The 71,424-nt window shown below is 49.0% G+C and overlaps 1 protein-coding gene and 1 pseudogene across 1 annotated transcript; both read left to right on the top strand.

Annotated features, from left to right (window-relative positions):
- The first annotated feature begins 13,202 nt into the window (after positions 1-13,202).
- Positions 13,203-13,748, top strand: LOC107533670 (ferritin heavy chain pseudogene; annotated as a pseudogene).
- A 32,014-nt stretch (positions 13,749-45,762) lies between these two features.
- On the top strand, positions 45,763-47,232 carry P2RY2 (purinergic receptor P2Y2). Its single transcript, XM_087822218.1, has one exon. It carries the CDS (start codon positions 45,763-45,765, stop codon positions 46,891-46,893), a length of 1,131 nt encoding a protein of 376 aa, XP_087678344.1. The 3' UTR covers positions 46,894-47,232.
- Positions 47,233-71,424: the final 24,192 nt, after the last annotated feature.

Raw genomic sequence — 71,424 nt, 5'->3', positions numbered from 1 at the left:
TGAACTCTGGTCTCAGGTTCCTCAATTATAAAATGGGAATAATAATAGCACCTACCTCATGGGATGTGGTGAGGCTTAAATGAGAAAATGCACACCAAGCCGCATATTAGCGCCTTGCTGGCACGGGTTGATGCCAGTTAAGGCGGCTTCTCCCCATTGCCCATGCCCCTGAGCACAGCCCTTCCAGAGGGGAAGCGTGTATCAGTTCTTCGTTTCTTTTTAGATACACCACATTTTGTTTATCCATTCATCAGTTGATGGACACTTGGGTTGCTTCTACCTGTTGGCTTTTATGAATAATGCTGCTATAAACATTTGTGTTCAAGTTTTTTGTGGACATACAACTTAATTTCTCCTGGGTGGATATCCAAGAATGGTGAGTCACGGTAACTCTGCATTTAACTGTCTGAGAAACTGCTGTGTTTACAGAGTAATCGCACCATTTCACATTCCAGCCAGCCATCTATGAGGACTGATTTCTACACATCTTTGCAGCCAATTATCTGACTTTTTATTACGGCCATTCTTGAGGGAAGGATGTGATGCCTCACGTGGTTTTCATTTGGGTTTCCTCGATGACTATGATGTCAAGGATATCTTCTTGTATTTGTTGTTCATTTTTTGTCTGTTTATTTTCCATTTTCTTTAGAATAATGTCTAGTTAGATCTCTTGCCCCCTTTTTTTTTTTAATCCTCAGCTGAGGACATATTTAGAGAAAGGAAGAGAGAGAGAGAGAGAGAGAATCAATTTGTTGTTCTACCCATTTATGCATCATTGGTTGATTCTTGTATATGCCCTGACCAGGGACCCAACCCACAACTGAGCTACTAGGCCAGGGCTATATATTTTTTCTTTTGTTGACTAAGCTTTTGGTGATGGAAATTTGGGTTATTTCCAGTTTAGGGTTACTGCAAATGAAGTTGCTTTGAATATTTGAGCTTAAGTCTTTGTTTGGACATATGCTTTTATTTATTTCTCTTTAGTAAATACCAAGAAGTGGAACAGCTGGGTTATTGGTAGGTTTTTGTTTGACTTTTCAAAAAATTGCTAAGCTGTTTCCCAAAGTGGTTGTACCATATTACATTCCTACCAACGGTGTGAGAGCCCTAATGCTCCCTGTCCTCACTGGGGCGCGACATGGTCAGTCCTTTCCGTTTCAGCCGTTCTCACGGGTGTGTAGCGGCAGCTCATTGTGGGGTTTTTGTTTTGTTTTTGTTTGTTTGTTTGTTTTAATCTTCACTAGGAGATATGTTTAGAGAGCTGAAGGGAGAAACAGAGAGAGAGAGAGAGAAATACCATGTGAGAGAGAAACAGCGATTGGTTGCCTCCTGTCTGAACCCTGACCAGGGACCAAACCTGAAACCTTTTGGTGTCAGGGGTGGCGCTACAACCAACTGGACCATCCGGCCAGGGCAGAGTTCTTTATATTTATATGTACATATATGTATGTATATATATATATTTATTTTATTTTATATTTTATTTTATATTTTATTTTATATTTTATTTTATTTTATTTTGCAGTTGTTCTGAATACAATTTCTTTCTTGGCTGTGTAATTTGCAATAGTTTCTCCCATTTGAGGTTTGTGTTTGCATTCTCCTAACAGTATCTTCCAAAGAGCAGAAGTTCTTAATTTTGATGAAATCCTATTTGTCAGTATTTTTCACTTATAGATCACGCTTCTGTTATTGTAGCTATAAAGTCTTTGTTTAACTCAAGGTCACAAAGATTTTCTTTCTTTGTGCTTTGTTCCTTCCTTCTAATTTTGGGTTCACATTGTGCATAGGATTTTCTGTCTTGCCTTCCCTCCCAAGCACTTTTCGAGTTTACAGGAAAGTTGAAAGAGTAGTGCCGTGAACGCCCACATACACATATCCTTCTCCTGGAGTGCCACAATTGTTAACTTTTTGCCATATTTGCTTTATCTCCCTGGATAGGTTTCCCCCCAGGAACATTTGGCACTAAGTTGCAAAATTTTGTAACACCGACTTTTTGTAAAGTCTAAGTAAGCTGTTCTGGAAATGTTCTTTAAAAAGCAGCAACGGTAGCATGTGACATTTACTATGGTGACAAAGGCAACACTTGCCCAGTGTGGAGAGCTTGGAAAAAACAGAGCAGTAAAGAAGAAAATAAAACTGCCTCCTCCCTTTATTCTAACTCCAGGGTCCCTTGGGGAGGCCACATGTAGGAGAGGTGGGAGGGGAAGACCCACAGGGCTCAGATGCAAACCCCTGATTCCCACTGCAGCCCCCACCCCCACCCCAATACTGGGACAACTTTCTGCAGAAGAGCCCTCCACTGGGAGGCCTGGATCTCCCTATGTGACCTTGAGCCAGTTCTGGCTTCTCTGGGCTTAGCTGGTAAAAGTAGATAACATGTGGTAAACTGTATTGTGAAAGGACTTGGCATCCCTCCCTCCAACACCCTCACCCCCAGTCCTGCCTCTTCTTTAACCCTTTGCCTCCTGCTGGGAACTCAGGATTCCAGTTGCTTTTGCCTGGAATGTCAGCCAACCCACCTTCCCTCCTTCAAGGCCCAGCTAGAGGTCCCTCCCCTCAAACCTCCACCCACATCATCCCGTCCATAATCCATAGAGTCACCTTTGCCTCTCCCTCTTTTCTTGCAGCAAATCACTCACCTGTTGTGGGCCTAGCCAGTGCTGGAGGCTACTTCACGCTCCTATTTCAGTTAATGCTCATGACACAGTGCTCAAGGGAGGTTATCCTGGCCATTTTACAGATTAGGAAGCTCATCTTCAGCACACTGGGCAAGGTCAGTTACCCAAATTAGGGCAGAGCAAGGCCTGCTCAGGCCACTGTCTCTGCCTATAGAGACACTGGAGGCCTCGTCTGCGACCCCAGTGGGCGGTGCGCACAGAGATCCGGCCTGTGTCTGATGTACCTGGAACCTGCAACCTACCCCCCATCTCCATGAGTCTAAATCTGCCTCTTGCTTCAGAGTCTAGCCAGCAAGGTTGTCTGATTGAACCTTCCCTGATTCCCAGTGAGGATGAGGTTCTTCATCTGGACACCCCGTATCCTGGAATCAGTGGCCTGATTCTTTTACCTCTCCCATCCCCACTCAGACCCCCCACTCCAAGGTCCTGCACCCTGGTGCTTAATCACTTCATTCAATACATTTTAATGTTTTAATTTATTTGCATTCTCTCTCTTTCTAACATTTATTGATTTTCTCTTACCTTCTTTCACAATACTGTGGGTTTTTTCTTTTCAATATATGTTCACTTTGTCAAAAATTTAGGAAAGAATAAAAATCACCCCAAATTGTCCACAGATAACTATATTAACACTTTAATAGATTATTTTAGCATAATTTTTGTAGATATATTTTATACTGTTGAGATCACACTGTATAAACATTTCTAAAGCCTGTTTGTTTTTTAAACAATCTAACATTATACCAGGGACATTTTCTATGTCATTAGAGATTACATGGGCCACACCCACTAGGATGGCAAGATGGATCATAATAAATGTGGCCAAGATGTGGAGAAACTTGAACCCTGTACACTGCTGGTGGGAATGCAAAGTAGTGCAGTCCCTTTGGAAAACAGTCTGGCAGTTCCTCAAATAGTTAAGCATAGGGTTACATGGTCTAGCAATTTTATTCTTAGGCATATATTTAAGAGAAATGAAAACATATCTACACAAAAACTTGTACATGAATTTTATTATCAATATTATTCATAATAGCCTTCAAATTAAAACAACCTGAATGTCCATCAACTAATATATGGTTAAACAAATGTGGTATATCTATACAATGGAATATTACTCAGCCATAAAAAGGAATGCAGTACTGATACACGTTACAACATGAATAAACCTGGAAAATGTTATGCTAAGTGATAAAAGTCAGACACAAAAGACCACATATTATATGATTTCATTTTTATTAAATATCCAGAATAAACAAATCTATTAGAGATAGAAAGTAGATTTGTGGACTGGGTTGTGGGGAGGGTGAGGTTTGGGAACAAATGAGGAGTGACTGGTAGTGGTTTTCATTGTGGTGAAGAAACTTTTAAAATTGATTATGGTGATAATTACAAAACTTTGTGAATATACTAAAAATCATTGGATTGTACACTTTAAGTGGGTAAATTATATGTTATGTGATTTATGTGTCAATAAAACTGTTATGATTAAACATAAAAGCACTCCATGAGAGCATTTTGAATGTCTCTAGATATTATTCCTTTGCACAGCTGCATCATAATTTATTTAGATTTCTATTGTTGGACCTTTATGTTTTCTATTAACTCCTTTGTTTCAAAACATTTCAAACACACTAAAAAATGAATTGAATAATATAACAAACCCTTGTAGCCTTCACCCTCTTCAATAATTATCAGCATAATTTTTGCCTTTACAGACATGAATTTGATGAACATTCTTGTGCATAAATCTCTGTCTACATTCCATGCTGTTTCCTTCCATTTATACTAAAGTAAACTCAATTCAAACCACTTCCTCAAACCCTCACAATGCGTTCCTGGCACACCCGAGGGATGAGATGGAACAGGCCCCATCCTGCTGTGCGGAGGCTCCCAGCCTGGTGGGGAGGCATATACTGGATTGTGATCAGCAGGGGCAGGGACTGTGTCCCTGGCGAGGGCCCTCCTCCTATCGCCCAGGAGGGATGCCTCCGCGCACTGGAATCACTCCACCCAAGGAACCGGTTTTCCAAACCGCCACACACCCCTGTCTTTCTTCCTTAGTGCCACACGAGGGCGCCAGAACCTGAGTCATTCACAGCTTCCTGGGGAAGCTCTACCACCGGCAACCTGGGTGAGTGGCTGGGGTGGGTTGTGCACCTTCTCTGGGTGCCCTTGGCCTGGTGATGGCCCTCGCTTGGCCTTAGGAGCCTCGCGTGGAAATGAAGGAGGTGAATGCAGTGAGCTATCTGGACTTACCAGTGCTGTAATCTGTTCTCCCACCTTTAGCTTGCTCTCATCCGCAGTGTGTCTTGGGCTCCGCTCTGCAGCGCCTGCTTCTGAGTATCCCAGGGGTTCCATCTAAGTGTCCCTTCACTCTGGGTCCCAGAAGAGATGAATGCCCATTAAGGCAACTTTCCACATTTTACAGAGACCTACAGGAGGCAGCTCATTACCGTGGGAGGGACTCAGGCAGCACACCTGCTTGGTAGGTAAGGGGTCTGCCTACTGATGCCTCACAGCTGCCCACGCTGGGAGCCACCCAGGTGTGGGCAGTGTCAGGGACATCCCAGCTCCAGCAGCAAGGTTAGGGTCATGGGTCAAGGAAGAGAAAATTAGTCACCAGGAACTTCCAAAGACCCAGCCTAACTGACGTCCAGCCCAGCCCAGAGGAGATTTGGTCCCCAGTGGGCACAGTCTGCAGAGAACCATGAGGGCTGATGTGTCTGGCATAGCTGAAGGCTGAGTCAAGGGACAGAGGGCCTCTCCTGAATTGGGGGCATCTCTAGTCTTGCAGCCTCTCCTGTCTGGGCCAAACCAAAGGGGCAGTGGGCCGGGCTCTGAGCCTGGATGCCTGTCTCTCCCTGGATTACCCTTTCCTCTGTGACTCTAACACCACCCTACTGGCCTTGCCCCTGCTTGTCCCTGGCCCTCCCCAGATGCCTCCTCTTAACCAGTGAACTGGCTGCAACCAACCAGGCCAAAAGCCACTCCCAGATGGCCAAGCAGTTCAGGCAAGAGGGGAGGAAAGGACAAGCTCATGCCCTGAACATCTACTTTATGTCAGGCTGGCCATGGGCAAGCCACTTTGTATGCACTATCACATTTCTTTCTCACAGCAACAGCCCCTGTGAAGCAACAATTTTACACTCATTTCACAGAGAAGGAAGTCAGAGCTCAGCCCTGCAGTGTGAGGATTCAAGCCCAGGCTGGTCTGACGCATGCCTTTGTCTCGGGCCTTCTCCCCACCTGCTTCCTGCACACCCTCTGAGTCCTTGTGCACAGCTCCTCCCTCACATACTCATCCTTGCTGCTGCTTTTCACTCACCCATACCCACTCAGTTGCACACGTGCCCCCAAGCTCACATGCACCAAGATGGGTGCACGTGTCGCCCAGCCCTGACCGGCAGCTCTGATGGCCACTTATCAGGCATGTGATCTTGAGCAAGTCACTTAACTTCCGTGAGTTTCAATTTTCTCACCTCATTAGAGTTGTTATGGGAATTAAATTAGATATTATACGTAACATTGTTAGTACTTTGCCTGGCCAGGGTGTTCAATAAAGTTTCGCTATTTTTAAAAATGTAGCTACTTTCATTACTATTGTACATGTGCATCTTTGTACATTTCCTATACATGTAACAAACCACATGCAATATACACAGGGCCACAAGGATTGCCATGGACACCTATGTGCCCATGCTCTATAATGTGCCAAGGCGCCTGTGCCAACTCTCCTGGTGGGGTTGGGGAATACCTGTGGGACAGAAGATAGGGAGCCTTGTTGGGGGGTCCACCCAGGCTGGCTGGGAAGGAAGATTCATGATCAACATGTGGTCTGCACACCAATCTAGGACCTTGTTAGAACCGTGAAGAATCTCTCCCACATCCTACCTTAGACCTTCTGAATCAGAATCTGCATTTAGGAAGATCCTCAGAGCTCTAAGGCAGATAGGAGGGGGAGGGAAGTGGGCAGAGCTGCTTTCCCTGAGTGGGAGGGCGCTGGCCCTGGGTCTGTCCCCATATCTCCAACCTACTCTCATAAGAGGCTGCTATACCTCCTGTCTCCTCCTCTGTGCTTGGGAGTGGGGCCAAGGTGTAAGGTTATCCAACTCAGCTTTGGAAGGACAGGCTGGCCCCCTCGACCCTGTTCTAGAAGAATATAAATAGCAAAGTCCTCCCTGGTCCTTCCCAGGCCTCTGACCAGCTGGGGGCTGGGAGCCACTTCAGAGCTGAACCAACTGGCAGGTGGCGCCTTCCTTCAATCCCCCTACTGAAATGTGTTCATACCCACTTGTGATTCTCCTACTCAGCACCATGGCAGGCTCACTGGCAGAATTCGGGCTGACCTTTCCTGCCTTGGGTGAGGTGTGGGCTCAGTCCCTCAATGCTGTGGGAGCCTCAAGCCAGGGCCAGTGTCCCCTCCCTACTCCTGTTGAGGCTAATTTTAGGGCTGTGTTGACAGCTGCTTCAGCTCAATCTGGGTCAGTTCCCAGCCACTCAGTGTTGCGATCAGTTGGAGTCAGTTGGAGAGTGGACCGGGCCAGCCTCAATTCTGGCTGCAACAGATAAAACTAGAATCCTTAACCCCTGGCCACCATCTCCACTGCTTAGAGAGCACCCCCTAGTGGTGACCAGCAGGATGGAATGAGAACTGGTCCTGCTTTCAGCCTTTGCAGACAAACAAACCAAATCCCATGGAAACCCAGAAGTCACAGAGATCAGGAAGCTCAGGAACTTAAAATGCTCTAGCTCAGCACCTTGGAAAAAGGCAGAGGGGCCAAGGTCTTGGCCAGAGTCACCAGCTAGTGATGGAGCCCTGGTCTCCTGGTGTCCCCTGGGTTCCAGGGCTGGGTAGAAACGCAGAGAAGTCTGTGGAGGTCAAGCAGGGGCATCAGTGCCTTTCTGCTTCCATCCCCACCCTGTCCCCCAGGGAACAGGTCTTAAAGCTGACCTGGCAAGAGGAAAGGAAAATGCAAGCAGGGGTCACAGAGGGAAGTTGTGGTCCCCCCCTCCCCCCCCCCCCCCCCCCCCCCCCGGCCTTTGCTCCCTCGGTTGCCTCTGTTCCTGTCTTTTGTCATGCCCTTCTCACCGCTGTACCCCACTCCCCGAGCTTCCCATCCCTTCCTACAGCTCCTCTGAATTCCCTGACCCTGGAGCCCTGTGCCCTGACCCTTCTGATTCCCTGGGCTTGCGTCTGCAAGTGGGAGTGTGGGTGAGCACAGCACATGCTCACACTGGGCTTTGCAGCATATGGCTGGCACTCAATAAATATTTAACAGCCCACTTCAAATCCTTTCTGAAACAAGGATATGTGTTTGTGAATAAATAGATAAATATTGACTGGCTCTCAAAGCACACACATGCACCCTGAGAAACGCCTTGTTTATCCATTCCCCCTGCTTAACGAGTTGATCCCTACCATGGACTCTCCAGGTGATTCCAGGTGGAGACTCTAAGGATTAGGAAGGAAGGAGGCATTCCACGTGGAGGGAATGCTTTGGGCCAAGGCTGGGAGCCGGAGAAGGCTCAGCAGTCAGTGGAACAGTATTGTGAGGTGAGCTGGTGAGGCTAGCAGGGTTCGGATCAAGAAGCACCTTGAATGCCAGGCCAAGGAGCTGACTTTATCCTGATGGCAATGGGGAGCCATGGATGAGGTTTGAGCAGGAAAGTGATGAGGCTGGATTTGCTGCCAGTAGGATCCCTCTCTGGCTGCTGCATGGAGCATGGACTGAAGGCAGAGAGAGCAGTGTCAAGGAGCCCTCTGCTTTCGAGGTTTAGGGGAGAGAAGATGAAGTATGAGACTGCTGAAGGTGGGACGTGTACAATTCCCAGGATGTCACACAGGGATCACAAGGACTGGATGAGAGCAGGGAGGGACTGAGAGGGGGCTCTGTGATCTCGGGTTCCTGGCCCAGGTGACCAGCTGGCTGGAGGTGCCTTTGCTGAGACTGAGAGGAGCAGGTGGGGGGAAGATGCAGGGTTCAGCTTTGGACATAGCAGGGGGAATATGACTAGGATGGAGACAGGTCAGAGGGCTGGGGCCAGGCAAATCTGGACACATCCTCTCTGAGTAACATTCTCTGGATGGCTTTGAAGTATCCCAGGCACCCCCAGAACAGTCCCCTGGCCCCAACCACTAGTGGTCTCCAAGACAGTACCTGGACTTGGGCCCCAGAGAAGGACAGAGGACAGGGACAGCAAAGGGTCTGACCAGGATGAAGGGGAGGGTCTGGGGCCTAAGGATAAGCAGTAGCTCCGGGGCAGGGCAGGAGTGGCTGGCACAGAGATCTGGGGTGGAGAAGGAACAAGCCAAAGGCGGGCTGGGCTGGTAGACCTTAGAGATCAGCCAGCCCAAGGCCGTCTTTGTACAGACAGGCAGAAGGAGGCTTAGCAAGGGGTGGGACAGGCCAGGTGACATGACGAGGCAGATAGGCCATCAGCTCCTGGCTTAGGGCTGACCCCTGGGCCACACTGCCTGGAAGTGGTCAGTCTGGTGTCACTGAGACTGAGCTCCCTGGCCATGCCTAGGTGCTGTGGGCTTGTCTGGTCCAAAGGGGTGCTCTGGGGCAGACAGGTGAGAGCCCAACCTCTCACCAAGCAGCACCCTTAAACCCACTGTCACTCCATCTCAGCCCTTGCTATTATGGTCTCAGTCCCAGGACTCAGCTGGGCTGCGATTGGAGGAGGAAGCCGTGGACCCTGACCTCGGGAGCTCACAGCCCAGCACAGAGCTGTGCTCCTGCAGAAGCTGCAATGCATGGCCCAGGGCAGGATGGGTGGGGTGGGGATTGCTAGTGTGGGTGGGGGACTGTGGCATCATGTAATGTGTTCCACACAAAGTGAAATGTAATAGGGGCAATTTCCTTCAACAAATGCTTACTCAGCACCTACTCAGTGCCAGGCTCTGTTCTAGGATCTTGAGACAGTGAACAGGATTTCTGTTTTAACTAGAGACTGACAATAAACAAACTAATACATAATACAATGTCAAGGAGGGAAATGTGAGATGAAGAAATGCAGAACAGGGTAGGGGTGGGAGTGTCAACAGGGAGCATGGAACGGTTATTTGATAGAAAAAACCCTGATTGTGGGCCTGATGGTCTGGGTGATTTTGGTCAAGTCCCTGTCCCAATTCCCTGCCTCAGCTGAGTCATCTCTGAGGGTCCCACCTGGCCTGGCTATTAGAAGGGCCTGAGGGAATGGCCAGGCAATGAGCCACCTGGAAGGCCAGCCTCTCCCTTGAGGTCCAGCCCCACCCACCCACTCCTGCTCATGAAAGCCCCTCCACCCAGGACAACTCAGCTCCTCTTGGCACGGAGCCTAGCAGGAGCTGCAGAGCCTGGGTCTGGGCATTGCCCTAGATCTAGCCTGGCACGTAAAGATGATTCATCTCGGGGGGGGGGTCAGGATCCAGGAAAATGCTCGTGGTTGGGGGGGGCGTGTCAGAGCAGAAACGTGGAGACCCTCTGCCTTGCCTCGCCTGGGAGGGCCCTGGCCTTTCCTAAGGATCCTTCTGCTCTCTAGGAGGCCCAAGTTGCAGCCAGGGAGTTACAGGGGGCCCAAGAGCTTGCCAGTGCCTGTCCCCTCTGGGCCTCAGTCTCCTAGTCCACATATGGGGGAACGATGGGGCTGAAAAATCTTTAATGTTTTTTTCAGTTCTGAATTCCTATTCTGTTAAGTATGTTGCAGGAGGTCCAGGACCTCCCAATAAGGCAGGCAGGCCTCCCCACACCTCCTGCACAGCCCAGACTCGTCCTTCCTCCACACCCTTCCTCTGTTCCTTCCCCCTTCCCCCCTATACAAACTCTACCCACTGCAGGAACCCTCTCTTGGCTGTTCTTTAGCATCAGGACTGCCTCTTCTGAGTTCCCAGACTGCTGTCAGGTTCTTCGTCTGACATTGACACCGAGCCATTCAATCAACGGAGCATCCTCTCTGTAGCCGGCGCTGGACACACGACAGTGATTGGTACAGACACAGCCCCCACCTCCACGGAGCTCACAGGCTAGTGGGCAGATGGATATACAAACAATCACAAAATGGGGAGATAATTGCCCTTTGCAAGGACTGAGAAGTCCATGACTGGAGGCATCATACAGGTGGGGCCTGTTTTATTCAGGTCCTACCCCAGGGCAGACTTCAATTAATATCAGTGGAAGAAATGAAAGTGCAGAGAGACAACAGACGAGGGAGGGCCTCCCAGGAGACCTTCTCCATCATAGTTGGAAGAAAGACCTTCCAGATGGAGGGAAGAGCACACAGGAAGGCCTGGCATGTGCGGGGAACAACCGGGAGAGGGGCGTGATTGGCATGAGGATCAGTGCGGCCCAGGCTGAGAGGTCGTCATGCAAAGAGCCAGAACTGGGCAGGTCTGTCAGGTGCTGTGGACCATGACCGGGGGAGGCGTCCTGTCACGGTGTGCTACTACTCAGGGGGTGGCCTGTCCTGTGAGATTCCACACTTCCGGAGGGCAGGGGCTGGGCCTCCCTCATCTCTCATGTTCTCTAGGACTAGGCTGAGAACCCAGCGCCGCGGGATGGGTGGGCTCCCTGAGGCCGGCTGAGAGGACCAGTTACTCCACACTTTTTTCTCCTCTTGGCCATCGGATATTGCTCAGGCAATTTTAGTAGATGATCATAGTCACTCAGCAATATTAGGAAAGGTGAGTGACTTTCTGTCCTACGTGGAGGCCCCTGTGGCATTTAGCGTGTTTGCCCAGACCCCTTCACAGCCGTGGTCTGGGATGGTGCAATGACAGTGACAGTGACAGGCGATGTTTACCTACCCTCACTGAACCCCTACTGAATGAGTCAGGCCCCCTACAGACATAATCTCTAGTGCCAGATTTAGAAAGAGGAGACCAAGGCTTAGGGAGTTTGGGTGATTTGCCCGGCGAGTTTAGGTACTAGATGCTTAACTTAAGCTAAGCCAGGATTTTAACCCAGCTTTGTCCAATGCTGAGGCTCCAGCTCAGTTACACTTAGCTGCCCTTATTTTTTAAAGTAATCTTTGAGCCCTGGCAGGTTTGGCTTAGTGGTTAGAGCGTCAGCTGGTGGACTGAGGGTCCTGGGTTCAATTCTGGCCAAGGGAATGTACCTCTCGGTTGCAAGCTTCATCCCTGGCCCCAGCTGGGATGTGTGCGGGAAGCACTCGATCTATCTGTCTCTTACATTGATGTTTCTCTCTCTTTCTCCTTTCTACTTTCTCTGAAAAGCAATGGAAAAAATATTCTTAAGTGAGGATAATAAATAAATTAATTAAATAAATAAATAAATAAAATAATCTTTGAGATGTTGCTTATTTTGGCACTGTGAAAGTTCCAGTTTTATGCCATTTTGATCTTTGCTCCTTACGTTGCAGATGCCGTCAAAGCTGTTGCTTCTCCGTGAACCTCTGCAGTGGCCTTTGCCCAGAAGGAGTACACCAAGGAAGGAAGGAAGCAGGAAGGCAGGGACGAGGCTGGCTCCTCCTGGGTTTCACTGGCACTTTCTCTGGGTGCCCCACCCTTCCTCCAGCCCACAGACCTGCCCTGCCCTGCCCTGAGTCATGCAGCAACCCCAGCACTCCTGGGACAGCTAGGCCTTGTGCATGCATGCAGCAATGTTTCTGCTCTGCATCCCAGGCTCACGCAATCCTCCACACATCACCCAGGAACTACTTCGCTCCCTCGAGGTATCCAATGGCCACAATCCAGGTCTACTGCTAGGCGAGCTTCTTCCTAGGTGCAAGGTGTGCCATGTCTCCCCTGCTAACAGTGAGGGCCTTGAGACAGTCTGAGCCCCAAAAAGGAATATATCTACCAAGAAAGTCTCCCGATGGTAAATGGGGCCCAAATTCATAACCAGAGACTAGCAGCCATTGCTGACAGAGGCTTCTCAGGCACTCTGCATTTCAGGGAAAAGCTACCGCCTGAGCTTTCAACCTCCCACACTGGGCTTCTGGGGAGCCAGCCCTTATAAGGGAGCTCCTGGCATAATATCCACCAAGGGACTGAGAGACCTGACTGGCCCGATCAGAACTGTGTGGCTACAGTCTCATCTGCACCTATGCTGGCCAATTAGAACTTCTTCATAACAACCATTCAGAATGCTTGACTCTGACCAGTCAGGACCATGCAATTTGGGCCAATCAGCTGTGAAAATTTAGATACCTCATTTGCATATAACAGGACCAATTGGGAACCAGAGCAGGAACTTTCTCTATAAAAGGCAACCTTTTAGCATCCAACAGAGGCTGCATTTCCCCATTTGCAAACTATTCACTTGAATAAAGTTTCTCCTTTCCCACACCCCACATTGGGAATTTCCATCGACAACGGGGATCTTGTATTCTCATTTGTGTGCTCAGTAAGCACCTATGGACAATCTTTGCAGAGTTGCTTCAACAGTGCTTGGATGTTACCAGAACTGGATCCCAACCCCAGCCCGGTGCTCAAAGCCAGCCCTCCATCACCTCCTCACAGCACCCTTGGACCACCCCAAGGCCCCCACTGCCATCACCTCTCCTCAGCCACCCACCATGATAACTGAGTCCCCCTCGCAGGTGCACCAGAACTACTACCAGAACTTGGAGGCCGCCATTAACTGCCAGATCAACCTGGAGCTCTATGTGTCCTACATCTACCTGTCCATGTCTTACTTCTTTGACTGTGATGATGTGGCTTTGAGGAACTTTGTCAAATATTTTCTTCACCAATCTCATGAAGAGACGGAACATGCTGAGAAACTGATGAAGCTGCGGAACCAATGAGGTGGCGAAATCAGCCTTCAGGATATCAAGAAACCGGGCTGTGATGACTGGGAGAATCAGCTAAATGCAATGGAGTGTGCGTTACACTTGGAAAAAGTGTGAATCAGTCACTAGCAGAATCACAGAAACAGGCCACTGACAAAAAATGACCCCCATTTGTGTGACTTTATTGAGACTCATTACCTGAATGAGGTGAAGTCCATCAAAGAATTGGGTAACCATGTAACCAACTTGTGGAAATGAAGGACACGGAAATCTGTCATGGCAGAGTATCTCTTTGACAAGCACACCCTGGGAGACAGTGGTGAGAGTTAAGCCTTATGCTGGCTTCCCGTACCCACTGGATGACTTCCCTGGTCACCAAGGCAATGAATGCAAGTTGGAGTTACCTTTACCTTTTCTATAAGTTGTATCAAATCATCTATTTATGTTCTTTCATTTATAGCATTCCTTCAAATACAGTAATTTGGGTACAATTGGGACCTATATACCCTGAGATTTCTGACTACTTCACTACTCTGACTGTCCCTGGGTGTACCACCCAGGTGTCCTCATGGTCAACTAAAGGGGTAATGCCTGGCATATCACAGACACTCCAGAAGCTCAGGCCATATCAACCCACTTCTTGGACCTCCCTGGCCTCTCTAAGGGTGTACCTGGTGCAGGGCTAGTCCTCACAGGGGTGGATGTGGGCCGTTTTATAAGGTAAAACTGGTGAATATAAGGTACTATTGGGTGCAGACATGCACAAGACCTTGAGAGCCAGTCTGCAACAGCCTCCTCACTGATAACCCTCAGAGTCAAGTTTGACTATGAATAAATTCCCTTCCTTTTCTTCCTCTGGCTCCAGGACCCAGTCAGTCCTCTCTCTCTATTCTGGCTTCTGTATCAAAGTGGACTTTTGCACTTAGTGGCAGGTGCCACTTCCCTGAAGCCTGTGGACTTCTCATCAGCTTCATCTAAGAACCTTGACAGAAGCCTGAGACCTTATACCAGGTACTGCATTAAGCACATTTCATGAATTATCTCATTTCATCTCATCCTCCAACAATCCTATAAAATAGACATTATTATTATCTTTATTTTACAGTTGGGGAAACTGAGGGTCATAGGGTTTAAGTAAATGAATAAGTGATGGAATCAGGATTTGAATCTAGGGTTGTCCATTCCAAGCCATTCCTCTTAATTTCTACAATTCCCTTGCCTGCATTTGTATTTGAGAAAGGCCACAGCCAAAGACATCTATGATATCCTCTTGCACCAAATGGGGCAATGTTTGCTCATGAGAGAAGGAAATGACCCCTGGTTAGTGGGTGGGAGCATCTGCAGATATTATGTTGGATTAACATATTCTACTATTGACTTAGAACATAACCATCGGGCCTTGAAACTCCACCCTGTGGGAAGGCAGTGAGATGCCTCATCTAAAGTTCTTCCTGGTGTAAGTCTCCTGGGGGAGTTATGTTGTCCAGGGCCTGAAAAGCAGAACTGCTGTGGGTCCTGGGCTATGGAAGACAGTCCCTGACTCTCTTAGTCTGGATGTTTAAAGCTATTGGTGTCTACAGGGTCCTCCCGAGTCAGGAAGAGGCAGGTCAGGAACTTGGAAAACAGGGTTGCAATCTGGTAAGGCCTTATTTTTCTCTCTGGGATCAAGTTCCCCAGAGAACAAATGTCATCTAATACAATAGTAGGTCACACTCCCCTCTGTTCGTTTTCATATGTCATCTCTTTTTTAACAGCCTTGTCATAGCCCCTATAAGAAAGGATTTTAAAAGGATGCATTTTTTTAGATAATATTTATAACTTTAAAAATAAACTTTTTAAAAGAATAGTTTTATATTTGCAGAAAAGTTGCAGAGATAAGTACAGAGGATTCTTGTACACCTCCACCCGATTTCCTCTATTGTAACAGTTTATATTTGTCACAACTAATGAACCAATATTGATACATTATTAACTAACTTAAGTCCATACTTCATTTGGATTTCTTTAGCTTTTACTTAATATCCTTTTTCTGTCCCACCTCAAATTAATCATCATGTCTCTTTACCCTCTTTCTGGTCTGGGACAGTTGCTCAGAGTATCTTTGCTTTTGATGACCTTGGCAGGTTTGAGGAGTATCGGTCAGGTCGTTTGTAGACTATCTCTCAATTTTGATTTTCCTGATGTTTGTCTCATGATTAGATGGGATTTATGAGTTCTTGGGAGTCAGATCACACCGGTAAAGTACCATTCTTGTCACCTCAGATCAAGGGTATATAAGATCAGCATGACTTACCTCTGTTAATGTTAGCCTGGATCAAGTGACTAAGTTTATGTTTCTACACTGCAGTTACTAAGAAGATGATGCATTATGTGTCATACCAGCCCAAATCACTCAGGTGGGAGGGGCAGCAACTCTGGAAGTCTGCGTGGTGGTCATAGTAGGACCAGTAAAAGGAACTCATAATGTAGAAGGTGAACCTCAGAGGGCAGCCCCCTCTCAGTTTCAAAGATTTTAGGCTCTACCAGCTTTAGCAGGTCCCACTCATCTCAGTGTCCCCAATACCCTCACAAGATTGTTTGTTGAATGTATTGCACTTTTTCTTTTGCAGATGCAGTTTTTTCTCATTGAAGTGAAATTCACTGAACATAAAATTAACCAACATAACGTGTACAATTCAATGGCATTAATACATTCACAGTGTTGTTCAACCACCCCTTCTATCTAGTTTCAAAGTGTTTTCATTCATCACCCCAAAAGAAAACCCCATACTTGTTAAGTAGTCACTCACTATTCCCCTCTCCCCTCAGCCCTTGTACCTGTTGTGTTCTTTTTTTTTTTTTAATATGTCTGTATTGATTTCAGAGAGTGGAAGGGAGAGGGAGAGAGAGAGAGAAACATTGATCAGCTGCTGCCTCCTGCATGTCCCCCACCAGGGATGGAGCCCAAAACCCGGGCCTGTGCCCTGACTGAGAATCGAACCCTCAACCTTGCAGTGCACAGGAAGATGCCGGCCCAACTAAGCCACACCCGCCATGGCATACCATACTTTAATCATTAATCCACTGATGGGCATTTGGGTAGTTTCCACCTTTGGGCTATTGTGAAAAGGGCCACTACGAATATTCATATATATGTATTTGTTTTAGTACCTGTTTTCAGTTCTTTTGTGTGTATATCTATGCATGACTGGATGTTTTAAGAAGGTGATTTCCTCACAGGTTTTTAAGAAGTTGATCAAACTTACTCAGGGGTTCTGGATAAGGGGATTTCTGTCTTGGGTCCAGTTCAGGTTATCCTCTTATCAATAGGTTGTATAAAGACATGACACACATGTATCAAATTCACCCATGACAAGAAGCCAAGAGGGAGAGCTAAAAATCATAATGCAAATACATACTATAAAGAGAACAAAGTACCAAGGCTTACATTAGATTTCTTCAAATGATTGTTCAAGCACAGCAGGTGGGAGAACTGGTTTACCAACAATTATGCAAAAAGAAGCTCAGAGTTTGAGCTGACCACAAGCTCTCCATGAGCCAAGGCAATGAATGACTACCAAATAAGCAAATGCAAATGTAGGCTGCATTAATAGAGGCACAGCATCCAGAACGCAGAAGGTGATTGCTCTACTCTGCTCCACACTGCCAGACCCACCTGAAGCCCTGAGAGCTCTCTGACATGCTGGGGTATACTCTAGACCAGGAGGCAGTGACCGCACTACAGAGGCCTAGAAACCAGGTCATGCGACAGGTGGGCAGAGGACTCAAGTGTGGGCAGGATGGCTGAAGCAGGGTCTGTGTTTCTCAGGGTTGGCAGGCCTGGTCCCCGGGGAAGCAGGCTTTTTCAGGGTGTGATCTTCTTTGTAGGTTTGGGTGTACAGATGAGCAGCGGACAGTTTCAGAAGGACATTGAGTGAGCCCAGGTGACTCTGGGGGTCAAGTGACTGCCCTGGGGTTTTTCAATATTGAGAAGCATATTTAGTCTGAGAGGCAGAGAGACAGAGAGAATGAACCTAGTGGTGTTGCTTTTGTCTCCTCTCCTCCTTCCCCCCTTCCCCAGCTCCTTACCTATTCCTCTCCTCCTCCCTCCATCTCTTCCTCCAGACTGGCATCCAGCACCATTCCTATCCTGGGAAGAGGCCGCCAAATCCCAACACAGGTTAAGGATTTTCATTAGAATAATGGGCTGAAATTAACAGGGTAGGATTTAACTGCCTCGGTTGTAAAAACCCAGGAAAATGTGTACGCTGTTATGGTAAATGAAAAAAAAGCAGAGTATGCAATTATATATCTATATACAGTAAAATGCATAGAAAACTCTAGTATAAAACACACCAAATCTTAACATCAGTTATCTGTGTGCATCAGGACTGTCAGAATTTTTTTATTTTGTGCTTTATATTTTTCTGTGTTTTTCAAATTGTCTGTAATGTAGAGGCATTATTTCTACAGTTAAGGGGAGAAAAGCTTTGTCATGAATGAAGTTAACTGGAATAGATGTGGGGAGCCATGGAAGCAGTGTGTGCAGTTCTCACTTGTCCACTTCCTTCCCAGCTCTGGACAGGCTGTGTGGCCAGCTCCTCCTCCCCTTGTCCCCACACTCAATGGTTCTTCTGGTCCCTTGGACCTCCCCACACAAGGCCCTGTTCCCAGCAGGCACTTGGGAAACTTCAGCAAACACTCAGCAAACACATGACGTCTTGCTTGAAGAGCCATACAAATAAGTGACTCTAGAGAAGGAAGGTGAGCCTTAGCTCACACTCAGGTAGAAAAGGCCCGGGGGTGAGGAGACCACAAGATGGGTGCAGCCAATGGCACTGGGCCACTGCCAGGGTGGGGCAGGCCTCTCCTGTCCCGAAGTCGCTGCCTTTGGCTGTGAGCCTGGATGCACCTGCACTGGCAGGAAACACAGGCTAACAATGGGGGGGTTCTGAGGAGCCAGGGGGGCTGTGTGCAGTTCACATGGTCTCCAAACATCACCATGTGAGAGCCTGGATTCACTGAACACCTCCCTAGTGCTGCCCTGGGTGGAGCCTTGACACACATTCGTTTAATCCACACACCAAGCCCACCAGGTTGGCGTCATTACCCATTTTAACTGCAAGAAGACTGAGGCTCAGAAAGATTAAGCACTGGGGCACCTACCTGGTACACAACAGAGGTCTCTGGACCATTATTGCATGCCACCTCAAACAGTCTACAACACTTCAGCTTCCTGCTTTAAATGGCCTATTCCTTGCCCTTCTTGAATTTGATGTGGCCCCACTGACGGTTGGGTTTTTGCATGTCATGACACTTTCACTGTGGCCTTGGAGAAAGAATCTTTCTCTCACTTCCTCATGTCTCAAGGATGGCAGAGTGCCCGCGGTGACAGCTGCAGAGGCCTCTCCCTCCTACCTCCCATCCCTGGCTCTGGTGGGTTGTTCTGGGCCCTGGGCAGGTGGCATCTCTGTGGCCTTGAAGACAGAGAGGAGACCCTCAGAGAAGTCACATAGGCAGGTCTCAGGTCCCAGGCTGGGGTGAATTCCTGTTGCCAAGGGCATTGTGATTAGAGCCTAGACAGGCTAGTTGGGGTTCCTGTTGCCCCAAGGGCATTGTGATTAGAGCCTGGACAAGCTAGTTGGGATTCCTCACAAGGGCAGTTGAAGGACATCACCACAGAGGGCCTTTCTACCCTTCAGGTTCTAAGATTCTCCCACTTGGTCAGATGTTTTCAGAGCCTCAGCCCATGAACTCAGGGTAGTAACTATGGGCATCCTTGCCACATGCCAGGAATGGGACTTTGGTTGTGTGGCTCTTGGTGGACTTTCTCCTGAGGGTGGAAGAGACTAGCCCCTGGGGGTCAAGGCACAACTCTAGAAACATTTACTATTATGTGCTGGGGAGAAGGGTTCCCTGGCTGGGTGCTGGGGATACAGAGGGGCACCACCCAGTCCCTGCCCTTACATAGAGGCAGGCAGACCAGAGCCAGGGGCTTGATGCTAAGGCAGAGGGATATATAAGGGATGCAGGAGCCAGAGGAAGGACCCCTATCTCTGGGGACATGTCCCCAGGAACTTTGTAGAGCTGGTTCTTCCCTCCCTCCAGTTCCAGGAAGGCCTCCAACAACCTGTGGGGCCCTTGCTGGTGGCCTCACAACAGCCAGGGGTCTACTGAGTTTGCCTGCTGCCCGGGCCCCAGATACACTGAGCTATGGTAGCCCAATTCTGGTTGCTGGACACTGGGAGAGAGTCACAGCTGCCTCGTGTGGCCCGTTGGGTAACTGAGAAGAAGCTAGCGGTTTGTGGGTATTGAGTAACTGTTGGGCTTCCTGCAACTTCAAGTTTCTTTCTGGACCACTCCTATCTTCCTCTTTCAGGATCAGGTGGGGGCTGCCCTTTTACTTAATCAGTCAACAGTCGCTTGCTTACCACCTCCCCGGCTCCTGCCTGTCCTGAGCTTGGCAGACTCAGAGACGCCCACGGGGTTCTGCCCCTCTGGGTTCCCTGGCTCAGATAATGGCACCACCATCTACTCCTGCACCAAAGCAGAAATCTTGGCACCAGCCTGGAGTCCTCCCTCATACCCCCTCACATTCCCCCTTCTGTTTTTCTGTAGTGCTCCCTACTTCCCCTGTCACATCATTTATCATCTTTTATAGTAAAAGCTCCAATTGTCCATCTTCGCCTTCTAAACTCAATGAAGGTAGGGGCTGTGTATATCTTGTTTCCTACTGTATTCCTGGCACCTGACACAGTGCCTGCCACTTAATAGATGCTCATTAAACACTGTTAAATGCATTGGTAAGTCCCTTTAATTTCATTTCCTTAATATTCCACACCTTCCTCCCACCCCCCCCAGCCACAACCTCTGCTCAGATTTCATACTTCACCCTGACCGAGCTGCCTGCCTCATCTCCCCTTTTCAATTTATTTTCCGCACCGCAGCCAGAGTGCTAATTCCAAAATGCCCACCTGCCCTACTTGCACCCCTTCCAGACTCCCCACCACTCACAGGAACAAGGCTACATTTCTGGGATGAAAAAAGAAATGATAGCAGATATGACTAAACAGCCCACTGTGAAAATGACCAGGAAAATATGCAAAAATACAAAAACTTGTGGTGATACTATATAAACTAAAGATAAGAGAAGGTCACAAGGCAAAGTGCCAGAGAGAAACTGCACTAACTAGATGGTAGATGGAAAGAGATTGAGAAACATATTCTTGGATGACACACCACCTGCTCCTCCCTCTGGAACGGGACAGTGTGTGTCACACTGTCATTAACTGACGGTGTGCTCGTTCCCCCTTTACTGCAAGCTTCTTAAGAACAAAGACCATATTTAATTTATCTTGGTGTCCCTGGTACCTAGCATAAGACTTGGCACTCAATAAATATTTGTTGAATGAATGAATCAGAGGATTAAATGAATTCATGAGTTAAGAATCACTGGTACCAACATAGATAAAATGGATTGATCCCCACTGCCTACTCCTCTGTCAGGGACCCGGGGCAGTACTGATGAGAAGGACCTTTGGCCATACCCCTACAACACAGGCTTGTCTTCCAAGCCAGAGTGGCTGAGGGCAGGGACTCTAGGGCCAGAAAGCCTAGATAGAGTCCTGGTTCCAGAGTTATTAGCTGTGTGAACTTGGGGGAGTAATCCAGCCTCTTTGTGCCTCACCTTTGTCATCTAGAAATAGTAATAGTACCAATCTTAAAGGGTTGTTATGAGAACTAAATTTATGTGTGTGTGTGTAAACTTAGTGCACATATATTTAACATATCCAAGCACATCCAAAGATACATATATAAAAATGAATGTACATATATACTATTATCATATGCAGCATAGTTTAGATACAGTACATAGATAGACAGACAGACATGTAGAGCAGTTTAAGGGCCAGCTATTACTGATATTGATGGAGGTGACTCTCTAACCCATCCCCTCAGCTTTTCTCTTTCTGTGTCTACACCGTCTGTCTCGCGGTGGAACTGAGACTTCCACCATTGCTAAGCAATGGACCATAGAGCTGAGAGGGTCACGAGGTGTTGCCTGGCTTGGCTTTATTTCTGCCTGGTAGAGAGTGTGAACAAAACAATCACCAGGGTACCTGTGAAAAGATCCTACTCACAAGGAGGAAGAAAATTGTTTTGAAGATTCAGATGAAGAGCTTATCTCCGAAATGATCTTCCATAAGAAACAGAATAAAACTCTAAAAGTCATTGGTTTGGTGTTCTCAAAACAAACATGCACCCAAGGAAGCTTTGACATAGTGGTTATTTGCTGGGTGCCTCCTAAGTGTGCAAAAGATAAATAGAAATGGAAACGCATATACAAATGGTTAAACATGGAAAAAGATGCTTCATCTCACTCATAAGAGAAATTCAAACAAAAACTCCAGCAATACATGATTTTTCAAATGTCAGGTTGGCGGAAATCCAAGAGTTTGATATCACAGGGTTGTGAGGCCCTTGTGAAGTCCATTGTGTGAATTGTAAATCCCTGTGGGAATTTTACTTTGAAGAATTCATCCCCCCTCCTATCATCAATGTTGTTTAACTGAGATTTCCTCCACTCCAGCTCCAGGGGTGGCCCTGACTGGCTGAAACCTGCTAAATTTCTCACCATCCAGAGGAGATCATCATAAATTATTGGGTGACCTGGGGCAAGCTACTTATCACTCTGAGCTTTCTTTCTTCATCTGTAAAATGCTGACAATAGTAAAGACTCAGGAAAAGCAGCCAGCTCAGTATCTAGCACCTATTCATTAAGTGACACCTTTTCTTGACTTTGGTAATTGGATACTTATCAATTAAAATATATGTGCTTGACCTAATTAATCTAAAGGCTTATAGAACTACAAACTAGACCTCTTCTTTCTTTCCTTTTTAAAAAATATTTTTTTATTGATTTCAGAGAGAGGAAAGGAGGGGGAGAGATAGAAACATCAGTGATGAGAGAGAGAGAGAGAGACATTGATCGGCTGCCTCCTGCATGCCCCCTACTGGGAATTGAGCCAGAAGCCCAGGCATGTGCCCTGACCAGGAATCAAACCTCGATCTCCTGGATCAAAGGTCGATGCTCACACTGGCTTGGCTAGAGCTCTACTTTCTTAATAATTACAGAAGATAAAAACAAGAAAAATCTCGACTGTATAGCAAAGAACAAAAAACAGCAATAAGAAAGCCCAAAAATAAAGAAGTAAAATAAGATTACATCAGTTATTAAATAGATACAAATAAATTAAGCTATGCTATTGTCAAATGAACTCAAAATGAGTCTGGAGGCTTTGGCTAAAAATAAATGATAAAGATTTAGTCAAGGGTTGTAGGGTTTGCAAACCAGAAATGCAACTAGGCAATACCAGAAGTGTTCTGAAGAAGAAAGAAAAACTGGGGTTCTTGTAGTAGAATCAGGCCTACGTCCTTAGCCTCTGGACTGGTCTGAGATGTAATCCTCTGGATGACCAGTGGGCTGGATAAGGGATGTCAGGTGGTATGGATAGTCGACATTCTTTTCTTACCCCTTCAGGGAGTAATTAGAGGGTTATCTGGAGGTTTGATGTATATCCAGTCATTGACACAAGACAGGAAAGTTCAGAAGTTTAAGTTCTCAGGCTAGTTAAAACAAGAATAGAATCTTTCCTCATACCTTAGCCTACTTGATTTTAGTAATTTAGCAGCTTGACTATAGTGACTCCATTTTATTTCTTTACCCTATTCCTCTCTATTGAAGGCAACAGTTCTCACATTTTCACATTGAAAAACAAAATTTAACTAGACCATATGCTGCTTACAAGAAATACTATAACTCAGAGTGTCCAAACGTAGTAAAGATATATATGTAAAAAATGAGCTACAATAATATGAAAAGAAAACATGGGGAAGAGATCTTGGAGGAATAAAGACCTTTTCATTGATGGCTCAAAATCCAGAAGCCATAAGAGAAAAGATTGATAAATTCACGACCGAAAAAGAAAAACTTTTACATTAAAAAAAAGAAAAACCTGGCCCTGGTCAGGTAGCTCAGTTGGTTAGAGACTTGTCCCGATGCCAAGGTCATGGGTTTGATTCCCCAGTCAGGGCACAGCCAAGAAGCAACCAATGAATGCATAAATAAGTGGAACAACAAATTGATGTTTCTCTCTCTCTCTCTCCCTCTCTCTCTCTCTCTCTCTCTCTCTCTCTCTCTCACACACACACACACACACACAGACAAATCAAGAAGAAGAAAAAGAAAAAGATAAGGAAAGTCAAAATACAAATGATAAATTGGGAAAAATCATTTTTCATTCAGGTGACAGACAGAAGGATAATCTGAAATATTAAAAGCTAATAGGAATCAGTAAACCCAGCAACCTAATGGAAAAATGGCCAAAGGGATATAATAGAAAAGGAAATGAATGGATCTCAAATGGCTCTTCTGTTATGAAAAGATGCACTCAAAATAAGAGAAATCCAAATTCAAACTATGCTGAGATATGATTTTTTACCTATCAGATTGTCAAAATTCCAAAATCTTAATTATCACGGGTTGGTGAGACTGTGGGGAAACAGGTTCTCTCATACTGATGGGAGGTAAGCTGGTACAACCCCAATAGCAGCAATTTGGCAGTAGTCATCCAATTTACAAATACAGAATCCTTTTGATCTAATAATAATATTTCTGTAATATTTCCAACATGAACAGAAAGTACCTATGTGGTTACTCATTGTAGCATTGTTCATACTAGCAAAATTGGCAATAACCTGAATGTCCACCAATAGAGGGCTGGTTAAGTACATTACGGTACATTTGTACAATGGGATACTATCCAGCCCCTAAAAACTATGAGGAAGCTTCTAACATACCCATTTAGAAAAATCCCCAAGATACAATTAAGTCACAAAATGCAAAGTCATGTGTATTGTATGCTACATTTTGTGTTTAAAAAAACAAGTAGAAATATTTGTATTTGCACAAAGAAACTCAAGGATACACAAGAAACTAAAAAACCACCTTCCAGCTTAGGGTGTGAAAGGAGGAGTGGGAACTGGATAGCGGAATGGAGAGAGAGTCTTCTCTGTATATCCTTTTTTGCCAATATTTTTAATTTTTGAAACATGTAAATATATTTTCTACATGTTTACATGTAAAAAACATTTACATGTTCAATTTTTTTTAAATAAAAAAGTTAAATGGCAAAAAAAATTTACATGAATTACATGAAAAACACAGACAAAGCTATGTTAAGTAAGTGCAAATAGGAGATGGTAAGAGGAATATAAGAAACAGTAAAAATTGTGACTAAGAGCATTAAATGGAACAAAAGGAGGATACTTTTATTTATTAAAAATATATATAACCCATAGTGAAGAAGGCTTTTATATATTAAATAATAAAGCATCAAAATAGATGAAATACAAATAGAAGAATAAGTTGATACAAACAAAAAAATAGTATCATTATTAGCTGGAGAGGTTATATATGGATACACATTATTTAAATATGGTTATACAATATTTAAAATATAGGATGTCTCAAAAAAATGTATATACACTTTAACAGCTAATAGCTCAATTTTGAAAGTGAAATGTATTTTAATAAACACTGCTTTTATAATTATTCAAAGTGTGCGTATACATTTTTTGTGGACACCCTATATATTGTGTATGTATGTATGTGTATATATAATATATAACATATATAACATAACATATATAAAACAACAGACTAATTAAATATCAAAAGATAGATCCTAAAAAAAGAACATATATCTCCATTATAAAAATGTATGGAGCACATGCCCAGCTGGCATGACTCAGTGGTTGAGCATCGACCTGTGATCCAGGAGACCTCAGTTCCATTCCCGGTCAGGGCACATGCCCGGGGTGCAGGCTGAATCCCCGGTAAGGGGCGTGCAGGAGGCAGCCGATCAATGACTCTCATCATTGATGTTTCTATCTTTCTCTCTCTCCCGTCCTCTCTCTGAAATCAATAAAGACATATTAAAAATAAAATAAAAATATATAGAGCACATATAAAGTAAATTCTGAAAAATAAAATATACACAAACTACAGACTTTAATTAAACCAATGTCCCCTACATGCCTACAGTAAAACTCCAGGAGGGAAGCAAAGCCTGAGCAAGCACAGGGGTGTGTGTAAAAGGACTGACTGGTTTGGAGAATGGGGAAAAGTCCCATATGACTGGGGTGTGGAAGGCTGATGGAAAGGTCAGACAGGGGAGTGTGAAAAGGTCATTGGGGTAGGTCACAAAGGGCCTTGAATGACACACTGAGGGGCTTATGCTTCCTCCTCCTGTGAGCTTTGGAGAGTAGCCAGAAGTTTCTAAGTAGGATTGTAAGGTTGGGATTGTCAGATGGTCAGTGTTACCAGAAAGGGGACCTGGCCCTGAACGGGTCTGCCTAGGGCCAGCCAGGTAGTGTGTGGGTTCTTGACTTTGCACAGGAAAAACTTCACAACACGAATCCAGGTGAATTTTAGAGGATATTTATTAAAACTGGGGACAGGGAAACAAGAAAGGGCCGGGGAAATGAGCCTAGGCTGGTCTGCTTTGGCTCACTAAGAAGTCAGAGAAAAAGGGGCCTTGGCGACAGGTTCAGGGGGTTTGCCTGGGTTGAACTCCCACTGCCCATTGCTGTCCTGGTTGCAAGCCTCATGGAGTCCCTTAGAGTTTAGGAGATTAATGCCTGTGGGGAAAGAAGGTGGGGGGAGGCAAGGGTGTGCTCCTGGTGGGAGATCTCAAGCTGGGCCCTTTGTCTTGAGGTTTTTATCTGTCTCTCGCAGGCAGGAATCTTTGGGGAAGTCTCAAGGGAGGGTTTCAACAGAATATTCATCAGTTTTCTAGGTGTGTTCCTTTGGGGGATTGGGTCTTCACTTGATTGGTCAGTGTCAGGGCAGGAGGGGGTAGTTAATCATTGCAGCTGGTCCTGGTGTCATCCACCTGGTTTTGCTGCTTTTCTGGGTCTGGAACTGAAATACAACTGAGACCTAGATGTTATTTCTAGGGAGGTGACCTTCTGTATCTGCTGTAAATTGCTCTGCCAGTTTGTTCAGCTATCTGTCTCAGTTTCCCTAATCCACTTGTCCTGGCTTACTGGCCTATCTCAGTCAGCTGCCTGGGCCCCACACTCATTGAGGTGGAAAAAGAGGGGTGGTTCGGGGCATGGGGGTGGATTCCTTACGCTGGCCGGCTCCTGGGAGGAGCTGGAGAGAGGCGGTATGGGCCGTGCTGGCTCTGGAGGCCTGGGGCTGGGGTGAGGGGTGCAGCCCTGAGTTTATTTCTCCTACTCAACCCATTTCCTACTTCCTGCATGCCTGCATGAGGTGTCCTCACCCCCATCATGACCAGGGAGGGACTGAGAGGCAGTTCCTGGCACCTCTCCAGTCACCATGGGGCTTCTCTATCCACCCATCTGGCCCAGCCCCCACAGGGGCCTCTTTGGTCAGGTCTTTGTGTCTGCACAGTGGCCCTCTTTGTCCCGAGCAGCACTCCCCCCACCTCACCCCCACACACCTCCTTCCTGCCCTTCTCTCTCTCTTTCTCTTTCTCTTGCTTGTGTTACAAAAAACACGAGAGACAAGGGCCAGGACTCTAACTTGGTTTCTCCCATGGAGTCTATGAGCAAGTCATTTTGCTTCTCTGAGCCTTAGTTTTAAGTCTGTGTAAAGGAGCTGTGTGAGAAATCAAAGTCCTGGCAAGAACTGGTCTGCTAGCCAGTGCTGAGACCTAATAATAAATCACATCCATGGGGACCCCTACCTAACTCTCATGCCGTCCACTGGACCTCCTGCTTACATCTCCACCTCACCCTCACCGCTGCCTGGCCAGCTGGTCAGCATTCTCCCATTTGACAGATGAGGAAACCAAGACCTGAGAACAGGGCTGGCTTCATGGGTGTGTGACCTGTACAGTTACACAGAGCCCCACACACTGAAGTCCCTGCACTTGATTTAATGCTCTGCTATCTGTTCGGAAATTCTTATTAGTTTTTTACCAAGGGGTCCATATTTTCATTCTATCCTGGGTCCCACAAATTCTGTGGTTGGCCCTACTTGTGGTGAGGTGGAGCAAAAGCTTGCTTAGGCCTGGGCCAGGCTTCTGGCCTCGAGGGCTGCCTCCCCTGGGTGCCTGCGTTCCGGCACGCTGAGAACCAGAGCTTCCAGGCTGCATTTGGCATCAGAGGCCGGGCCCCTGCCTGGGAAACCTGAGGCGCACAGTTCCCGGTAAGTGAGGGAGGCAGGATGGTTCAGGCCTCCAGAGAGCAAGCAAGACGAGGCTGCTGGAGCCAGCCCAGCCCCGTGTAACTGGAACCCCAGCGTGGTTCCAACGCCATGTCTCAGCCATCACTCTGGAAATTCAGCAGGTTGCAGTTCCAGGGCCAGGGGACCTACTACAAACTCACTGTGTAACTTGGGACATTAACTTCCCCTTTCTGAACTTTAGTTTTCCCATATGTAAAGTGGTAATGACAACACCCACCTCGCAGTGAAGATTAAATGAGATACTTTGACATAATGACTAGCACAAAGAAGGTTAAATAGAGTTCTTCGTCTAGATAGTCTTGGATGCTGACCAGTGACAGGGACAGTGCTAGGTGCTGGGCATGTGACTATGAATCCTAGCCCTACCCTCAAGGAGTCCCCATTAGAGGGTGATATCAACAGCCACAACAGTGTGGTGTTTCCACAAAGGGAGGCGCCTGGGCTGGGCCTTAGAGGAACAATGTCGGGGAGCCATGAGCAGGGGCCAAGGACAGAAAAGCACAAAGAGGCATTGCAGGCCAATGGAGAGCAGCAAGTGCCAGGCAGGAGGCCCGTGAAGGGCCAGCTCTACAGCATGGCTGGCCCAGAGGCGGGAGGCAAGGTGGGGAGGTGGGAGGGCCTAGCCTTGCAGGCTGCAGAGCTGGGCTTCACCTGGAGGATGTTGGGGCTACCAGAGGGTGTGAGGCGGGGGGGGGGGGGGGGGGGGGGGGGGCGGGGGGGGCGGGGGGGGGCGGCACACAGACTCCACCCTGGCCTGTAGAGGAGAGCTTGGAGGTGTCAAGTCCCAGCTCAGCGAGGAGGCGGTGCCAGGGCCTAGGCTCCACCCTCAGCGCAGATTCTCAGAGCAGGTTTTCTCAGGGCAAATCACAGAAGGCGAGAGAGGGAAGATGAGAAGAGCCAAATGCCTTCTCAGGGTCGGTGAGGCAGGAAGCCTCCTAGTGGCATGGGGAGAAGTGATCCTGGGTTGCCCTCTATACCCTCACCTGCTGCTAATGGAACCCCTCTCCCTCTCCCCCTCCCATGGCTCTGTTCTCCTGCTACTGGGAACCATTAGGTGACTGGGCCTTCACCACTAGCCTGCCTTGGCTGCTTGGTTGCAGGAGGCTCCCTGGGTGTTATTTATTTCACCCTTCCAGATGGGGTCTTGTGTGGGTTTGAGACAGGCCAGTAAGCCAAGACAAGTGGAATAGGGAAACTGAGGCATAGTTGAACAAACTGACAAAGCAATTTAGAATAGATTCAGGTCACTTCCCTAGAGATTACATCCAGGCCTGAGTTGTATTTCAGCTCCAGACCCAGAAAAGCAGCAAAACCAGGTGGGTGACACTGGGACCAGCTGTAATGATTAATGAATCCTGCCCTGGCACCCACCAATCAGTGGAGACAACAACCCTGGAGGAGCACACCTAGAAAACTGATGAATATTCTGCTAAAACCCTCCCCTAAGATTCTCCGAGGGGGGGGGGGGTGGTGGAGAGAGAGAGAGAGAGAGAGGGAGGGAGATAAAAGCCTCAATGCAAAGGACCCAGCAGTGTGCTCTCCCTCTGGGGAGCACCTCCCCAACCATTTCCTTTCCCCTCTTCTTCCCCCACAGGCAAGCATCTCCTAAACCTTAAAGGATGCCAAGAGATTTACAATGTGGGCTCGTAGCAGGCTAGTCCCCTGAACCTATTTCCAAGGCCCCCTTTTCTCTGACTTCCCGGTGAGTTAGGGCAGCCCAGCCTAGCTTCTTCTAGTTAGGGCTCTCCTGTAGCTTCTTCTGTACTAAGCCCTTTCTTGCTTTACTTTTCTCAGCTTTAATAAATGTTCTCTCATAGTCATCAGGACTCATGTTGTGAAAATTTTCCCTGCACAAAGTCAAGAATCCACATACTACTGGCCAGCCCTAGGTGATCCACTCAGGGCCAGGTCCCCTTTTTGGTAACAGGTTTGCTGTGGGGCTTGTTGGGCCTCAATTTCCTGTCTGGGTCAATGGGTCTAAAATCTTTTAGCTATGATAAGTTCTACATGTTTTTCAACAAACTCTTACCAGAAAATGTAAATAAATACAAAGATAAAAGCAAAGGTGCTCAGGTTGAAGTGGGATGGGGGCTCCTCAGGTAGCCCCAAGTAAGGGGGAGCTCAGCTAAGGGATTTGGAGTCTGCTGGACTTGATCTTTAAAGTCCAGTAATGAGAGTGTCTGGAGAAACTGGCAGGAGACTTCGACTTTCAGCTCCTTATTGGAAGGATACTAACCCTCTAACTGGGGCAGCTCAGGACAATGGGCAAAACCCTGAAAAAAAGAACCTCAGATGGACCAGTGAGAAATGGATTATTATTGTTTTGCAGAAGAGGAAACTGAGGCTCAGAGAAACGTCTGAACCTGGAGCTAAAGCCGTGGAGTTCAAGGACAAGTCCCTTTCCTCTACTCCGCAGACCTAAATCTCCTGTTGTGGTAGCTCAGACACGATGTGTCTTTGGGATGCAGTTTCTTGGACTATAAAGTGACAGAGATGAACCAGAGCAGGAGCAGGAGGACCCTGGGCTCTCCACTCTCAGACAGCTGGAGGATGAGGCAGAGCCTTAGGTCCTCCTCTTGGTATCAGAGGAACTTGTTTCTCTCTGACTAAATAGCAGTCACAGTAGAAATCTGAAGGGAGAAAAGGTGGGGGGATTGGTTGGGCCTCCAGTGCCAGGGAGACTTCCCCATGCTGGGATCCTAAGGCCTAGGGTCCATAAATAGGGGCCACAGGGATTCCTAGTTCCCTAAAAGCTGCATGGGCCAGCTTGGACAATAGGTGGAGGAGGCTGGATAAGAGGCCTTTGTGTCCTCCAAGCGTAGGTCTCTGGAGGACTGCAGAGGCGGCTCAGCTGCACAAGCAGGGCTGTGTGTCCATTCTACTCCCAGTCTTGGCAAGGCTGCAGCCAGCATCCTTCCTGGGCCCCTCCTGGGGCCAGCAGCCAGGTGCCAGTCAGCTGATGTGGAGCCCAGCAGGACCCAAGGCCTCAGGGCCCTGAGCAAGCTCCTTGGCCACAGAAAAAGGCCTACTGTGCACTCATCCAGGCACTGGCTATCCAAAGCCTTGGATGAACACTGGTTGGCAGGAGGGTGAGTGTGATCGCTTCTATTTCACAGAAAAGGGGGCCCTGAGAGGGACTGGAACTGGGTCAAGCAAGGTCTCCCAGAGTCAATGCTAAAGCTGAGCCACAACCTACCGTCCTGGCGCCTAGACCAGAATGAAAGAGGGGAGAACATTCATCCATCCATCCATCCATCCGTCCGTTCACATGTTCAACAATTCCTAGGAACTTCTGGAACCGCAGTAGGAAGGAGGCAGACCTGGTCCCTGCTCTCCTGGAGTTCACAGTGGAGGAAAGGGTCCTTGGCCACAGAAGGCCATCAGAGTGGGCTTAAGGGCAGAGAAGGGAGTGATGTGTGTGTGGCTAGAGTAGTCTGAGAAGGCAGCTCAAGGGAAGCAGCTCAAGATGAGGGACCAAAAAGGAGGGGGGGGGGGTGTCAGGAAATTTCTAAAGACTCTTTCTGAAGGAGATTAAGCAAAGGGAACACAGAGGAGGCTCCTCCACCCTCCTCTCTGGAGCTGGAGAGAAGCAGGACCCTGAGTGCCTGGATTTCCTCCCTGAGGCAATGAGGAGCTCCCCCTTCCCCTCCGCTCCCCTCCCCTCACCTCCCGGGTCTCAACCCGGGGAGGCGAGTTCTCAGAGTGGTGCTCTAAGCAGGTGCGGGGAGGGGAGGGCTCAGGTTCACGGCAAGGTCTCGCGGTGGGCGGCGACAGTAGCCTCACAAGCACTAGACAAACTGTGCAAAGCTTCAGCGTCCCTGAAAACCTCAGTCAGGCTGCAGGACGGTCGCCGCCAGCCCCTCCCCGCGCAGCGCCCGAGCAGATGCGCTGACCTGGCCGCAGCATCGCCCGGAGGCAGCGTCCCGAGCCCGTGGCTGGATTGACAGGACGGGACGGGGCGGGGCGGTTCCGGAGTCTGTCCAGACTCCGTCCAGAGTCCGTCCGTCTCCTCCTGACTGAGCCTGGGTGGGAACTAAGCCCGACGGGCGGGGCCCCCTGGCACGTGGGTCCCTGCGGCAGCGGCGGGGCGCCGGCGCCGGCACCCGGGAGCGGTGGCCCCGGCGCAGCCCGCGGACGAGCCCCGGCGGAGGTGAGGGGCGGGCACCTGGGGGGCCGGAGGCGGGGAGAGGTCGGCGGGTGCGGCCCGGGCGCGGCGGGGGACTGCGCGCCGGGAAAGCGGAGCCGCGCGCGTTGGGCTGGCCGAGAGCGGCACGGCTGCGAGCCGGCGTGAGCGCTCCGCGGGTCGGACTCTGTCTCCACCGGCGGCCTGATCTCGGGGGGTGGACGGATAGCCCGGTGAGTGTGTGTCCGCGTATTTGGGAGAGGCTGTGTGTGGGGGGGTGAGCGCGTGCGCCCCTGCGGTGTCAATAGCTGAACTTGTAGAACTTGTTTGTGTGTGCGTGTGTGTGTGTGAGTGTGTGAGAGTATGTGAGAGTGTGTGTGTGTGTGTGTGAGAGAGAGAGAGAGAGAGAGAGAGAGAGAGAGAGAGAGAGAGAGAGTGAGAGAGAGAGAGAGAGAGAGAGAGGGAGAGAGAGAGAGGAGAGAGTGCACGCGCCCTGGAGTGGTCGCCCCAGCGGCGGCGGGAGACCCGCGAACCCCTAGAGGTCGGCTCATTCCCTGGGCGCTCTGGAGGTGGGGGAGCGGGTTGGGACAGTGGCCTGGAAGGACAGTTAAGCCTCTGTCAGGGGACTTTTAATCTGTCAGGTGCTGTAGGAAGGGTCAGCCTGGAAAAAAGCAGCGCCCTCCCTCCACTCCCCAACCAGGGCTGCAGGTCTAGGACCCCTGCTGTGGACCAGCACTGCCAGTTGGGACTTGTGCAGCTGGTGGCAGCTGTTCCTTTCTGCATGATATCCTTGGTGTCCCTGAGCTCACAGCCCTAGGTGCCTGGTTTGTTTTGGATCTAGGCTGGAATAATGGGGAGCTTCTGATTGTCGGTGTGAGGCCCCAGTAAAGCCTCAGTTATCTCAGTGGGTAGGAATGGTTGGGAAGGAAAATCAGAGATCTATATTCCAGTCGGGCCTTGGCCACTGTGTGACCCTGGGCAAGGCACATCCCTTCTCTGAGCCTCATGGCCTCAGCTGTGAAAGGGAAATAACAGTGATGTGGAACTTGGGCTCTTGAGGAGCTGATTTGTGGGTCCTGTTTCGCACCAATGTCTTCTAGAACAGGCTTGGGGCTGGGGGTGGGGGTGGGATCAGTCCCTTGAGGGAACTTTCTGAAACCCAAATCCCAACTGTTCTCTCTGGGCTAAACTTTCACGGGACTTCCAAGGACCCAGCCCGAACCCCTCAGCCTGGGACTCAAGGCCTCCAATAACTGTTCCTTGCCAGCCTCTCTAGCCCCTCTCCCACCTGACTCTTCACCGGCTAGTAACTGCATGGTCTACTGCACACATTGGGCAGTTTCTTGCCTCTGGATCATTGCGTATTCTATGCTCACTGCTTCAAATGCCCTCTTACTCTCATCTTCCTCAGTTGGGCCCATCTCAGATGTCTCCTCCTCTGGGAAGCCTTCCTTGATCTCTAGCTGGGTTGGGTTCTTCTGGGATCTTGCAGTTCCAGTGCTGACAGCCTTGCTCCCACTTGTACTGTCACGGCCTCTGTCTGTCTCCTTTCCAATTCCCAGGTCTGAGGCACCATGGAGGCCAGGAACTAGGGCTTATTTCTGTGTTGCCAGTGCCCTGCACAGGGCTGAGCTGAACTGAGAGAGCAACAGCAGCACCTATCCCCTGCCCCCTGGCCCCAAGTTCCCCAATGAAGGCCTGTCTACAGTAGAGTTCCACGTCATTATAAAGAAGGGGAAACCAGAATCAGGTCATTAAAGTGGGTGGCACAAGTTGTCAGAACTGTGTGTCCTGGGGCACTAGAGGACCCAGAGTATGCAGACTGAAAACTTGAATTTCATCCTGAAGGCAATAGGGAGCCATGGAAGGTCTGTGCGCAGGGGGAGATTCATGGTCAGAACACCATTTCAAAAAGCTTTCTCCGGCTTCAGGGTGGAGAATGGATTGAGTAGTGCTAAATGCATGGAAGTCAGGGCATTTGCGAGATTGATACCAGAACCATCCAGGTGTTGTTTAAACTCTGAGCCCTTGCCCCCTTGTTTAAACACTTCCCTGACCCCTCAGATGCTTCTGCTGAGGAATTTGGGAACACTTAGGACTCTTCCTCTCTCTTAGGGAGCCAGGGAACAAGTGATTTATCTCATCCCAGCTCTGCCTCCAACGTGCTGAGCAACCTTGGGGCAGTTCCTACCTTGCCAGCTTCTAAAGGGAGGCTGGAGTCAGTAAGGTCCTGTACTGAGAGTTTGTGTATGGGGCGGCCTTGGCATGGATGACTTGTCACTGTTCTCTTCTTCCTGCCTTGGGCTGTTCTGGGGCCAAGTGGGTTGGAGGATCATAATGGGAGACCCTCATAAATAGCTGCCAAGCTTGGGCTGCAGAGTGAGGCTATGGCCCTTCCATGACTGTCCTCCTGCCCAGGATACATGGGGCTCTGAGGCTTCTGGATCTCCCAAACACCAGCTAAAAGAGTGTGAGAACATCACCAAGGCCTCATAGGTGACCCTTTGGGTGCTTTGATTTGTCTTCTTTCCTAGCTGTCGCCCCTAGAGAGGCCACTGTGCCCCTCCAGGTGTTGGTTTTGTGATCTGTTAATTGGGCATCATGATCCTTACTCTTCAAATGCTAGGTTGCTATGAGGATTCTTAAGATAGTGGTCAAGAAAAGGCTTTGTAAGCCGTAAAGTGCAATGCACAGGGAAGAAGTGTGATGCTCATAGACTTAAATGCATTTTGAAGACAATAACAGAAAATGGGTGCAATAGCAAGGGATCATGCTGGTTTGGGGAATTTTAACTGTTGACTGCCTTCCTCTGCCTGTGCCTCCTCTGCTTACTAGTAGCAATTTATAAATGTCCCTCCACCAACCCTGTAGAGAGGAATTATTACCCCCATTTTGCAGATGAAGAAATAGGAGCTCAGGAAACGAGGTCACAAACCCAAGGTAAAAGCTGGGGCTCCTGCCTACCTGCCGTAGGTTATACCTCTCCATTCAAGACAGAAGCCCCATCTAGATGCGGCCTGGTCCTCTGGCTTTCAGGCTGAATCCTGCCCTGAAAACCTGTCTTTATGTCTTGCTGTGGCCTGATTACCCAACTGCTGATAGTATAATGCCCATTCAGGCCTTCCCACAGGACTAGGGGAGCCTTGTTGATCTGGTGAGAAGAGGTAGAGGTGCCCCTAATGAAATCTTTCCTCTCCCTGAACTGCCTTCTGTGGACCTGTCTGGCGTACCCTTTGGCCCACACTTTCTTCTTGGGCTGCCTGTGTGTTCTCAGGCCCGGCCGCCCCAGCCATTCAAGCCTGACGGTGAGGAGGCTGGCTGTGGGGCTCATCCTGACCTCTGTACCCAGCCTAGAGGTCAGTTGCAGGACTTGGCCAGGCCAGGCCTGCTTTCTCTGTGTGTCCACATCACCCAACACAGGTTGCGCTAAAAGAGAGGCCAGTGAGTGTTTGGGAAATGAATGACCAGGTGAAAGTGGGAGTGTAGTGAAAGAGGAGGGCCTTGCTCCATGGAGAGCTACAGTTGGTTCTTGAGCAGAGGAGTTCCTCCACTCCCCTGCCACACCATATCTTAGCCCTGAGTCATTTCTGGTTCAGGATGAGTAACTAGATGCCCTGCTGGGAGAGTAGGCAGCCTGGTCTCTCTTGGACAACTACTTCCTCCTTGGCCCTCTATCCTGGTGCTCTATCACTGTTATTGTAGTGACTGTCTGGGCACTGGAGCCTGGGAGAAAGGCCTCCCTCAGACTTCTGGGGCCCACGTGACTCTCCCCTCTCCCCCTGCCTTAGGGGAGGCTCCCCTGTCCTATCCACCTTCCATGTAGCACTATCTTTCAAAAGTCAATTCTGACCATGCCCTTCCCTGCTGAAGCCCTGCCATGGTACCCCATTGTCCTCAGGATAGAGGCCAAGTTCCTCAGCATTCTTTGTGAGTCCTGCAGCACACCCCCTTCACACACACACACACACACACACACACACACACACACACACACACACATTCTGTGCCACCTAACCCTCCACTGCAGCCTCACATGACCCCTGGCTTTATGCAGACCATCCACACTGTCACACCACTGAGTCTTTGTACCTGCCTACAATGCTCTCCTACCTCTGTGTCTACCTAACAAACTCCTAATCATCTATCAAGTCCCAACTCAAATGACCCCTCCTCTGCGAAACCCTTCCTGACCATCTCACCAGGCTGGTTAGGGGTTACTCTGAGCTCCGTGGCCCCTGGGCTTCCTTTGGTCATGAGTGGATCACCCAAGTAGACTTGATCCATGCCTGTGGCTTTCTCCCCATTCAGACTGGAGCTCTTCGAGGGCCTGTCTGGATTTATAGGGTCCCTCTGAGGTCAGGCACATGGGGGCACTGGCAGGTGTTTGCTGAGACTTTGTGGCTCTTGGGAAAGTGACTTATGATTATGTTATTCTGAGAGTCCAGACACCTCTGGTTCTGAGACTCAAAACCAAAGGCTATCAGAAGCAAGGAGTAACAGAATTAAAGAAACGTTTAGCATTCACTCCCAGAACCGGAGACTTTTGGAATTGGACTATAAGAACCAATGAAGTCAGAATCCTGGAAGCACTCAGAATGAGAGAGTCTCAGAATCACACTCACTTGTATCCTGATCTGCAGCTCTGTCCCTTTTTCTACCTTGGGTTCTCCATTCTCCCTCTTTCCTTCCAAGCTGGACCCTTTCTGCTTCTCTTCACACTTGATCACAGCCCCTTCCAGGGACCTTCTCTGACTGCTCTGACCATGGCCCCTCTGCTGGGCCACCCAGGAGGGCCCCCTGGTGGGAAGTGTTTCAGTGTCTCTTTGCCATGACGGGTAGATGTAGCCCCCACTTCAGGACAGTGCATGATTTGCTAGCCCCATGGAGCACCCACCTGTTCCCCTATCTTACTCATTCTTCATTAGCGAGCTTGTGTAGCGGTTACTCTCCCCAGCTGACTAGTGAAGAATCCAAGCTCAGAGAGGGGAACCAATTTGACCGAGATTGCACAGCATGGGCAGTTCCAAGTTGGAGCCAGGACCCAGGGTTCCTGTGTCTTGAGTCTGGCTGGAGGCATCTGGATTGTGATGGGTTGATGTGGAGTCCAGGGCCTTGTGATTCTGAACTGGTTCTGTTTAGCAGTGCATCTCTATAGCCCTGGGCTGGGTGGGGCTGGGTGGGGCTGAGCTGGACCGTGCAGGGTCAGGGGTAGGACAGGTGGTTTGGAGCCCTGCCCTGGGGTGAGGGTGGAGTTGCTAAACCCCACACTGAAAATACTGGAATTAGAACACCAGACTTTGAGTAAGCCCTTCCTCTTAAGGACTGTCAGTTGCCTGATCTATAAGGTGGGAGGACCAGTCTGGCTGACCTGAGACCCACACACTCAGAGCTTCTGAGCTCAACCCCAAAATGTGCCTTCCACAGCCAGGGTCTTGGGGGCTCCCAAATGGGAGAGTGCCTCCAGAAGGGGCTGCAGAGCACAAGGGCTTCCTGGGGGAGGTTGCTGAGGCTTTACACTGTAATGGCACCTGTAGATAACATCTGAGGTTACCCCTCAGCTATTTCCCAAGATGAGCCCAGTGCTTGCAGTGCAGAAAGCACTCCAGGCAAGGCTAAGTGCCCACTGGCTTTCAGCTCTGTGGACGACATTTGGGAGGAGTCAGAGAATGACTTCCAAGATCTTCCCTGTCTTTTAACCCAGCCTTGTCCTCTATTCTCCCCTCGATCCACAGGGATGACTGACAGTTCCCCAAATATACTGTGTGACTTCTTGCCCTGGTTTTTGCTAACTCTGCTTTTCTTCTCTCTTCACTCACCTGACCCCTTCCAAAATACAGGTCAGGTGTCCTCTCCTCCAGGAAGCCTTCCTTGACCACCTTCCCATTCCCATTAGGGGTCTTTTTGTCTGCTTCAGCCCTGTTGCTCCTGTTTCCTTCAGCCCTGATCACCCTGAGTTGTCATTACCTATTTCTTCTCCCACGTGTTATCTCCCCCCCCCCCCCCCGCCTTCCTTGCCAACCTTGATAGTGACCCACCTTGGAATCTCCAAGTACCCTGTTCAGGGACTGGCATAGATATGATAACCTCTGTAAAAGGGTGAATGAGTGAAAAAACGTGGTGGGGTCTGGTTCCTGCTAGGGGTCCCTGGACTCCCCTCCCTTCTGAGAATGGCCTTCAGTGTGGGAAACTTAATCTGTGGTCAGTCTGGCTGTAACCTTGCTACTGTGCCTCAAATTCCTATGGGTTTCCTGCCCTTCTTGTCTTCCTAAGATACTGTTCTTGGATTGAAAGGGAATTGAGACTTAGGTTGTGGAGAGGAGACTTGTCTAGTTCCCACAGCTGAGAATGACAGAACTGGAATTTTCTACCTGCCCGGTGCCCTCCCCTGCTCCTCAGTGCTGTTCCCGGTCTAGGTCTTCTGTTTCCCATCACAGCAGAAGCAAGCAGCAGGGGTCACAATCCCCTTCCAGGCTGGACAGACCAGCTAGGTGGGCGGGTAAGTGGGTACATTCCAGAGACACCCTAGTGGAGGAGCTGGAATGTCTTCTAACCACCCTGGAAATTCCTCAGCTGGCCTGGGAACTGCCCAGCCCTGCCTCCTGACTTTGGGCTCACTGGCCTGGGACACAGGGTGGGGTAGAGGCAGAGCCAAGCCAGTGGGGCAGGTATTCTGCATGTTTGGCTTGGCTCTACCCTTTCTGGCCTTAGTTGTTGTTTTTTTACCTGTGAGATGGGTACAGTGACCATCATGGCTACTTCACACCTGAAAGGTATCAGGAAGAGTAGATCCTGGGCCCTGCCTGTAGGGCATTCCCTGTGGCAGAGAACTGGCCAGAAAAGCAGAGCCATGGGGCTCAAAGAGCTTCCTGGAAGAGAGGATCCAGGCTTTGGAGGGAAGGAGGGAGTGGTCAGGGACACAGCTCTGCCATTTTCTAGCTTTGTGACTCTGGGGAGGTCATTTTGCTTCCCTAATCTTCTGAGAATTAAATGAGAAGGGATCTGTGAAGCCACCAAACATGGAACTTGGCACAGAGAAAGCATTCAACTCTTGTTATGATATTGCTGTTAGAAAATAAGGGACAGTGTTTCTGAGCAAAGATAGACCATGAGACTGCCTTTGCTATGCTTAACACAGGAAGATGAGAATGAGGCAAAGAGGGTGGGTTGTCTGGAGGGGTGGCAGGGACCAGTTGGGGCCTGGAGTGTCTGGCTCTGGAGATTGGACATAGCCTGAGGGCAATAGGGAGCCATGGGAGGGTTTGGAGCTCCATAGTATATGGTCAGATTCATGTTTTAAGAAGACCTGTGACTGCTATACAAAAGATGGACAGGAGGGCAGGAGTAGAGGCAAGGAGACCAGTGAGGGGATTGGGGTAATGTGGAGGAGCAACACAGGCCAAAGGCCATGAGATGGAGAAAAGGGCCATCTCTGAGCCATTCCACTGGTTGAACTGACAGGACCTGGTGAGCAATGGTTTTCACATGGGTGGGGCAGAGAGAGGTTGTCAAGGACATATTGGAAGTTTGAAACCTGAAAGGGTGGAGACCCTTCTCAGAAACTGGAGGATGGTTTTGAGGAAGAGCTGTGTTCCATCCACCTTAGTCTGTTGAGCGAAGGCATCTCCTAAGGACAAGACAGGGTGTGACCCCGGGCGGAGTGGGGTGAAAAGGTAAAGTTTTTTCACCTTGTCGCTAGACTCTAGAGCAGCCTGACACATAGCTACCAGCCCACTGGCCCAGGTCAGCCTGAGGCTCCTGGGGCATGTTGCACTAGGAAAGCAGTGCCCGGGGTTATTTCCCAGTGCCTTTATTTCAGTCCTATTCCCACAGCCACCCATTTCCTCTCTCCACTTTCCCCACTATTGCGTGGCACTCCCACCTGGGGACCTGGCCTCTGCTATATCAGACCCCATTCCTCCACTGCAGAGAAATGAAGGAGATGGAAAAAGGATGCTCTTTTTTCCTTGTGATGTGTCTGAGCTTCTGGTGGATGCTAGCACCTGTCCACAAAGAGGGGTCCCTTCTAGGTAACCATGCCCTCCTGAAGCTCTGTGCCCGGTGTGTGTGAGGGGTTCCCAGGCAAGACCAAAACCAGGGCCAGAGCCCAGAGGCCTGGCTTCTGATCTTGCCTGTGTCTCTGACTTACTGTGAGACCTTGGGCCTCAGTTACTTCCTCTGTCAAATGGGAGTTTGGCGCAGGTGGTTTCTAAAGGCCATTCCAGGCCCTGACTACGACTGCGTGTGTGTGTGTACATCTCAGTGTGACTGTGTATGTCTCTGTGTAGCTGTGTATCTAGGTGTGTCCATGCCTATGTGTGTTTACAATACCTGTGGAGGAATGACTAGGGGGAGAAGGGGTATTCCAGATAGAGACCCAGCTTGAGCAAAACTGTGTTGGCTGATACTGTCAAGTGTATACGGGGCAGGAAGGGTATTGGCTGTTTTCTGTTGTGGGGCTGAAGCACAGAATCAAAACCAAGACAAGGGACACTGGAGGTTCAGCTCAGCTCTGCAGGGCATGGGGAAACCTTTCCCTCCTATGAAAGGGGGCTCCTGGGGAAGGAAGCTGGGGACAATCATCCCCAAAGCGTGTGAGCTGAGGATAGAAGGCTGGTGGACAGAGGACACCCCTCCTGTGACCAGCACAGCAGGTCACCTCTCTACCTCTTTCAGGCCAAGGTTGGAGCAGAGAAGGTGGCCCCAGGAGGGCCCGTCCTGGCTGGCTTCCCATGACCAAGAACCCACAACATCTCCACCTCTCTGTGTCTCAGGAGCCCACAGTACTGCCTACCCTGAGAAATGCTGGAAGCTGGGTGTGGCCCCAGGCGGGGGACCTGTTTTTCCTGTTTCCTGCAGAGTTCCCTGCAGCCCTGTCCAAGTTTGTGCATTCATGAGTGAGGAACCTGAGCGGGCACTGAGCATCCTGACAGAGAGCAGGGGCTGGTCAGGTAAGAACGTGTGAGGGCGGGAGCCACTGGCTGGGAGGCTGGGGCAGGTGCGTGCATGTGTGTGTTACAGGGGTAGATCAAGGGGATCCCTGCCCTGCTCCCTCACCCCAGGCTCTGATGAATTCAGACTCTGGAGCCAGAAAGCCCTGGGTGCCAAGCCCAATTTTTCCAATTCCTGGCAATGTGACCTTGGACAAATAGCTTGACCTCTATGGCAGTATCTATTGAGGGATGAGGGTAGGGAATGAAATAAAGATGCTGTGTGGAAGCTGCTCAGCCCAGGCTTGGGGCCCTACAAAGTGAGGGGGTGGAGCTCCAAGATCAGGAGCTCCTGACCCAGACTGACCCATGATCTGAGCCAGCAATGGGTGAAATGTAGCTAGCTCAGACAGCTGACCCATCTCCAGAATACCTGGGTCCAGTTACCCCTCCCTCTGTCCAGAGAAGGGCAAGGTCTTCTCTGCACCTCTTGAAAGAGAGACAGTCCAGGGACCCGTGTAGGGCAGGAGAAAACCTCAGGTGGGCTCGGCCCCAGAAGAACTGGGGTGATTCCTGGCCACCTAGGGTGAGCAGCTGAGAAATCTTTAAGTGTCATTGTCCTCTGGGAGGCTCTCAGAGGAATAAGGGAAAGAAGAGTCACCGTCATAAAGCTCAGCCTCCTCTGGGCTCCCATGGCCTTTTGTGCTTGTTTCACTCATTCATTCATTCACTCATTCATTCATTCTCTCATTTATGTTATACCTGCTTTAAATCACGCCTCTTGCGGATGATAGAGAAAAGAATCAGATAGACCCTGTCCTCTGGGAGCACCTGGAATGTGTTGGGGTAGGGGGTGGATGGACAAATTACTAACAGGGTATGCGGAATATCTGGGTGGGGGGTGTTAGGAGGAGAGCTTCAGAGGTGAGATGACATTTGAAAAGAGCCTTGAGGGATGGGCAGGATGGAGTGCAGTGTGGGTGGGTTCTGGAAAGGCTTTCTAGGCAGAGAGAACAGCAGGCACAAAGGCAAGGAAGCCTGGTAGGACACACAGCTCCCAGCTCCCTCCAGACTAGGAGCTCTTCAAGGCAGGGCCAGTCTGAATTGGGCATAGAGGGGCTGGCGAGTGGTGTTAGACAAAGTGAGGCAGGAGCCTGTCTCAAGGGAGCAGGGAGTGAGGCCCCAAGGACATCAGAGGTCAGAAAAGGCAGAAGAAAGGGCTGGGGACTTGGCTGTCTCCATAGGCAGGGCCCGAGGAGTAGGGAAAGATGTAATCCCAGGTCGGTGAGCCAGCCTGTGGAAGGAGAGGGTGGGCAGAGTCAGTCTGGATGGGGGCCATGGCTATGGAATCCCCAGCTGGCCTAGGAGGGTGGAGGCCAGGATGTCTTAAAGCAGGTGGAAAGGGCATCTCCCTAGGTTCAATGGAGACTTAAGGAAGTCTCCACCCCCCTCGTTAGTGTCAGAGATTCCACCACTAGTGATTAGCAAGAGCACTGTGCAGAGCAATGGGATGTTGGCCCAACTCGAGGAGACACCTGCCAGACCTCAGCACTGGGGCAGGAGCTAAAGCAGCAGCACAGACATGGGACTGGGTGTCATGGAGGGGGCCATGCTCCCTATCTCCAGTGGGGAAGAGGGCCTCATGAGGGAAGTTTTATGGCCGCAGTTTTCCAAGGCCAGGGAATTCAGCTCATGAGAGCTCTGGGTCTCAGGAGGGCAGGAAATGCCTGATGTCACTGAGGTTCTGGGTCAGAGCTGGACACCCCAAGCTGGTGGCCCCTCTACAGATCCTCAGTCTCATCCTTGAGCCTCCACACTCCTCCTGCAGCTTCTGCAAGCCAGCAACTACCAGAACACCTCCCAAAGTGTCAGATCTGATGGCCTCAGCCTTGGCCCATCCCCACATCCCACCATACCCCCTCAGGGCACCCCATACTTACCATGTCTAACACTGGATTCCTCCTTTCCCCAGCCTGCTCCTCCCAACCCCTGAGCCAGGCCCCTTGTCTGCTTCTCTCTCCTGCCCTCCTCCACCCAGACTCCCTCTGGGCCAGTCTCTCCAGCCTTCCTCCCAAACAACTCTCAGATCGCTCCCCTCTGAGGTTCCCAGGCCTGGCCCCAGCTATGGGCTCAGGATCGCTCCCCTGGCCCATCACACTCACCTACCTGCTCCACAGCCTTCAGTCAAAGCCTGTCACTCCTCCACCAGTGGCCTGAGAGCACGTCTCAAAGATTTCAAGAAAAGGACATACTGAGCTGAGCCTTGAAGCTTATAACATCACAGCATACCTACTGTGTGTCAGGCACTGCCCCAAACATTTTACACAGATCACTCACTTAACCTTCACAGCAGTTCTATGATATAGGTTCCAATAATCACCTCATTTTACAGAAGAGGAAATAGGTTTGGCTCCAGAAGCCAAGTTCTTTGTAATCACTGGGGCTTGCTGAGTGAACCAAGGCTGGGAGGGGAAAAGTGAAACTGCAGGTCATTTATACAGAGGATGGTTGGCGCTAGTGAGGTTGGCAGGGGCTTTCTCCTTACAGCAGTCATGGAGGGTTTCAAGTAGGAGGATGACTTTGTCTTTTACAAAGACCCCTCTGGACTGGGGGAGGACGGGGGCTGGAGGCAGAGAGGCTGATGCAGTGACTCCAACAGCAAGGGTGGAGGTGACACTGGGCTGCTTGGCGCAGGGGTGGGAACAGGAAATGCTTTAATGCCAGGTCCTGAGCCCTAGCCCCGGGCTAAGAGGGATCCCAGCAGTTTGGCCCTGCCAGAGCCCCTCCATAACCGTTCCCTCTCCACTTGGTGCCACATAAGCTTCCCCCTGCCTCCTCACCCTGGATCTGCCTTAGCTCCTTGGGGAGGAACCTGTGACCATGAGAGGGAGGTCACGAGTATAGGCTCCCTTCCTCCTGGTTACTCCTTTGCTGACAACAGGAGACAGAGAATATCTAGGGTGAGGGGTGGAGTACTGGGAAAGAAGGGAAACTGAGGCACCTTTGTGTCCCTCAGTCCCCTTAATCTCAACTTCAAAGGCCTTGAACTGGGAGGCCAGGCTGGGCATGAAGCTTAGGGTCTAAAGGAGTGGATATCACTGGTCCTACAGAATCCCCAAATCCCAGGACCCCAGCTTCCAAAATTAAGGGAATTATACACCTCCAGATTCTCAAGGGAGGGAGGACTCACACTTCATCTGCCCTCTGTGTCCTCCCAGGCACACTCACACACAGGATATGAGCCTTACTGAAGATTCTGCTTGCACATCCTCATAAGCAGCGAGTTCACTGTCTCCCTCCAATAGAACCTTCTATTGTGGGACAGACCTGGATAGGAATTGTAGCCTGTCCCCAGCTATGTGACCTTGGCCAAAGTATTTGAATGATCTGTGTCTCAGCCTTTTTATTGGGCATGATAACCTGGCTCCCAGAAGCATGTTGTAAGGGTGGAATGAAGGGACACTTATAAAGCACAAAGCACACATCGTAGTAGGGTTTGAAAATGTCAGCTCCCCCTGCCCATTCACACTGTTAGAAAGTTATTTTTTGTGTTTGTCCTAAACCTGCCCACCAGAGACTCATGCTAGGATTTCTAGCCTGTCTTCTGGGATCTTTGGGCACATCTTTGCCCTCCAGACTGGGATATCTGTCTCCTGCTTCCCAGCTGAGAGACAGCTCTTATTGGTCACATTGGTGGGGGTGGGGAGAGGAGGAAGGTGGACAACTTGTTCTCCAGGTGCTCACTGGGTAGTCAGGCCCTGTGGGTGTGTTATATGTCCACTATGGATAAGGTAGGGGAACCTCAAGATAGTGATGGTGTGGAAGAAAAGCTAAGTAGGCCTGCAGGAAGCTAAATTTGACCCACAAGTGAAATCCTCAGCTGTTCCCACTCCCACCTCCACCCCAGACTTCTCTGGAATTTTCAGGAGGGACATTGTCCCATCTGGTAGCCTCACAGGCCAGCAAGCAGCACTGCTGTGTACAGATGCAGAAAGTGCCAGAACATAAAAGCATCTAAAAAATATTTGCTGAGCGAATGAATGAGTGACTGAAGAGGGAGACCCTTGGAAATACTTCCTCAATACCAAAATACCAGGCACAGGGCCAGAGCCTCCTTAGGGAGCCGAAGAATGAACTTAAGGAAAGAATATTCTAATGCCTCCAGGAGGGTATGGGCTGCCCATTGGCCAGGAATGCTTCAGAAGGCAGTGGGCACTGGGTGTGAGGTGGAGCCCATCCGCCTCAAGGGCCCCTGCCCATGAATCTGAAATGATACCCTCTGGGATCCTCAGATTCTAGAGTTCAGAATCCCAGATCTAAAACTCTGTGTCCCTGAGGTTCTGGAGCAGAGTCTCCAAACTTTATATTTGTAAAAGGCCAGATGGTAAATATTTTAGATGCGGGACATATGGTCTTTGTCACAACTATTCAACTCTTTATAAACAGATGGGCAGACAGTGTTCCAATAAAGCTTTATTTGTAAAAACAGACTGGTGGGCTGGATTTGGCCTCTGTTCTAAAGTTTTAGAATTGTATGATTCTGATATTTATGGATCTCATGCATTCTCATGCATTTTTGAGGTTCCGGGGTTCTGAAATTCTGGGCCCTCTGGGTCCAGGGAGCCAGGTCACATGGCAACAAAGGCCTTGAACGTGGTTGGGCAGATCTTTTTTTTTTTTTTAATTTTTTAATGTCTTTATTGATTTCAGACAGAGAAAGGGAGAGGGAGAGAGAGAGAGAGAAACATCAGTGATGAAAGAGTCATGATTGGCTGCCTGCACGCCCCCTGCTGGGGACTGAGCCTGCAACCCGGGCATGTGCCCTGACCGGGACTCGAACCTGGATCTCCTGGATCCTAGGTGGATGCTCAACCGCTGAGCCACTCTGGCCGGGGGCAGATCTTACCCAAAGGAATCTGAGTAGAACTTGGGGTCCCTCATGGACCTGGCCAGGTGGGTGCGCCAGGCCTCTTGGATGAGCCCCGGCCCAAACCCTGACGGCCCTCCTCCCCACCCCACCCCTTTCCCTTCAGGGCGATGGCCGCAGGCCTGGGCCTCTGGAACGGCACCAGCAACGACACCTGGGACGGGGACGAGCTGGGCTACAAGTGCCGCTTCAACGAGGACTTCAAGTACGTGCTGCTGCCCGTGTCCTACGGCGCGGTGTGCGTGCTCGCGCTGGGCCTGAACGTGGCGGTGCTCTACATCTTCCTGTGCCGCCTCAAGACGTGGAACGCGTCCACCACCTACATGTTCCACCTGGCCGTGTCCGACGCGCTGTACGCCGCCTCCCTGCCGCTGCTGGTCTACTACTACGCCCGCGGCGACCACTGGCCCTTCAGCACGGCGCTCTGCAAGCTGGTGCGCTTCCTCTTCTACACCAACCTCTACTGCAGCATCCTGTTCCTCACGTGCATCAGCGTGCACCGCTGCCTGGGCGTGCTGCGCCCGCTGCGCTCCCTGCGCTGGGGCCGCGCCCGCTACGCGCGCCGGGTGGCGGCCGGCGTGTGGGCGCTGGTGCTGGCCTGCCAGGCTCCGGTGCTCTATTTCGTCACCACGAGCACCCGCGGTAACCGCATTACCTGCCACGACACCTCGGCCCCTAATCTCTTCAACCACTTCTTGGTCTACATCTCGGTCATGCTGGGCCTGCTCTTCGCGGTGCCCTTCGCCACCATCCTGGTCTGCTACGTGCTCATGGCCCGGCGGCTGCTAAAGCCAGCCTACGGGACGGCGGGCGGCCTGCCGCGGGCCAAGCGCAAGTCGGTGCGCACCATCGCCGTGGTGCTGGCCGTCTTCGCCCTCTGCTTCCTGCCCTTCCACGTCACCCGCACCCTCTACTACTCCTTCCGCTCGCTGGACCTCAGCTGCCACACGCTCAACGCCATCAACATGGCTTACAAGATCACCCGGCCGCTGGCCAGCGCCAATAGTTGCCTGGACCCCGTGCTCTACTTCCTCGCTGGGCAGAGGCTCGTGCGCTTTGCCCGGGACTCCAAGCCACCCACAAACGCCACGCCTACGGCCCGGGCTGGCCGCAGGCTGGACCTGCGCAAGTTTCACAGAACTGACACCAAGACAGAAGACAGGTCGGCCAGCAGTGAGACCTACAGGCAGACGGAGTCCACGCTGCCTGGGGGTGGGAACACTAAGGACATCAGGCTATAAGACCTAAGCCCCTCCAGCCTTACATGGGGAAAACTGTAGGGACTATGACTTGTTCAAATGAGACGGTCTCCCCAGATACAGATCATCATGACTCATGCTGATGGTCAAGGGAGCCATGATCCCAACACCCTGTTTTTGGCAGGGGCTCAGGACACTCTCTGTGGTCCAGAGAGCTCAACAGTCCCCACAGCCCCATCACCATTTCTATGTGTCAGCTGGGGAATAGGTTTCAAGAATGGCAAGGGTTCAGGGCCAGTGCTTCTGCCGGCCTGACTCACCCACATTAATAGCTGGCTGTACCTGCCAAGGTACCTAGGCCAGAGGCCAGCTGAACCAAGTCAAATGGAGAAACAGGCCCAGAGAGGAAAGTGACTTACCAAGGTCACACAGAAGAGTCTGGGCCTGAGCTACTTGGGAGGGGTGGGGTCACAGGTTGTCTGGAGGACCCTGGTAAGCAGCCGAAGCTGAGCCAGAGCTTCCCGCAGTGGGTCTTGGGCAGGTCTGGGTGCCACAGTGGACTAAGCAATGAAGAGAACCCCCAGCCCAAGAGACGAACATCTGGAAACTGATTTATAAACCCCTCTGGAGGCTCCCATGGACTGGGAGCCAATTTGAGGTTGTAACTTATACTAAAAGTGTTGTTTGCTGACCTGTGCCCTGTTGTGTGGTTGGAGGATGGAGATGCGGCCTGAGAAGCTCTCACCAAGCACACTAGGTTTCTTTCTTCAATACGTTCTTGTCTGCCACCCGCCTTCCCACTATCTGCCTCAGCAGCAGTCTTCTCTCCACATCCCAGGTCATTCCCCACTTTAAAGCTAACTGGCTTTTGTACCTCGCTCTGGTGGGCACAGAGATGAGTCAGGTGGGGTCCCAGTCTAGGACTTAATGGCAATGACTAGTCATGTACTGGTAAATATTGAACCATTTAACTGGCCCTCCAGGAAGGTGAGGGGAACACCTTATTTGTGGCATTGCCAATTGCCGTGGTGTGAACACTCCTACCATGACCAATTTCAGACTACCAATATGATGTCTCTGCTAAAGTCCTGAAAATATAACATTGGTTCTTACAAACAGTACAAGTTGCTCCAGCACATCACTGGATAATTTTGAATGGTTGGGGCTGTGGACCAAGGAGTCAGGGAAGGCTCCCCGGAGTAGAGGGACTCCCAAGCTACAGCTTCTGGGGAAAGCAGTTCATCAGAGAACATCCAAGTGCAGGATTCATCCTGGGCAAAGACATGGGGGCAGGAAAACAAGGTGTGCTGGAACTGGAAGCAAGCTGGGCAGCTGGTGTCCAGGCTCAAAGCAGGAATGAGGTGCGGGCTGGGTCACGGAGGCCAAGTCAGGACTCCCTCTTTGCCCTGATCATGAGGTTCCCTTTGCACTGAGAAGTGTGGCAGAGACTTACTCCTCTCCTATCCAGTCCTCTGCCTTCGGGAAAAATCCAGCTACATGGCATAATCGTGGGTGTTCACATTGGGTCAGGGCTTAGTGTGGGGGAGATGGGTCTCACCTGTGACAGGTCCGGGTCCAGCCAGGACCACTCTGGAAATTTGTGGATTGCAGCTGGACAGGGACCGCTAGCCTTTGGGTAGAGATAGGGCAAAGCTGACAGGCCTCACTCTCAACCTCAAGGATAAGGACCCACTCCCTCTCCCACTGGGGGAGCCTTGCCCTGTGAGCCCACTCTACCTGAGATAAGGTTCTTTCCTCACCCCACTTTCCCTGCCTTCTATGACTTCTCTACACTTCCCACTCCACCTTTGCAAAATGGGGCACCCCCAGGAGTTGCTCTGTTTAGAGCCTAGCTCCACAGCTCCTTCAGGACACAGGGACCCATCACAGCCATGACCCAAATGATTACTCTGCATGGCACAATGTGGGTGACCTGCCCAAAATAGAGTTAAATGCTTACCTCCCACATCCTATGTTTTATACTTCTGTTAATGTAACTTGAGTCCCGAAAACTTTTTTCATGACTACCTCTTTCAGGCTGTCCTTGAGCTTTTCCTGTAGGCTGGAGTCTGTCTCTTTCTTACTAGCTGCTGTCCAGACTAAAACCCATCCCATGCTATGCTGGCTAGGAAGGAGTATAAATGCTGGGTTCTAACTCCCTCAGCCCTTCTTAGACCCAGAGGCAGGGGTTATACATCATGAATTTAGGGACTCTTGAGAGTACATCAGTGGTTGGAGGTGGAGCTGTGGCCACCACAGGCCCAAGTTCCCCTAGACCCCATTCTTTTCATATCTGGAGACCCCAAAAACCCAGGGCGTGGAGACAACACTATGGCCTAGCCCCATGAAGCCTTCCTTCACCTAGCTGCCTGCATATTTCTAAGGACACAGGCCCTAGGGGACAGGGGGTGGCTGACTCACTAATCTTGTGGCAGGCACTGGCTGGTGGGGGTGGGGAAAGGAGACTCTTAAGGGAATCAGGGACAGGCCCAGGATCCCACCTCAGGACCCCAGTTGAACTGCCTGGCCCCTCCATGTGGATATCTGGCCTGCTGCTCAGTGCCCAGGCCACCCGGGTGGGTGAGGTTTCTCACCCTGCTGCGTCGTGCTATTTTCAGCTAAAGTAAGAGCAAGATTTTCCACTCCCGGCCCCAGACCATTGTCCAGCAGTGACAGGGGAGACCTGCCTGCTCTCAAAATATCTTCTCTTACTCTCTGGACCTCCCTGTCCCCTCCCCACCTTCCCACCTCCTCACCCTGACATCACTTCCTGAGGCTGTTGACTCCTGAAGGCCGCTGTGAAAGAACACAGCCACCTGACAGGGAGGGACCCCAGGGATTATCCAGCCCAGCTGCAGACTCAAGGCCAGAGAGGGGCGGGGCCTTGCACAAGATCACTCAGGAGGTCAGCATGGCGCCTGGACATATGCCAAGGGCTCAGGCTGCCCCTGCTGCTCTGCTTCCTTTACTGCAGGTCGGTGCCTCTGTGGGAATCCTGTTGTCATCTTCACCGCCCCAAGTGGACAGAGCCGCAGCTGAGGCCAGGAACATGGGGCAGGGGGGTGGGGGAAGATTAGGGTGGGGGGAATAAGCGCCTACTGACTTGTCTGCAGCAGCTGTTCTCAATGAGCTCTTTGCAACCAGGGCAGGGGCCCTGGCACAGAGGGGTCTCTGCCCTGGGTAGCAGGTATCCTAGGGCCCAGAAGGGAGGGGGAGTTCCAGAAGATATTACCACTCTCACCCTCCAAGTCTAAGAAAGGCCCTGAACAACATACTTCCCAGACACAGTTTGCACAGTTGACCCACTCATGTAGGTCACGGCAGATTTGGGCTGATCTGTTAAGAGTCAGGTGAGTGAGGAAGGGAACTCATATACTAATCCATCCCCCAGATACCGTGCTGGACCCTCTCACATCCATTATGTCATTTATTCTTCACCATAACCATGTGAAATAGATATTCTTATCCCCATTCAGCAGGCAAGGGGACAGGCCCTGAGAAGTGACAGCTTGCTCCAGGTTACACAGGCAGTTAAGTGAGTCAAGATTGAGCCCAGGTCCATCTGACACCCGGATTAGTTCCTTTCCAGTATCCCTGGCCACTCGAAACTCCTGTGGGGAAGAAGGGTCTGTATGTGATTAAGATGAGAGAGGCCATGTGGCGAGAATAGGGTTAAGAGCACAGATTCTATGCCCAGATCACCTGGGTTTGAGTGGGGTCTCCACTTCTTCCAGCTATGGTGCCTGGGGCAAATTACTAAATCTTGCAGTGCCTCTGTTTTCTCATTTCTAAAAGGAGGCACTACCTCTCATGTAGGTCATTGGGAGGCTTAGCTGAGTTAACACTCATGGAGCACTTAGAACAGTGCCTGGCACGTGGTAAACACGTACATGCCAGGCATTGTGCAAAGGGGATATGAAGGCGAACCAGCCAGACCCTGCTTTCAGGGAGTTGACATTATTTAATATGGAACCACATAAGAATAAGGGCTATGAAGGAAAGGATATTGTGTCCAGGCAGTGAGCACCATGGGTCCTCTGTGGCCAAGGCTTCCCGAGGGTGTAGGAGGAGGGGAGCAGGTCCATTCTGGAGTAAAGTGTGGGACTACCCTCTGCCCTACCTGACTTCCAGGCACACGGGCCTATGTGTTTACAGAACCTTGTCCAGGTGTCTGGCTGTGGGAGGGCAGCGGGGAGAGTGGACAGTGGGAGGAGATGGAGGATGCCCTTGATATCAAGCTTCTGGAGCCAGCCCCTTTGGGCTAGAGAGCTCCCGCCCACCCATGGAAGCAGATTTAGCCATTTCTCCCTGGCTAGTGGTGCCTGCCATGGGGTACCGCAGGCACTCCCTGGTTAAACCAAGATCCCGGAGACCCAGCGTGGGAGTACTGGACTGGAGCTGGGCCAAAGCAGGCAATGAATAGGTAGCTTTTGCTATGTGATCTGAGGCCACCTGCCTTCTATCTCTGGGCCACTCTCTGGAGAACTTGCCTCCCACATTCCAGTTCTCCCTACCTCAATTAGGGCATCAGCTACCTGGATCTTCATCAAAGGCACAACTAACAGCTGCTCCTCGAGGCATTCCCAAGACCCACTGAGCTCTCAGTTCTGAGAACTAGAGTGGGGGTAGTGGGTCTCTCATGCATCAAGTGACCAGAGAGGTAGAGTGACTCCATTGGCACCATACAGTGCCTTAGATGGAGCCAGTCCAATCTGATACTCCTGTCTCCTGTGGGGTGGAGGGTAGAGCTTGGCCAGGAGTGGCTGGGCTGCAGGGTAAGGAATCTAATACGATTGCCTTCCCAAGGGGAATTTGGTGGATGATAGGAGGTGGGGGAAGTGAGCCCCAGAAGTCAAACTCTCATCCTCCTCTGTCCTGTTGTACCATGTGACTTGGTGAATTCCTTCTCTGCGGGGCCTCAGTTTCTTCATCTGCAGTGGGGTTTGGCTCAGTCCAGTGATTCTTCCTCTAGTAGGGGCTTCCTGGGCTTGCCTCTGTCTTGGATCCAGCTTAGCCAGGTGTTCAGTCTCAGCCCTATCCCGGCCTGAAACAATGGGCCAGGCCGGGCAAGTCACTCATCTGCCCCAAACCCAGTCCCCAGGGGCTCCACCCTAGACTATTTTCAGCCCTTGGAGATGGAGTCAGAAAAGGATTTTCCACTCCCAGCACAATGGCTGCACTGGACCATTGTCCAGCAGTGATCAGGGGATACGCCTGCCCCGAAATACCTCCCCTGCCCCTGTCCTCCGGGTCTCCCTGTTCTGCTCTTCACCTCCCCATCTTGACACAGCTTCCTGGGGCTGTTAACTCCTGAAACAGCACGTGAGTCTCCTGGGAGACATGACCACTTGGAGTCAGTTTTCTCTCCTGGCAGGGACCCCAGGGAGTTTTTGGCTGCTTAGAGGGACTGGAGGCCCAGAAAGGGCTGTGCCTTGCCCAAGGTCACATAGCGGTCAGCATGGAGACTAGATGTGAGGCTAGGGTGCTCTGGCTGCTTCTGCTGCTCGGCTGCCTTCATTAACACTAGTCTGTGCATCCTGGGAGTGAGAGCTCACTTTCAAGGCCTGGGGTAGGGGCATCCTGGGAAGAAGCCTGAGTGACTTGAGAGGGATGGGTGGGTGTATCTTGAGTTCTGATGTTGGAGATCCCTATTCAGTCCTGTTTTTACCAACTATGGCTTTGGCTTGCACAGAACTCAGACTTACAAAGTAGCCACTCTGGGGAAAGAAGGAGGTTGGGGGATACAAGGAAGCTGAGGCAGGAGGAGCAGGGTTATGGCCCAGTTCAGCCACCACCAGCTCTGCGACCACAGACTCAGTTTCTTCTTCTGTAAAATGGAGCTGACAATACCTCTTTCCCCAATTTACTGAATAGTGAGAATGCAGTAAGGCACAAATATACAACTACTTTATTTTCCTCCCATCAATGCTGTCTACCCAATGATGTCTAATTGATCTTTCCCATCCTTAAGCTGAATATTTGGCAAACCCCAAAACTTTGAGTGACTTTTGAATAACAAAGTTCAGTCCAGTTTAAAGTTCCAATCCCTACTTAATTTACTGCTCACTCTTCCTCTTTCCCAGTGCTGGGAAGACCCCCCTCACCCCTCCTTTGGGTCCCAGGTTTTGGGCAAGGTGGGGAGGAAAGGGACCAGTGTATCCTTCCCAGCACTGCCATAGCCCTCTCTTGCTGTCCTTGCTTCTCTGACCATGACCACTTGCCCATCAGTGCCCCCCTGTGTGGAGCCCTCCAAACGCCATGAGTATGCCCTATCTTTCCTACGAAGACCCTAATATCCCCCAATCTCTCTGGGTCATTTTCCTAGAGTACCCCTCTCTGGCTTTTGTGTGGGAAAGCCCTCGTTCCCCTTTTCCCCCTCCCATTAGGTCAAGAACTCACAACCGTAGAGATGTCCTCAATTCTCAGAGCCCAGAGTGGAAGGTGGTAGAGGTTGGGGTGATTAACTCCGAGAAGGTGTCTGACCCCGATTGTTTTCAGGTTTCTTTAGAAAGTGGGATGCTTTATCTCTGTGTGTCCTCAAATTTATGTCCTGGAGCCAAATTCCAAATCAGCAGCTGTAGGAAAAGTACTACATCATTGTGGGATTAAACTGTTAGGCCAGCCTGTGTGACCAAAGCAATTGCAAAATGTGGGAGAGGAAATAAAAAGCCTGTGCTAGTGTGTGTGTGTGAATGCTGAGGGGGAGGTGCAGTCTCCATTAGCATTAAGCAGATACCTGGAGACAGAAGGGCCACAGGTGGTTGGTCAGCCTATGGGAGACAGAGAGAGACCAGGAGGGGCTTCCAGGAAGTCAGACTAAAACCAGGACGTGGCCCGGCCGGGCATGGCTCAGCGGTTGAGCGTCGACCCAGGATCCAGGCGATCGGGGTTCGACTCCCAGTCAGGGCACATGCCTGGTTGTGGGTTTGATCAATGACTCTCTCATCATTGATGTTTCTGTCTCTCTCTCCCCCTCTCCCTTCCTCTCTCTCAAATCAGTGGAGATGTATTTTTAAAAAAATTTTAAAAATAAAACCAGGATGTGGAAGTAGCCAGGCTTGGGGATGGGAGGAAAAGAGGGTGAGTGGGGAGAACACCCAGTTCCAGCTCTGTGGACCCCATTTCCCTCCCTCCCTCTCCATTCTTCCTCTTTTCCCTCAGTTCCCCTCTTTTCCCCCTTCCATTTCCCTCCCTTTTGCTCCCTGCTCTCAGAATTCCTGGCAGCAAAGAGAAGCAAATAGGGCACTTCAGAGCTTTAGACCCATTCATTCCTTCATTCTTGAGGCTGGCTCAGTGCCCTCCCTGGCTGTTTAGTCTCCTGTGGGCCCCAGGTTCGTATATGCTGCCCTGCTGCCCCCTGGTGTCCAGAGCTGGCTGCAGAGGCCGCAATGGGGGCTGGGATACAGACTTCACCTGTAGAATGAGCAGAAAAGGATCCTGCTGGCAACCAGGTGGTTGTAGGGTGTGAGATGGGGTAGGACTAAGAATTGAAACAGGAGACACGATCTGCAAAACATACCCTGACTTGCAAAACTGACCAAGGGCCTGACCAAGCCATGATGTCTAGTTCAGGCTAAATTTCCTCGTAAACACCCCTGTGTCTAGGCCTGCATGTTCCAAGAGAAGAGCACGAACAATCTGATCTAATAGTAATGTGCTGTGAGGACTCCTGTGTTCTCAGCCTAGGATTGCAGACTGTTCCAGCAACACCCTGCTTTGCAGATTCTGACTAATCTTTGCCAAAGACCATCCTTTGACTAACTTCAGCCCCTACAACCCTATAAGCACCCTTCCTAACTCCCCCTTTGGAAGCACCCTAGGGATTCCCCGATGTGAAATCTTTGCTGCTATAAGTAATAAACTCAGCCTTGTTGGCTACAGGTGAGTTTCTGGTGGTATGGGCTGACTAGCATTGACAAGAGGTTACTGACACTTCCCCAGAAAAAGAGTGAGAGCCCGTGACATTTCAGCCTTCAATTCCAGCCTCCCTGCCCCCATGGCTCCCAGGAACTGTCCCATCCAGAGCCCCAGAGCTCCTGGCTAACCTACCAAGGTACATCTGGTACCAGGACAGCACCCCACACTATGGGGTATTTTATTCCCACAAAGGAGCACACAGTGTCCAGCTGATGATTCTGTAAAGGCAAGACCGAGGGGCAGACAGAGCTGCTCTGTCCTCAGGGTGCTGCCCCTTTCAGGCCCAGTCTCCCAGCTTGGAGTTTCAAAGGAGCTGACTTTGCCCTCTCAAGTTCTTCCAGGAGGGGGTTTCCTGAAGACAGCCTCATGATGTCCTCTGGCCTTGGGTGTCCTTTTGACCTCCTGCTTACTTTCAAGGAAGACCCAGGTGGGGTCCCCTACCTTTACTGCCAGGAAGACACACAAGCCTTAGGTCTGAGGACACAGCTGGGGATGGGCTACAACAACCCTCCCAAAGTAGAGGCTGGATTCCAGGTGCTGAGGGCCAGCTCCTCCCTCTGGGTCTAGGAGCTCTTCTGAAGGGAAGCCAGAACCTTCTTCCCTCTCTGAGGGTGGGGCCTCTGAAAAGGTCTCTCTCCTCCACAAGAGTCCCCTCTGCACCCCCTAACAGTCCAACATCATTTGTACTCTCTCCCCCACCTCCAGAAATGGAGGGCACACTTCCTCCTAGACAACCCCTTTCCCTGTGGGAGAGCCCTCCTCCCAGGAGCCCTGTCTCCCTAGCTCAGCCTTAGGGGCACACAGCATCTCTGCCATCAGCTCAGAGCAGCCATGGGAAGATATGACCATGACCCTAAGTTGGCCCTTCTCCAGGCTGTACCCCCAGCTACCTCCCTTGCCTTACTCCAGTGCTTCGACCCCCACTAGACGCCCTGCATTCTGTATGCCCCTAGAAGTCCTTCCATCCTCACATGGCAGTCTCCAAAACTGAATTCCATCCCTTGGGAGGTGTAATCAAGCTCAGCTGGTCCTCCCAGCACCCTCTTGTGACTGCATCTAGGCAGAAGTTAGGGTTTATCCACCACCCATGAGATGTCTGTAATTTGGATTCCCCCAGCACATCATTAGGTAAAATGCATCTATCTCTCAGTCATATGGAAGGGGAGGCCCAAGTGTTGGGCCCTTGGGGTAGAGTGGAAAACATCAAGGTGAGAGGGGAAGTCTCAGTCAGCCCCACCCTCATGTCCTCACCCTAGACCCACATACCTCCTCCACAAGCTTTTACTCCACCTGAACCCAGATGCCCTCATTCAGGAGACATAGAAAGCACATACACTTTGAAGTCAGACAGACTTACATTTGAATCGGAGCTCTGACACTCATTAATGAGATGGCCTTGGGCACATCAGTCTCTTCATCATTAAAAAAGCAACAATTATGAGGCAGGATAGTAAGAAGCTAAGAAAATTCCTTGGCAAGTAGAATGGGGAAACTATAACAGATAGCTAAACAATCTGGCTGAGCAATCTATAGCAAGATACAGAAGGTTACCTCCCTATGGATGGCATCCGAGTCTCAGTTGTATTTCAGCTCCAGGCCCAAAAAAGCAGCAAAACCATGTGTGCAAGGCCAAGACCAGCTGCAATGAATAATGACCCCCTGCCCTAGCACTGACCAATCAGTATGATACTATTGTAACTAGCTAGTTATTAATAATAGGAAAGGAGCAAAGGGAAGGCCAGACACTATAGGCATGTCATGTGGACAGCTTCACCAGGAAGCTGCAACTTTGTACTCCCCTGGGAACCACCGGCCTATTCCCTGCAGATCACTGGGGGAAGGGGTCCAACAAAGGGAAGATGGGTGCATGCACAGTAAAGTTGGGGTGATACAGGGAGGGTGCCTGTCGGTCATACCTGGGGGCAGAGATCATTGGCCAAAAAGGGTGGGGCCACTGCAAGCCCACAAAAATTTGGGAATACATAATCCCACTCTTTGTTTGCACTCTTTTTTTTTTTTTTTTTTTTAATATGTCTTTATTGATTTCAGAGAGAGGAAAGGAGAGGGAGAGAAAGAGATAGAAACATCAATGAGAGTGTCATTGATTGGCTGCTTCCTGCACACTCCCTACTGGGGATCCAGCCCACAACCCGGGCATGTGCCCTAACTGGGAATCGAACTGAGATCTCTTGGATCATAGGTCAATGCTCAACTGCTGAGCAACCTGGGCTGGGCGGAGTTTGCACTCTTGGTGCTCTCTTGGCTCTTGGCTTGTGGGGCTCTCTCGTTCCTGCTTCCTTGCATTCATGTGTATGGCCCACAGCCATGCAGACCCCACATACAACGGACTGATGGATTGCTTCAGGAAACTGATACTGTTTCATTCTCCCATGCAAGTCTCAGAAAATTCTTTTTCTTGGGATATCGAAAGAATTCCACTCTCATGAACAACCAGGTGGGGACAAGGATCACTCCCCACAAGTAACAAGTAGAGACCACAACCCTGAAAGAACACACCTGGAAAATTGATGAATATTCTAGTGAAATTGAGACCTCCCCTAAAATTCCTGCCAGCAAGAGAGAGATAAACCCTCAGGACAAAGACCCATCACGTGCTCTCCCTCTGGGGAGCATGCCCATGCCTTTCCCTTCCCTCTGTTCTTCCCCCACATGCACACATCTCCTACACTCTAAGGAATCTCACAAGTCTTGCCACCAGGGGAGCAATGGGCAGCAGCAGCTCATCCCAGGCTAACCCCCTGAACCCGTCTCCAAGGCCCCCTTTTCTCTGACTTCCCAGTGGGCCAAAGCAGCCCAGCCTGGGCTCTCCTGTTGCTTCTTCTATGCTAAACCCTTCCTTGTTTCATTGTTCCCAGCTTTAATAAATGTACCTTCATAGTCACCTGGACTCTTATTGTGAAATCTTTCCTGCATGAAGTCTAGAATCCACACACTACCAGCCAGCCTTAGGCAGATCCACTCAGGGTTAGGACCCTGTCTGGTAACAATTAGACTCTTTATATTTTATTAGTATTGTCTGTCTCTTCCTGCTAGGATAAAAGCTCTCAGAGGACAGGGGTCTTTGTCTATTTTGGTCTCTACTTTATCCCCAGTGCCCAAAACAGTGCCTGTCATATAGTAAGTGCACAATAATTACTTGTTGAATAAATAAATGAATTAGGTTCATAGTGAGGAATAAATGAGATAAACTGTGTAAACTGTTTTGCAGGGTACCTAGTCCCAGTGGATATTCATTATATGTTTATTCCTTCCCTTTGCAAAGCAAGTTAATAATTTATTTTATGTAAGTTTCACAACGGCCTTTTGAGGTAGGAAACTTTTTAAAAAATATATATTTTTAATTGATTTCAGAGAGGAAGGGAGAGGGAGAGAGAGATAGAAACACCAATGATGAGAGAGAATCATTGCTCAGCTGCCTCCTGCATGCTCCCTTACTGGAGATCAAGGCTGAAACCTGGGCATGTGCCCTGACTGGGAATTGAACTGTGACCTCCTGGTTCATGGGTTGACACCCAAACACTGAGCTACATTGGCCGGGGAACCTTATTATTATTCATTCATTCATTCATTCATTTATTCAACAAATATTTACAAAGAGCCTACCATGTGCCAGGAATTGTTTTAGGTACTTGGAAATCATCAGTGAATGAAAAAACAAAGACCCCTCCCTTGTGGAGCTTACATTCTAGTGGGGTGAGAGAGAAAAAGCAACAGACATTTAAAAATGTAAATTCCATGGTCTGTTATAAGGAGACAAGTGCTGTGGGGAAAACAGCAGAGCAAGAAGAGGGATTTTGGAGGGCAGGGAGATTGCAATTCTAAGTAGGGTGGTCAGGCGAAGCCTTAGGAGAGGCCAAAACAAAGGCATTTGAGCCCTGGCTGGGTGGTTCAGTTGGTTGGAGCGTTGTCCTGTGTGCCAGGAGGTTGCGGGTTCAATCCTCAGTTGGGGCGCATTCGGAAAGCGGCTGATGTTTCTCTCTCACATTGATGTTTCTCTCTCCTTCCCTTCCTCTCTCTCTCAAAAATCAATGAAAGCATATCCTCGGGTAGAATTAAAAAAGAAGGCATTTGAGCAGACTTGAAGGGGGTGTGGGAGTTAACCGAGCGGTTCTCTGCAGGAAGAGCCTTCGAGAAAGAACAGAAAATGCAGAGGTCCGGCTGCCCATATAAGGAGGCCTGCGTTTGGCTGGGGTGGAGATGGGAGGAGCAGAGGCCAGAGATCAAGGAAATCTGGTAGGATATTGAGCAATGTGGAAAACCATGTACTATATGACTTACATTTTAGGACACAGTCTGGCTGCTGGGGCAAGGATAGGAGCAGCAAGAGCAGGAAGGAGTTCGTGCAGGAATCCAGGCCAGAATTCATGAGGATTAGGACCAGGTGATAACAGTGGAGCTTGAGGAGAAGCAGAGTTTGCCACCCCAAAATGCACTTTTGGGGATATTGATTTTAAGCTGCTTATTAAGAAACAAAAGGCTCAGGAAGAACCTTTACCTGCCTAAAGGAAATCAGAAAAATCTGCTTCATGAAGGGCACCCTTAGCATATTCACCTTAGTATATATGAGTTAATTATGGTAGACGGGAAGGATCCTAGCAGGTGTTAGACTCTCCAGTGTGTCCCATTGTTTGGGTGGCCCAACAAGAATTTGATTACCACATATTTGCTCTTTCTCATCTTCCTGTGAATTGCCTACTTCCCCTTTGAAATCTCAGACCCCTGCCTCTCTCTCCTTTGTCTAGAGTGGTTTATAAGCCTCAGCTGCCCAATGTGTCCTCAGGTCTGATATTCCTGTGGAACCCTGTTGAAAGGTTAAGGTTGGTGGTGTGCGGGCAGGCTAAATGGCCATCACAAGTGAATAAAGAAAAATTGAATTTATGTAAGGAAAAGGGGGTGGGGGTGGAGGATGGGGGATGGGGATAGCCAAAGGGAAGGGCTACATAGCACTGAGTCAAAGGGTCCACGATGGCAGCAAAAGCATCCTTGGGACAGTGAAACAAGGAAGAGCATACAAGAGGCAACAGGAGAGCCGAGGCTGGGCTGCTTTGGCTCACTGAGAAGTCAGAGAGAGAAGGGGGCCTTGGAAGCAGGTTTAGGTGGTTATCCTGGGACCAGCTGCTGCTGCCCATTGCTCCCCTGGTTGCACATCTCATTGGGTTCACTAGGAGGGAAAAAGGGGGGTGGAGATGGCGCTGGCATGCTCCCCTAGTGGGGAGCTCGAGCTGAGTCCTTCCTCCTGAGTATATTTAACTTTTTTTTGTAGGTGGGAATCAGAGGGGAGGTTTCAGGGGAGGGTCTCAATAGACTATTCATCAGCTTTCCAGGTGTGTTCTTTTTCAGGTTCGTGGTCTCCACTGATTGGTTGGTGTCAGGGCAGGGGTCATTAGTCAATGTATCTTGTCCTGAGTCAGCCACGGCACCACTTGTCTGGTTTTGTTGCTTTTCTGGGCCTGGAGCTGAAATACAACTGAGGCCTAGATGTTATCTTTAAGGAGGAACCGCTCAGGGGGTCTAAACTGCAGACCAGCGATATGCTAGGGCAGGATAAGTTACCCTGGGGACAAGGTTCTTGGTTTCCCAGCTTTGCCCCTTGCTTGGCATCCGGGGCTTCCTGCCCTGGTGAGTCTCTGTACCCGGGTTTCTGTACCTGGGTTTCTGTACCTGGCCTATCTAACACCTGTATGTACATATGTAATAAATTTGGTCATTTTCTCCCGTTACATTAATTTGATTATTAGTCCAACCAGAAGAACTTAGGAAGGTGGGAGGAAAATTCTTTTTCTGCCCAGACAAGCAATGAGAAAATAGATCAGTATCGAATGTATTTTGAAGGAATAGCCAACAGGGTTCCTGATAGTTTTTCCTGCAAGGTTTGAGAGGCGGTGGAACAGATCCAGAGAAGGTCTAGTGAGGTGCCACGCAGCTGGCCAGTGGGTGGGATAGAGTGGAGAATGGGGGAGGGGTGGTGGGAAGGTCCCCAGGTCCAGGGCAGTGTCTGGGAGAAGAGAGCCAAGTACTAGGAACGGTTCTGCTGCAGCAGGTCACAAATCAGCCCCAGGGCCCCCGGGTGTTGATTTGATCAATGGCTTTCTCCTCTCCCCCTGAATTTCCCTAACATGGCCATTTAATTGGGTTCATTTGTTCCAAGACCATGGGCTAAACTGAGCAGACACCAGAGTGTTTGCTTCTTATTAAGTAGATTAGGAAATGGCCCTGTGTCTTGGGCGCCAGGAAGGTCAGAGCAGCTGCGCAGCATCTCTGAGTAGTAACGGCAGGTCCTGGGTGCACTGCAGGATCGGTGCCAGGCACGGTGCCTCTGCCTGCCCTGCTCCCCTGGTAAATGTCTCCTCCTCCTCCAAGGCTCCCTCCCAAATCCCCTCCTCAGTGAAGCCTCGGCTGGCTCACCTCCCTAGGCAAAGAACATACATGTTCAGGGGAGGGATCCCTTGCTGGAGGGCCTGCCTCCAGTGGAGGCTGTGGTCAAACTCCAGGTTGTCAGGGAAGAAACACACCCAAAGAGTATTTCAATCACAACCCTGCTTAAGTAAAAAAGATTTTTCCTTTCCCCTAGTTTCTCCTCATAGAGGATCTGGGGAGGGGGCTGCTGGGAGGCAGGGAGAGGAGGAAAGGAGTTTATTTTATTAAGAGAATTTATGGACAGAAGCGGTGTCTTGGGCGACAGCAAGACAATGGATTTCTTCCCCCAAAGTGGATGGGGCTTGTTATATATAGTCAAGTGGCACATGCTGACACAGGTAGCTTGTAGCCACACAGTACAAGCTTATTAAGAGCTGTATCCTCCAAAACAGTAAACAACTTAATGGGCCCACTTATCTAAGCAAGAATATTCCTTTCAGGCCATACAGCCCACCCTTCCTGGGGCGAACTGGCAGTCAGTTTGTTTCATAAGATGATGTCAGTCACATTAACTACAGGGAATCATTTCACCTATGAATTCTTGCCAAAAAAATTTCAACTTAAATCTGACGAAACCTCTAGATTTAACTACCGGTTTTCTTCAGGAAATACAGGGTATAGAAGAACATGTTAAATGACAACAGGGAAATACAATTAGCTAGATCCAGAATTTGAGAACTTTTACAGGATAAATAGACTGGTTTCTTCATAAATAAATGGGGGAAAATGGCAAAGGAGTAGACACAGGAATGAAAGTTGAAGCCAAGGTCCCATCTCCCCTGCTACAAAGGGTAAGGTCCCAACTCCCTAAACACTCAGAAGCCATTTATCTTGAAGAAAAACAGGGGGAGGAAATCTGAAACAGAGAAGAGGCTGGACCACATTTTGTTTTTCTCCTCTGTTATAAGCTGAATTGTGTTCTCCTCTAATTTGGAAGTTCTAATACCCAGTATCTCCAAATATAACCTTATTTGGAGAAAAAGTCTTTAAGGAAGTAATTGAGTTAAAATGAGGTCACTGGAATGAATCCTAATCTAGTGTGACTGGTATTCTTATAAGAAGAGGAAATTTGGACATAGATACCCAGAGAGGTGATATGAAGATACAGAGAGAAGACAGACATCTACAAGCCAAGAAAATGGGTCTGGAACAGATCAATCTCTCATTGCCCTCAGATGGAACCAATTCTGCCATCACTGTGATCTTGGACTTCTAGCCACCAAAACTGCTAGAAAATAAAATTGTGTTGTTTAAGCCCCCAGTCTATAGTACTTTGTTATGGCAGCCACAGCAGACCAATACATCTACCATTCAGTTGGGCAGGCCCTCATGAGAACCATGGGTCTGTTACAGGTGAAAAGGGAGCTGCATTGTCTTCGCACATCTCCCACATAGGGAAGCCTGGTGGAAATTGCTTCTCAGGGCCTCAACTTACCCTTGCTGGGTTAACAAGTTGTCATCATAGTGGGGAACTTGGACTTTATCACTCTAATTGGCCTAAATTCTTAACTTCATAGCCCCATGCTCTATTTCCTCTTCAACCAATGCTTCACGAGTTTCTGTTTTCACTCCCAATATGTTGATGACCTTTGTGTTAAAGAACATCATCTCCTCTATCGGTTGCATGACTCAGCTGATTTTCTTTTTCTTTATTGTCATCACTAAATACCACGTGTGACGTTAATGACTTAGTATTGCTTTGTAGCCATCTGTAATTCATCGTTGTATAAGGCCATCACATCTTATCAGATCTAAGAAATGTCCAAACATGTAGATAATTTTTATGTTTACCTGGGCGAAACTGATGACAATGCCGGGAAGCAAGATCTCAAATACTCCTGAAGAATGACAGCTTCATAATCTCTTTTATGCATTGGAAATTAAGGAGGAAATGCAAGGAAGATTATTTGAAGGTGGGAGAAAGCAAGGTGGGGATTGGATTATAGGATAGTTAAGATTATATGCTCTCTTGAGGGTGGTTCTCTTCTAAGGGGTCTAAAAAAGAGGAATTTCCTTTATTTAGGTTTTAAAAAAAATTTATTGATTGATTTGAGAGAGAAAAAGACAGAGAGAGACAGAGGCAAAGAGAGATTTTTTTGTTACACCCACGTATGCATTCATTGGTTGCTTCTTTTATGTGCCCTGAGTGGTGATCGAACTTGCGACCTTGGTATAAGGGGACCGTGCTCCAACCAACTCAGCCACCCGGCCAGGGAAAGAGGAATTTCAAAAGTGTGTTAACCTAGACGCACAAAAACAGCGGACAGGGCTTGCTTAAGACAAAGGCAATTTTTTTTGCTAAAGAAAATATGCCTGAGGCATGACTACCTACCATAACCTGCCCTGTTAGGAATTCATGATCAGATCGCCCTGTGAGGATACTTTCAGTTAGCTTTATTACAACACCCCTTTTTCATCCACAGGTATGTTTGGTATGGAAGTTTGGGGTGTGTGTGTGTGTGTGTGTGTGTGTGTGTGTGTGTGTGTGTGATGGGATTTGCTGGAGCCACTGCTCATACAGGGCATATGATTAGGCCAACCTTCTGTAATGAAAGGTTATATGACAACTTCCCGGTTCTCTAAACGTCTTGCACCTATGTCACTGAGGTGGTAGTTTTCATTTTGATGGGCATTAATATCACAGCATCCAGTCTTAATTTCTTTCATGTCATCTAATCTGCTCAAGGCAAATCAAAACTCTTCAGCACCTGTAGCTCTCACATTAATGCCATTTCCCTTTCCTTTGGGTCAGTAGTATTCATGTATCTTAAACATTCTTCTCCACAGTCTATGAACTGGTGTTTTCTATTCTAAGGTAGGGTCCATGCTGAACCCCCTATTTAAAGCCAGAGAAAAAAGGAAAATGCTTGTTAAAATCCAGGAAAGCAGTGATAATGTAAGGAGATCCAAAGTTTTATGTATTGATGTTTTTCATGGAGAGATTTTGTTCCTATGTTCATTCTATAGATGGAGGAATGTTCCGTCTTTCTTCAGACTCTTCCCATCACTTCTCTCATAGGTGATCTTGGCTCGTTCCTTGCTTTCTCATCTCCTGAACACCTTGTAGATGGGGTTGACTAAGTGTTGTTTATACAAGGGACCTGGACACTTTTTTATTACCGTCAGTCCCCATTCTGTTTCTTGCTCTTTTCCAAATCCTGGACATATACAATGAGTCTGTAAGTCACCTGGAGAAAAGTTGAATCTGCAGCTTGCTTACCTAAACCCAGAAGTGCCAAACACTTGGGAAGGGTTCTTTCTTCTTTATTTTGTTACTGGAAGAAGCAGCAGGATTCCAATGAACTGCCTCTCCTCCAATCTGTGTAAGCAGCTCAAGGAGGACCCAAGCCCTCCTGATCTCGGTCTATTATCTTAGCTTCCCTTGCTTTTGTTATTCTGGCCTTTCTTGTCTACTTCCAAGAGTGGCAACATCTAAGGGCTTCTGGCAGCCATATCTTTAAGAGATGGTAGGTGAAGGTATTCCCACCAAACCAAGCTCTCTGGTGAGTAAGGACATCTGTGGTCCCCTCCACAAGAGAGAAGGAAGTCAGGACTTTTTTTTTTCTTCATTTGAATTGTGAATCACATCTTCTTATTTGAGAACTTTGGGTAGTGGGGGGATTAAATAGGAAAGAACAGCGCTGTTTTTGCTTATGTGATCATTTTCAGTGAAATACAGCATTATATTCTGTTCTTATTTTTCTGATCTGTGAATTGCCAGAAGCCCCTTGTAAGCATCATGTATGTTAATACACTAACACCTTAGATGATGAACAGAACCCATGACAACACCACCATTTTGGCACTGCCAATGCCAAAAACCGCATTAGTACAGGGTGAGTAGGGACCTGTGTATGTACCCAGGAACTCAGGGTGGAGGATAGTATAAAAGTTGCACACAACACCATCTAAAATGGCATCAAGTATTCTGAAAAAAAAAAAAAATTAGTTCTCACTGCAAATTTTGTCATTTATCATTTAAAACCACTGCCCATAAAATTGGATAAACGATTCAGCTGCTTTTTAATTTTACAATGAGATTTAGCAAGGAAAAATCAGCTACATACTAACAATAATAAACTGTGTTCCTAGAAAAGAGGTGTGTGTCTACTTAAACCTCCGCTCACCAGCAAGGCTGTAAGCGTCGTTAGGGCAAAGATCGTTTCCTATATTCCCTTCTGTCCTCCGGTGCTTCTCCCCTTCTTAGTTTATACAGAAGACACATAGGGAATTCAAGAAAATCAGTTGAACTGGAACATCTTACTCCATTATTTAAATAATAGTTAAAGAAAGGTTTTAATTATTGACTCTGTGCTAGGCATAGTGCTAAGAATTTTACATACGCCACGTCAGTTAATCCTCAGACCACTCGGGGGGATGGACAGAAGTATTATTCCCCTTTTTATGAGTGACAGGCAAAGATGTGGTCTTTGTTTTCCATTTTCTGTTGTTCCTGTTACCTGGGCCCCTAGACTCCAGTTCCAGTTCCTTTCCTTACAGATTGGGTGACCTTGGACAGGACCATTGGCCTCTCTGAGCCTCAGTTTCCTCCTCTGAAAAATGAGAGCAGTCATCTGTTCTATATAAGGCTTAAGATTAATGTGTTAATTTATGCACTACTTAGAAAGTAATTTCTAATTACGTAGAAAACAGTAAATCCTTACATAAATTTTTGTTAATAATTTTTTTCTGTTTTTCTCAATAATGGGACACTATTAAGCCCCAATATTTGGGACAATGAATGTGACATCTTGATTAAAGACAGTGATGTATTTGGTTTTTTATTTAATTTTCAACTAAATAATACATTCACTCCATTCAAACAAAAAAATATACTGAAAGATAAACAGTGAAGTCTCAATGATTCTATTAAGTAACCACCATTCATGGCTTCTCTTTTATCTTTTCAAGCCCTAAAAGCTCTGTTTTCTTTTTTATTTTCTTTATACTCAAAAGGCTGCATACTTATACACATACTTCTTTTTCTGCAGATTTCTTGAAGGTCTTTCCACACTAGGACACAAAAAGCTTGCTTGCTCTGTTTACAGCCATAATTTATTTAACCAGTTCCCTATGAAGAGATATTTAAGTCATTTCCAATCTTTGGATATTGTTTTGTTGATTCCTTAAAGAGCTGAAATCAATGAAAACGTCAACTCTCTCTTCATTATGCAGTGTAAACTATTTACCCAATGTTGGGATATACTTCAACACGTCTGATTTAAAAGGAACAGGAATCTCTTAGTACCAAGAGAAAAATCTGCCCTCTGATCTCCAGGTTCAGCTCTCATGAAATCTGGCTTCTGGCTCCACCTGTGGATTTTGTTACCCCCTCAGCCCCCGGCAGCAGGCAGTGTTGCGGAGGCCAATGAGGCTCCAGAGGTAGTTTGAGCAGCAGACCTCTGTGGACTGTCACCTCCTTTCTCACAGGCCCTATGCTCCTTTTAAGGCATGTTAACTTCTGAATCAGGAACAGCTCTGCTGAGCATGGGTCTGGTAGGAAGAAGCCAAGCTGAAAAGAGAAAGGCCTAAATCTTGCCTCCGCAGTCCTGAGTTCTAGTTTTGACTGACACTTCCTAGATGTGTAACCTAAAGTAAGTCAAGTAGTCTCTCTGAGCCTCAGTGTCCTCACCTGTGAAATGGGAATAATCAAAGTATTTACTCAGATTCCATGTACAAATGAAGCATGATAACATATGCAAAACACTTAGCACGATGCTGGCTCATAGCACATGTGAAATAAATGGTAGCATGTTTTATTAGTAGAGCTTGGAAGGATGAACAGGACTCACTAAGAAGATAAGGAAAGAACAGAGTGTATAAACAGAATTTACAGTCTGAACCCTCAGAGCCAGCCACGGGAGGGGCGCAGGGCAGCCATGGCTAACCCAATTTTGCAGTTGAGGAAACAGACCCAGTAATGGGCAATGACTCACCCACATCTTCCATCAATGTACGTGGAGGCAGGGAGGAATTCAGAGCCCCGAGGAAGCGCTGCCAGGGCAGAATTCCTGCGTTGTGAATTTTGAATTAACACTTGATTGGGCAGCTGGAATGTGGTGGGAATATGAAAGGGGAACTTTCAGGGAGCCATCAGTGTCCCACCTCAGGACATGCACTGGCCATGGCTGCTGAACTGACATGGAGAACAGGACCTCGGGGGCACCTGGGCCTCAGGGAAGGGGCTGGGGCTGAAAGAGCAGCACTCGCCTTAGGACTCTGCAGGCACATCGAGGGCCAAGGGAGGTCTCAGGAGTCATTAGAAATGCCAGGCATAGCTCATCCAGCGACTGGTCCCGCTGGACACCTGCCAGCTGCTGAGGCTTGAGGTCATGGAGCCCGGGAGGAGGAGGGGGACGAGGGGGAGGGAAAGGGGGAGGCAAGCTTGCTGCCAGACGTGGCTTAATGGAGGGTTCTGTTCATCTCTCCTGGGGCCAGGGGGATGAGGCCTGGCTTCTGGGTTGAGTCTCCCTCCTCCTGGAGAGCCTGTATTCCCTTGGCCTCGGTGACACCGCCCTGCTCTGCAGCATCTTACTGCTCTGGCTGCTCTTCCTCAGTCTCATCCCCGGTCACCTCGTCTTTCCTCCTTTAACTCATGGCTCCATCCTAAACGCTCTTCTCAATCTTTCTCTCTCCTTAAGCAATCTCATCCCCCCTGCAGCCCAGAGAACCAAGCATTAAAGCTGGTAAGTCCCAGATCTAGGTCTTCAGCCCACTGCCAACCCTGAGTGATGGGATTTGATTTTATTAAAGAGCCACCAAGTTTCTCTGTCTTGATGTGGGTACAGGGATCAAACCACTTGGTTATGCTCATCAAAATAAGCATTTCCAGGAGCTGGAGCACAATCTCCATGGAAATAAGAGATTCTGCAAAATCGTGAGGGCCTGGGGACAGTGGATGGACAGGGAAAGAAAGGCTGAGGGCTGAGAAATTCCCCTCCTCTGCCTGCCTTGGAGAACCAGGGCTCAGCCTATTAGGAGTAAATGGGGCTCCTCTCTGCCCTGTAGCAGATGCTGGAGTGGGTCCCTGCCCATGACCCTCAGCGCTCTCTATTCCTTACATCCCACAGATTCTCACTGAGAGTCCTGGGGGCTTTCTCTGGCTGTTTGGAGCACATTTGACCAGAAGTGTTAGAAAGTTTGGAGACTAGCCTTTATCAGTGACAGCTGGAGTTGACAGATAAATGCCGTCTCCCAGAGGTTTCCAATGGGATTGACCCCCAGTGATAATCTGTTCATTGACCACCCTGAATTGTCTTCTTTCTTTTTCTTGTCTCACTTCACCAGCCCTCTATTGATGCTTCCTAGGATCATCTCAGAAATGAACTATTTGCACTTGAATTCTTACCTCAGGATCAGCTTCTGGGAGAATCCAAACCAACATGCCCACTTTGTCTCCCTCACATTCACCTCCAGTCTGCCTAAGTCCTGAAGATTCTGCATCCTTAAGAGCCCCCAAATCCACCTTCTACTCAGCTCCTCATTTATCACCCCTCTTCCATCCCCACTGCTTTGGACACCACTTGCCTAGACTACTGGCCCAGCCTTGTCCCTGGTCCCTGCCTCCTCTCCTGCCCATCCACACAACAGCAAGGACCAGTGATCTTTCTAAGACACAAGTCTGCCACATTCTCTCTCACCTCAAGGTCTTTGCATGCTGCCCCTCTCCCAGGAACACCCTCTCTGATTTTACCCAGATAACTCTAGATCTTGAACATTCAGCTTGGGACACACTTGTGCTCTGACCTCCCATGTGCCTCTCTCCCCAGACTTGACCAGTACCCCTCTGGACTCGTATGTCTCTGCATCCCAATGCCCACATGTCCTGGTTTATCCATTCTCCACACCAGACACTTTTTGAGGGCACTAGCCATGGACAATTCATCTTTGTATCCCGATGCCCTAACCAGACCTGGGCACATAGCAAGGGTCAAAGAATAAGTGAATGATAATGATGACTCTAAATCCCCAAAGAAGCCCATATTTATGCCTTCGCTTAGATATTTACAGAGCACTGTGCCAACTGTGGAGGAAATAGGGCTGGTAAACAACAGATGCAGTGCCTGCCCTGGAAGAACTTTTCTGCTGAGGGGAGTGCAGGGGGCAGGAGAGATGTGAAAGGACAACATCAGGCTGGAGCGATCAGGTGTACCAGAGGCCAACACGGGGACCTTGGGAGCACAGAGGAGGCACTGGGCCCTGTCAGGTGGGGAGAGAGACAGAGAAGGGAAGGCTTTTAAGAGAAGATACCTCCTCTCTGTGCTGGCCCTGCTCACCCTCTGTCTTTGCAGAGCATGCAGGGGTGTTGGGAAGTCAAGAGAGAAACCCGGGCAATCAGTGTGTCCACTACAATCTCACCTCCTCCTCCCCTCAAAAGTAACTCTACACCTCTGGTTATTCCCATTCATGTCCTCATATGCTTTCTGTTGAGTTTAGTATTATTTTGCATGTTTTAAAATTTTATGTTCATAGTGTAAGACTGTGTGTATCCTTTTTATACTGCTTCCAGTCACATTATGCTTGTGAGACTTAGCTTTTTTGCTGTGTGTTGCTCTGGTTCATTCATTTTCTCTGTTGTATAGTATTTCATTATATGAATATACAGTCATCTCTTATTGTCAGAACATAGACCATTCCTAATAGCAAGTCTGTGGATAGTGAAAGCGCATATTATAGAATTTTAGCTGGGAAAAATATCAAAATTCTTTAAAATTATTAATAATCACCAAGGATTTCTGCACAGTATAAAGCTATGTTGTCCAAAATGATATCTAGTAGCCACACGAGGCTATTTAAGTTTAAATGTTAATTAATTAAAAGTTAAAATTCAGGTCCTCAGTTGCACTAGACACATTTCAAGGGCTCAATAGCCACATGGATCTAGAGGCTACTGTATTGTGTGGCAGGTGTAGGATATTTCCATCATTACACAAATCCCAAAAGCAGTTAAAACACTGATTACTTCATTATCTGACACTGAACAAGTTTTTTCTGTTTCCTCACTCATAGAGCAGTTCCTGTGTGTGATGGAGACGGATGTGTGCCTGGCCAAGCTCTCTCAATGAGCTTTATTACTTCCACATTTTCTTCTAATGTAAGGGCTTTTATAAGCCTCTCGGGTTCACCTACTTTCTTCTCAGGTTTTCCAGCTTTCTTAGAAGACATTTTCACTTAATAACGAGGGGAGATGGTAACAATTATGTACCAAACAAGTTTAAGTGACATGAACATGAGGCATGATCCTATCCTATCAGGAGACCAGCTGAGTTACAGCTGCAGCTCACAGTACACCCTTTCACCCAGGCTGATGCCATTGAGCACCTGCAGATTTGTAATGACAAGTTTTCTGCTAGTAAAATTTTTGCAAGACATTAGAAAAAATATTGGGAGAGTGAGAGTTCAAATAGCAAGGGATTCCTGAATAAAAATGTATTTTTTCCATTCTCTCATTGATGGATATTTAGATTGTTCCCAGTGTTCAGCTTTAGACACAATACTATGATGTACATTTTTATACACCTGCCAGAGTTTCTCCTGGTTATATATGTTGGGGTGGAATGGCTTAGTCTTAAACTATGTGCGTCTTCAACTATTAGATATTGACGAATTGTTCTTCATCTTGGTTGTGTTCAGTTTCTAGTCCTACCAGCAGTGCATAAAAGTTCCTATCTTGCCCTGGCCAGTGTGGCTCAGTGGTTAGAGTGCCGGCCCATACACCAAAGAGTCACAGGTTCGATTCCCAATCAAGGGCACGTACCTGGGTTGCAGGTTCACTCCCCATCCTGGGTTGGGGCTAGTGTGGGAGGCAACCAACGGATGTCTCTCACATCAATGTTTCTCTCTCTCTCCCCCTCCCTCCCTCCCACTCTCTCTGAAAAAGTAACAGAAAAAAATATCCTCAGGTAAAGATCAACAAAAAATAAAAATAAAAAGTTCCTATCTCTCCACACTCTCAACAAAGTTCGTATTATCAAACTTGTTAATTTTTGCTCATTTGACGTGTACAAAATGGTACTTCACTGTGTTTTTAATTGAAATGTCCCTGGTTGATAGTGAGGTTAACATATTTTCATATGTGTATTGGCCATACTTGCTTTCTCTTCTGTGAAATGACTTTTAGTGTCTTTCGCACACTTTTCTATTAAGTTGTTTGGCTTTTTCTTATTGATATATAGGAGTTTTTTTAATGTGCTGAATAATAATCCTTTGTCTCTTATA

This window comes from Miniopterus natalensis, chromosome 11, assembly GCF_054644295.1.
Source record: "Miniopterus natalensis isolate mMinNat1 chromosome 11, mMinNat1.hap1, whole genome shotgun sequence".
In the NCBI taxonomy this organism is placed as follows: domain Eukaryota; kingdom Metazoa; phylum Chordata; class Mammalia; order Chiroptera; family Miniopteridae; genus Miniopterus; species Miniopterus natalensis.
This window is presented reverse-complemented; position numbering and strand designations above follow the sequence as displayed.

What these genes read in the sequence shown, in the direction of transcription:
- P2RY2 (XM_087822218.1), top strand. Translation starts at nt 45,763, where the DNA reads ATGGCCGCAGGCCTGGGCCTCTGGAACGGCACCAGCAACGACACCTGG.